General features: G+C 28.0%; 3 protein-coding genes and 1 long non-coding RNA gene across 5 annotated transcripts in view; 1 reads left to right on the top strand and 3 right to left on the bottom strand.

The window, feature by feature from the left end:
* Positions 1-1,113, bottom strand: part of LOC109817253 (uncharacterized) — an 8,879-nt gene extending 7,766 nt beyond the window's left edge. Inside the window, exons 1-2 of the mRNA XM_020382470.3 lie at positions 623-1,113; positions 345-538 (exon numbers count right to left, since the gene is read on the bottom strand). Of these exons, the coding sequence (XP_020238059.2) occupies positions 345-538; positions 623-965 (537 nt within the window). The 5' untranslated portion in view covers positions 966-1,113. The remainder of the gene's footprint in view (positions 1-344; positions 539-622) is intronic.
* A 538-nt stretch (positions 1,114-1,651) lies between these two features.
* Positions 1,652-4,502, top strand: LOC109817261 (protein PLASTID MOVEMENT IMPAIRED 2). Its single transcript, XM_020382478.3, has 3 exons — positions 1,652-1,834; positions 2,062-2,210; positions 2,453-4,502. The coding sequence occupies exons 2-3, from the start codon at positions 2,079-2,081 to the stop codon at positions 4,115-4,117; spliced, it is 1,797 nt and encodes a 598-aa protein (XP_020238067.1). The 5' UTR covers positions 1,652-1,834; positions 2,062-2,078; the 3' UTR covers positions 4,118-4,502.
* A 34,047-nt stretch (positions 4,503-38,549) lies between these two features.
* Positions 38,550-42,051, bottom strand: LOC109818533 (protein DETOXIFICATION 9). Of its 2 annotated transcripts, XM_083067764.1 has the most exons (8): positions 41,567-41,707; positions 40,905-41,012; positions 40,468-40,819; positions 40,278-40,364; positions 40,144-40,200; positions 39,693-39,931; positions 39,266-39,471; positions 38,550-38,961 (listed from the first exon to the last, which is right to left on the bottom strand). In XM_083067764.1, exons 2-8 carry the CDS (start codon positions 40,930-40,932, stop codon positions 38,899-38,901), a joined length of 1,032 nt encoding a protein of 343 aa, XP_082923890.1. In that variant the 5' UTR covers positions 40,933-41,012; positions 41,567-41,707; the 3' UTR covers positions 38,550-38,898. The 2 variants fall into 2 exon arrangements, with proteins under 2 accessions (XP_082923890.1, XP_020239613.2); XM_020384024.3 differs by having other exon boundaries at positions 40,468-41,012; positions 41,567-42,051.
* Positions 42,052-43,583: 1,532 nt separating this feature from the next.
* LOC145954084 (uncharacterized) lies at positions 43,584-47,997 on the bottom strand. Its single transcript, XR_014431251.1, has 3 exons — positions 47,942-47,997; positions 45,587-45,680; positions 43,584-43,903 (listed from the first exon to the last, which is right to left on the bottom strand). It is a non-coding gene; the product is annotated as an uncharacterized LOC145954084 (long non-coding RNA).
* Positions 47,998-58,750: the final 10,753 nt, after the last annotated feature.

Below are 58,750 nucleotides of genomic sequence, written 5' to 3'. Positions count from 1 at the left end.
AATATAGCATACCTCCCCTATAATTTTTAAAATTCATTCACTTCTTAGTTAAAGTGAGAAAAAGGAGAAAAAAAAGAAAAGAAAAGTGAATTCATAATGTGTCAATCATATATTGTCTTTGAATTATGCAAAATCTTGTTTTATAAAAATTTTCATTATTCTTCAATTTTGAAAATAAAAATTTTTCAACAATTATTTGTGGAAGTTGGCATAGCTTTTAAATCACAATACAGATGAAGATGATATTTAAGATATAATTTGGGAGTTAAAATTAAGTTAAAGATAAAATGTGATGGCACTTGCATTGTCTCTTAAATGGTGTTATCTTGTAAGAAAGTGAATACCTCTTCATAAAATGTGATTGCAGTGAGTTTGTAGCCGGCGTTAAGCAAATATTCCTTGACGGCAGAATTAAGATCTCGACGTTCCGTATCCTTGAGCGGTCCGAGAGCAGAAGCAGAGAAGGAAGTATTATGAGTTAGTTTGTGTGGGCGAGTCTGTGAGTCGGAAAGAGAAAGATCGGCATTGGACGGCGAGGCTGCATGTAACGTATATATGAACGAATGGAGTTAGTAAGATTAGAATTAGATGAAGTGATTGAAAATGTAAGGAGAAAGGAGACCGTGAAGGTGCGTGAGGGAGTGCAACTGAGATTTGAGTTTGGCGATGTCTTCGTTGGCGAGGCGGAGCTCGTAGTCGGTGATGGCGGACTTGTGTTGGGCCTGGTTCTTGAGGTGGAGGAGGGATTGGGGATCGGCGGCGGAGAGGGAGAGGGAGTTGAGGCGGGAGATCTGGTTGGGAGGGAAGCGGGAGGGGTCGGAGAAGTACTGCTGGAGGCGGATGGCTTGGTCGTGGCGCCCATCGTCGAGAAGCTCGTGGAGAAGCTCGAAGGCGGTCAGAATGTAGTTCTCTTCCAACAGAAAGTTCACCACGCAATTGCACAGCGACGCTCGCTCCACTTCCATTTTTCATCCCTCTCTTTCCACCCCATTCTTCCGCTTCTCTTTCTTTTAACTCCCATCCCGCGCTTTTCGCTTCTTCCTTCTTCTTACACCAACCATTCTCCAATGCAACACACTCATTATTCTCTCTCTTTTTTTCTTCTCATCAATCGGATAAAATATTTATTTATAGAAACTAAAAAGTTATACTATTAAAATTATAATATTTAAGGATTAAAAAATAATTGAACTTTTTTTTTTTTTTTTTTTTTCTTGAATCGGATATTATATTACAAGTTATTATTTTCTTGAACATATTTTTAAATTCCCAACGTATAGTTATCAAATATATTAGTGAAATATTACGAATAAAAACGACTGATGCAACCGGTGACGATGGAATTATAAGAACTTTCAAAATCATGATGCTGTAAAAAAGCCAATACTAATTATGGTCTTGAGTTGGCGCTCATTGGACGCTAGAAATAGAAATGGAATCTTTCTCTAGATTATTTTAAATAATATCATAAAATTGTGTTTTATCAGAAAATGCAAGCACTGGTGGATACTATATTCCCATCTTTGCAGTAAAGGAAAACGAAGCAGAAACGAAGAAGACAAAGAATGAAAATGATATCTTAATTGATTGGTCCAATGGAATAAAATACATTTGAGAACAACTTAACAATAATATTTTGAAGAAGAAGAAGAGAATAGTGTACAAAAAAACTGTAAGGAATAATAGTAGGACATGTCCAATAGCAGCCAGTCACGTACGTGGACCTAGTTCTCAACCCTTTGAGCAGCTTATTACAATTCTCAGCCACAAACTTTGTCCATCCTAACATGTTTGATTTTTGAGCTAACCATTCTCCTACAACAATCTCACTCAGGTAAGCCATTTGAAACCTTTATGCTTTATGCTTTATGCTGGTTTCCTATGTCACTGCTTTATGCTTTTGTGTTACCCTTTTGCAACTGCTAGTTCAAAGTGGTTATTATTATAGAACAAACTAAAAAAGAGTGAACAATTCTTATTTATATAATTTGAATTGAACCTTCTGTTTGGTAGTGGATGAACCAGAGAAAAAGCTGATAAATTCTCAATGATTCTAAGCAGGAATAGGATATACAAACATGGATGGCTCAGCCTCAAAGCCTGGTAACACAACAAAAGTTGGTTTGGTTAAAGCAGCTGTTAACTTATACGGTAATAGGTTTACAGTTACAGATGTTAATAGTCCTTTGCTGAAGAAAGATTTCCCTACGGTATGTACCTCCATTAATCTTCATCTACATGCAGTTTATGTTATGGCATTCACTCTACTATTTTATTTTGTGTGTATTTTTCTCAACAAAAATACTAAGACACTCTTTATGTAATCCAAAGAAAGTGTTAACGTCGTCTCTCTACATGATATGTAACCCAGTATTATCTATTTTTTTCTCATAAAATTGAAAAATATTTAGAGCACTTGTTAACAGCATCGTTTTTCTTAAATATTCCTCAGAAGCACTCTTCAAAAACAAAAGAACTCCATAGAACAAGTAGGGATATTGTTCAGTACAAAGAGAGCAAACGGGCAGCAGAATCTGCAAAAGCTCAAGCAGAAACTGAGCTTTCTAATGCTAAAAAGACAGTGAAAGATCTTTTCTCTATGATTGGTGAATCCAGCCACAAGGCAAAAGCTCAAATCCGAGATATTGCATCACTAAAGAAGTATGGGAAGGCAAACAAGAATGATAACAATAACAACAACGAGTATTCACAAGTGATGAGAGAATTGGAATGTGCTAAACTAGAACTGTTCCAACTTAAGCTTGACATGGCTTCTGTTTTGGAAGAGAAACTGCGAGCTGAGAAGGAAATTGAAGCATCAAGATCAAACACGCTGTTATGCTCAAGAGTTGCACAGAAACTGATGAAGGAGATTGAGGAAGCCAATGAAGAACAAGTGGTGGTTGAATTGGCCAGGATGGAGGCTTTGAAAGAACTGAGAGACTTTGAAGCTCTTGAAAACACAAGAAACAAGCTGAAAGAGGCCATCAAGGAAATAAATGAGTCAAAAGAGGTTGAAATGAAATTGGCAACCACATTGTCTGATATTGATATGTTGAAGAAGGAATTGAAATTGATTAAGAAAAATAGGAAAAGGGTTGAAAGGGGTGAGAGCATGGAGCATGTGGAAGGAATTGGTGTGATAGAGACTATAAAAGAAGAAATAGAAGCTGCAAAGAAAGACTTGGCTTCGATTAGAGAGAAAGGTTTTAGGTTTATGACCTCTATGGATGTTACAAGAAATGAGTTGAAGCATGTTAAAGCTGCCACGGTTTATATAAAGAATGGTGAGTCAAAAGTTGGTACTAAAGTACGAAACATGAGTTACAAGCTTTTGAGAGCAAAATCTAAACTAGAAGCTGTGTCTGCTGCTGAGGGAAAAGCCAAATCAATAGTCACTAACTTAACACAAACTCTTGATAAGCTGAAGTCCGAAACAGAAGCAGCAACCAAAGAAAAAGAGCTTATAAACGAAGAGGTTGCAACCACAAAAGAAGAGATTAGAAAAGCTTTGTTGGAGATGAACGTGAATGAGGAAAGATTACAAGGTGCCATGCAGGATCTTGAAGCAGCAAAATCCTCAGAAAGTTTAGCCTTAGAGAAGCTGAAGATTCTAACAGAGAATACCATGAGAGAGAGAAGTTTAAGTTTCACAACAACAAAGGCTATTATTATCTCAAAGTTCGAATATGAGTATTTGACTAACCATGCAGCCGAGGCAAATGAAATTGCTGACAAGAAAGCTGAAGCAGCTAAGGCGTGGGTTGAGGCTATGAGGGCCAGTGAGAAGGAAATAATGATGAAGACTAAGGTGGCTGAGGCAAAATTGGAGATTTATGCTAAAGAAAAGTTGGTTCCAAAGAGAGTTGGTAATGAAGAGTTTGAGAATTGGTCAAGAAAAGTACGTGAAAAGAATAATAATCCACCTAGGGAGTTGCAGCGTGCCATGTCACGAAAGAGCATGAAGTCGGATGGTAGTATGACTCCTTCTAGAGGTTATAAGGTTCACAAGTCTGCTTCACCTCGTGTGAGTCCTTTCATTGTTAAGAAGAAAAAGAAGGTGATACCAAATTTTGCCAAGTTTTTTAAAGGGAAGAGAAACACTAGCACTCTATAAGGGAAGAATTAATAAAACCTATGATGTAGTCCTATTGGTGTTGACAGTGATATTCTCTAATCAAAATTAGAATTTTATTATTAATGTAAATTTGTTGAATAAAATTCTAATTTTAATGAGAGAATGACACTAACAATACATGTTACTATCTAGGTTTTGTCCATAAGGTAATAATCATTAATTAGGACTTGATAGAAGTACATTGAAGCAACATGGGAAAAAAAAAAAAACACTTGTACATTTGTTTATGAGTGACGGCTACATAACTATATTATACAAATTCATGTTCTTACTTCTTTCCTTATTTATTCCCTTGTGTGACTCGTGTTCTTTTCACCTATGTTAATAGTTATATATGTCCAAGACTGAAAGTAGTTTGCTTTTAGTTTTAAACTCTAGTTTATTCTCAAGGCCACAAACACATAGAAGAAAGCAGGCGTGTCAGTCTCCTACCGATTGAGTAGGTCGAAGCACATAGATTCTTCACACTTTCATTTGCAAGTTTATAAGATTGTGTATCATATCGATCTCTTAATGTTTAAGTAGTCCAATCACTTAGACTCTTTGTACTTTTAGCACTTGAGTCTAAAGAATTATGTATGATATTGATCTCCCGTCAACTGAGTGAATTGAGTCGACCTTTTAATCGATGGTCAATCAATTTGTCAAATACGTCTCATAGTAAGACTTAATCGATTTTCAAACCATCCCATAAGTAACTAAAACAAGGTGTCATAATTTATACAATAAATACAATAATGATCATAATATTAATATTTATTGGCTTATTAATAGAAATAATGATACAAGATTTAGGAAATCTTTGTATAATGCAAATTTAATTTATCCAATCATTGAATTATATAATATTATACTCATATATCAATTTTTTTCATAATTTAAAATTTTTTAAAAATATTTTCTAAAAAAAACATTTACACATATTTTCAATATTGTATTATACATTAAAATAATATAATATAATAAATTATTAAATAATTTTAAAAACCTATAAAATTTAATATAAAATAATATTAAATATAATATCATATAATTCAATAATTAGATTAGTTAAGTTTATATTATAAAAAAATTATAAAGATATAAAATTTAAGATAAGTATTTAAACATACACATAATCTCAACATATATATTCTTTATATATATAATTTCACTGGAGAAAATATCATTTGAGGGAGTAAAATCACTGCAGGTACTGTTTTTCTCTATCAAGCATTTAATACATCCGCATATATAAAATTCGAATTTGAAATCACCGATTAAAATAAAACAATCCGTAATACGTGTTCATCAGGAATATGACGTAAGTTTATATAAACCTATAAGGTTATCCATTGTTTCTTTAGACCAGGAGAAAACTAGTTGCATAGAAAATTATATACATAATTAAAAAAAATAAAAAATATGAACATCAATTAAGTTTATTTTGAGATAATTGAACTAAGGGAATCTTATTAAAAAAAATATATTCATCACTTATTTTTATACTTTTAATGTAATAAATATTTGTGATAATTATTTCTTTTAAAATTTAAAATAAACTCGGTCAGAAAAAATCCAATCCTAATTTTGGCGGCGAGAGAGAAAAGACAAATAATCCTTATCCATATGAGATCTGTACGAATGTTTCTGTCATTCCTCTTCAGTCGTGTAAGGTTCTCAAGACCTTCTGGATACGCCCAAGCTCACGTGATTGAATTTAAAGAGATAATTTCTTTTATCAGCTTAGAGAATTTAAAGAGAAAAAAAATAATTAATACATATTAATTAAATATCTCAGCAGCAGCAGTAGGGATTAATCCACGTTTAAATAAAATTAGATATTCGAATATTGTCTTGTGTATGTAGTCTCATTAAATTTTAAGATCAGCTATCTCACCCTTTAAGATAATAGTCTAGGAACGAAAAAGAAAAATTTAACACTTGATGCGTATATTTTTTACATAACTTTTATTAAAAAACAAAAAGTATTAAATTCTCTTCAATAATTAATTTAATGTTAAAAACATACCCATCATGTTACAAGAGAAGTAATTGGAGACATATCCATACCATACGAAACAAGGAGAAAGATGAACATATCCGAACTCATGTGACCCGAACATAACAAAACAAAAACGATTATAAACCAAAAATTGTGGGCATAAATAAAAACAAATTTATTCTCTTATACGAAAGCAACAGAAAAGATTGAATATATTATACAGCATAGACGAGGAAAACATAGGATTAGCAATATTCAAAGTCATGATAGAACTTGTACAAAAAGTGTATCCTCCAGATAACTAAAATCACTCTAGTGTTTGTGTCTGCGGCATGAGGTTATCTACTTGCAACCGAGCAAGAGGGTCTGACATGGTGGTTTGGTAATTGGAAGGCAATGAAGGAGGTGGGGGCTGAGATTTGTATATCTGAAGACGAGCAAGGTCATTGTCTAGTTCATCTCCACACGTAGTAAAAGATGTAGTCTTAGATTGTGATTGATGAGGCATAGGATAAGCATCCATTTGTTGTTGGTGATTTGGATTGCAAAGGAAAGATGCAGTTTGATGAGTGTGTTGAGTATGAGTTGCATGGGAGTTGAGGTGTGTAGTGGGAGCAATAGGCAGAAGGTATAGAGGGGAGAGGTGGGGAAAGGGTAATGGGTTTAGGAGAGTTGGTTGAAATGGTAAAAGTTGTGGAAAGTGTGGAACATTTGTATTAATGTGGGGGAAGAGGAAGAGCCTGAGGCGGGAGGTGGGGGCGGCGCGGTGGAGCTCCTGGAGGAAGATGTGCAAGTCTTCATCGGAGCTGAGAGAAATGAGGGAGTCGAGAGGGTGGTGGGGGAGCTGGTACTTCAGACTGAAGGGCTGCTGGAGACAGAGGAGGTGGGAGAGGTGGGAGAGGAAGGAGGAGAGGCTGCCCAGCCTGCGCCCTTCCACGGAGAGGATGCGGGTCTCGCCGCCGGCGTAGAACAGCCTGTTCGAGTGGGGACGACGGAGGATGCGCCCGCCGTAGCTGCACATCACGCGGACCTTCTTCCACTTCGACCACTCCGATGCCGACTCCATTGCTTCTACACAACTTTCACTCCACCTTCCCCACTATAACATATATATACTTTTTTATTTAAATATTCTTTTTTATTATTTAAATTTAAGACAAATTTATTTTTTATCCCTCTAATTTAAAATAATTATTTTTAGTTCTTTATAATTTTTAAAAATATTTTTTTTAATTTTTCAAATCATCAATAATATATTTAAAAATAATAAATTAAAACAATTATATAATATTAATTATTTAAAGTAATATTTTTATTAATAAAAATACTAATAAATAAATTTTATACAATAATATTTAATAAATTTTTTAATAAAATTTAAATATAAGAATTAAAATAAATTTTTTTTTAAAATTATATAGACTAAAATAATAATTTTAAATTTAAGGAATAAAAATAAATTTATCTTAAATTTAAGAAACTAAAAACATATTTAAATTTATTTTTTTTAATTACTCATTTTTTACCAAATCTAGTTACTCACACTTTCGTTACATTCGCTTTAATTCAAACAATTTTATTAAAATATTTAATTTTATCTTTTACATAAAATTAAATGCCTACATTTATTTTTAAATTTTAATTATGTTAATATATTTTTTAATCTTCATAAATTTACTTATATTATCTTTTCATTTTTATAATTTAAAATATTTTTTATCTCTTTATTTATATTTTTTAATTTTTTTAGTCTCTATAATTTAAAATAAGATTTGTTTTAGTTCTTTTAGTCTTTCTTGTTAATTTTTTAAAATAATATCTCTTTTATGTTGATGTGATAAAAATACAAATTTTAAATTTGTGTATTTGATGTCGTATTTATTTTGTTAAAGGTTCTTTAAATTCGATCTTTTGATTCTTTGTATTTCTTTTATATCTTCACTTGTAACATTTATTATTGAGACACTCTTTCTTTTTACCCTTACAAAATTAAAAATACAAACTAAAAAGATTTAAAAAATTATAAATAGAAACTAAAAAGATCTAGATTAAACTATAGAAACTAAAAAATTGAAGAAAAAAAATAAGTATACGAATTAAAAATATTTATTTTAAAATATAGAAAATAAAAAATAAAATAAGTAAAATTGTAAAGACTTGAAAATATATTTTAAGAAACAAGTCAATATTTTAAAATGTATTAATTACTAATTTTTTTTATGTATACTCCCATGCAAGATATGTATTTATTGATGCATTAACAATATAAATTCATCAATAAAAAAATTATTTTTTGATTTATGTATTATAACATTTAATATTATTATTATTTAAATCAATCAATTCAAAAAATACTTTTGTAACGAAATTTAATTTTGTAACATTATTACTGAAAACTAACCGACTTAACTCATAATATATTATTTGTTTCTTATATAAAGGATGGTAGGAAATGATTTTTTTTTAATTGAAATTAACATGAACTTTTTTTTTTGGCAATGTAGATTATTTATAAAAAGGATTAAATCCACTTTTGGTTATGTAATCTTATGAATGTGTTATTTTTAGTCCCTAAATTTTTTTATTGTAAATTTAATTTGTATAATTTTTGAAATTATGTAATATTAGTTCACCTATTAACAAGTCATAAAATTTAACAAAAAAATTTTGTATTTGGGAATGATGTTGTCAAACAATTAGTTAAGCGCATAAAAAAAATAATAGTATCACTATAAAAAATATGCAATTTACCAACTACTAAAATTGGTCGCTAAATTAAAAAAATCGGTCGCTATTTATCTTAGCGACTGAATTTAATTAGTCGCTAAAACCTTGGTCGCTAAGTTATTTAGCGACTGAAAAAAATTTTGTCGCTATTTAACGACCGAAAATTTCGGTCGCTAAATGGTTGAAATGATTAGTGTATGGGACAAAATTAGTGACTGAATAAATCGGTCGCTAAATATTTATTTTTTATTTTATTAAATTTTATAGACGTTGCAAATTTAGTCTCTATGAACCACTCATATTTGGTCTTTTAAGGATTTTATTTCACAATACTTAAGTTTTTAGCATGTTTTGTCCTTAATTACACAATTTTTGGAAACTTCCCAGAAGGTCATCCATCCCTACATTACTCCAAGTCAAGCACGTTTAACTGTGAAGTTCTTATGAGATAAGCTACCGAAATGTAAATGCATGTTGTTAGTATAAGTAGTACAAATTAATTCATTTAAGTCATCCTCAACTATCTAATCTCATGCTTATATTATTTTTGGATCCTTATCATTTTGATATATCCGGACCGTTATAAATATATAATAATATATATAATAATTATATTACTAATAATAATAATTATATTATATTTAATTAATCTTTATTTATATATATACTTACTTTTATAATTAACAATCTACTTATTTCTATTTAAAATTAATTTTATGATACAATTTAAATTATTTATTATAAATTTAAAAGTTTGAGTAATAATTTATATATTTTAAAATGAGAAGGGTTATAATAACACTAGTATAACTTTTATACTAAGTATTACACCGCTCAATAAATTTATATTAAATGTTAATTTTGTAAATCCAACCGATAGATTGAAAGTTCATATCACTTTATATGTTTATATCAATTTTTGTTAAAATTAAACAACAACTTAAAAGTAATCAAAGTGCTCATATTTTATTTTAAATGAATATATTACATCAATTTTGTTTTACAAGAATGAAGTATCAAATCATCTTGAATTCATATAAGATTTTGTATATATGATCTAAGAGTAAAAAACTTTCAATCTAACGGTTGAATTTATAAAATTCACATTTAATATAAAGTTATTGAGCGATGTAATACTTAGTAAAAGTTACATCGATGTTATTATAACCCTTCTCTTTTAAAATATCATTTTTATAAATTAAATTTTAACATTTTAAATAAATTATTAATTAACTTAATATATTTATTCATCTTAAATCTAAGATATAAAATTCAAAAAATGTATTTATCCTTGTTTTGTTTTCTAATTATTAACCATTAATAAAATACTAATTTAAAATTTAAATATAAAAATTCATTTAAAAATAAAGTTATCATAAGTTAAAAATATATATTATAAATATGGATCAAAATAAATAAGAAATTTTAAAATTCATATACTTTAATTAAAAAACTGCCTAAAAATCCAATCGTAAAAAAAATCTCTAAATATTTTTTCACATAAATAACTATTGGTATTAATTATGTAGGAGTGCATATAAATATTTTTTTAATATAAATTAATGTCTTGCTCTTACAAAAAAAAAAGAAAATGGGATTGATACTCAACAAAAATATTATCATCACTTTTAAGCAATTTATAAATTTTTTTAAGTTTTACTTAGTGACCGAATAGAATTTCGTCGCTAACTTTAACTAATATTTAGCTACCGAATAGAATTTTGTTGCTAATTTTAACTAATATTTAGCAATCGAATAGAATTACATCGCTAATTATAACTAATATTTAGCGATTGAATTTAATTCTGCCGCTAAAAAAATTAAAATTTCTGATTTAAAGACCGAATTAAATGCCGTCACTAATTTTAACTAATATTTAGCGACCGAATTTAATTCCGTCGCTAAAAAAAATCAAAATTTCTGATTTAGCGACCGAATTAATTTCCGTCGCTAAAAAATCAAAATTTCTAATTTAGCGACCGAATTCAATTCGGTCGTTAAAAAATCAAAATTTCTAATTTAGTGACCGAATTCAATTATGTCGCTAAAAAAATCAAAATTTCTAATTTAGCGACCGAAATAGCGACCGAATCATTTCGGTCGCTAATTTTAACTAATACTTAGCGACTGAATCAATTTCGTCGCTAAATTTAACTACTATTTAGCGACCGAATTCAATTCCGTCGCTAATTTTAACTATTATTTAGCGACCAAATTAAATTCTGTCGCTAAAAAAAATCAAAATTTATAATTTAGCGACCGAATTTAATTTCGTCGCTAAATTTAACTACTATTTAGCGACCGAATTCAATTCTGTCGCTAACTTTAACTATTATTTTAGCGACCGAATTCAATTCTGTCACTAAAAAAATCAAAATTTATAATTTAGCGACTGAAATAGCGACCGAATTCAATTCTATCACTTAATTTAACTACTATTTAGCGACTGAATTCAATTCCGATTTTAACTATTTAGTGACCGAATTAAATTTCGTCGCTAAAAAAATCAAAATTTATAATTTAGCGACCGAAATAGCGACCAAATTTAATTCCGTCGCTAAAAAATAAAAAAAATTTATTTAGCGACCAAAATAGCGACCGATTTTCTAGCAATGACTTATTTTGGTCGCTAAATCCGTCGCTATTTTAATTTTTCATAATCGATTGCTAAATCAGTCGCTAAATAGCGACTGATAAATTTCGGTCGCTATTTTGCAATTTTCTAGTAGTGATATTTATAAAAAAAAAACTTATAAATTTTATTTGAAATAAAAACTATACATAATATTTGTGTAGTAAAAGAGCAATATTGTATTTTACATATAGGTCAACATAAAAAAAGTAACTATCAGACAATGTAATTTAGAGACAACTTAACACATTTTATTTAATTTTAATTTTAGATGACATATTAACAAGTGAACCAACATTACTAATTTTGTAAATTAAAATGACCAAATTTACGATAAAAAAATTTAAAAATTGAAATCGCACAATCACAAAATTGTAGAAATGAAAATTGCATTTTAACTTTATAAAAATTAGAAAACAAAATTAAATCTTCTAATAATAGAGTTTAAATTAGAAATTAAAAAAATAAAATAAAAATAGTAATTTAACCTGATACTTTTTTATCTTTTTAAAGGAATTAATTTCCGATTATAGTGATGAGTGAATGTACTTGCTAAAGTATGCCTTTGATTTTATTTTTCAAATGGATAGTCTTCACTCTTCAAGATACACCATTTATTTCCTAGTATGTAACTTGTTTAAGAATAAAACTAGCAACTTGCAAATGGAACTAGACGTTTTATTAATTTCTATGGTCAGAACGAGCATATTTTCATTAATTTAAAAAAAGTCAACCCACTTTGATTATCTGTCTGTGCAATGATATAAAAAAGATTTATTTTTTTACTGCAATTGTCACATTGTATTTTTTAAAGAAATTTAATTTATTATTTTCTTTGCATATTTTTATTTATTTTATTGATATATATATATATTGACTTTTCATATTTTGATCAATTTATATATATTTTTTGAAAATATAGATAATTAAAATGGTAAACAAAGCTGCATTAATTTTTTACAAGTTAATTATTTTATTTTAAATTTCGATCTTAAATAGATAAAATGAAAATATTTATTAACTAAATGTTATTTTTCACTTATTTATCAATGTTTTCATCTTTGAATCTTATTCTTATAATTTTATAACAAAAAAAAAATATTTTTTATTTAGTGACTTTTAAAATTGAATTAATGTTTTTTTTTTCAAAATGGTGACCGTTTTTTATCTTGAAGACCATTTCTGAATCATTTTTATTAGTTTAATACATTGAATTTATCTAATTAGATATATGTATATAAAAATTGTAGAATGCAACTCATGTTTGAATTGAAAACAAATATAAAATATGAAAATCATGTAACATAAATACGTTAAAATAGTCGCCAGAAAAAAGAATGGAAAAAAAAACTGATATTTTAAAAATCAGATATATTATATATTAAAGGTGATGCTAAGATCAGATGCAAGCCAACTAAGATAACAATCAACAACTAAGAGAATAATCAAGAACGATTAAAGAAAGTGTTCGTAAAATTAAGCTTGTTTAATTGGGACTAATAAGACTTGACAACTAAAAATGCAATTACAATTATAGAAATGAAAATGTTCTGATGCAGAATAAATATACAAGTAAATTAGTGTTTAACATGATATTCCAAAACTAAATTAATCTACAAACGAGTAATTTAGAGTCCTACCACACTATCATCCGTTGAACAAAATAGACATTCAAGACAATTTGAAGTACAAAGGGTTAAATAAAATTAAAACATTGGAAAATTTTAATGAATAATTTTAGTAAAGTAATTAAGTGTATTTTTGTGAAAAATAAATTTAATTTTCTTTTATAAAATTTCTATGCATTGTTGCTGAAATTTTTAATAGAAAAATCGTTTACTAATTTTAAGTATTCTCAAAGCATTTATAACAAAACTTAAAATTATTATATTGAAAATATAAATAAATGAGTTAGGATTCAGAGTGTTTTAGATGGATGGAAGATGTTGCCTTATATTATGGTAAAATTGCTAATTGCCTCTGCTTCCTGCACATGTGTTTGTTTTGGAGTTGAAATTCTGGAGAACTCCTTTCAAATAAAAATAATTAAAAAAAACTTATTATTTTGTATTTTATTATTATTTTTTTTGGAAAGTGGGCAATGTCGGTTAATTATATGCAACGCTTTTCTAAAAACATACGTTTTGTCGATACGTCTAGAGACGGCTATAGATGAAAATTATGGAAGGTATTATATTATTTATTTTTAATACTTTTAATTTAAAAAGGCACTCAAGCTTAAATATATACCTGCATAAAATAAATTTAATACTTATATTTTTTTAATAGATAATTATACATTCATTACTTATGTTTTAATTAATTTGAATATAGTTTTTGTAAACTACTTGTTTAATAAATTAGTAAAACATGAGTATTAAATATTGTTTTTATTAAAATGTCATGAGATCTGAATATGTGAATTATCAATTTTTTCTTGAGATGACGCCCTTGAGATTTATCTTTTTTCCTAATCTTTTTTTATTTTGATTTTCTTCTTTGAATTATTTGTTAAGCGATTATTACAAGTATATTAGTCGTACAAGTAGTTAATAAAAAAATATTTTATCTTTTTTTTTCAAAGGACTTGTGTAATACAAGACAATAGATATAATTTACAACTAAATCAAACAAAATAATATTTCCATAAACTGAGTTTTGATTTGTAAAAGTAACAAAAACTATGCAAGAGAAAATAAAGTTTTTTTGGTATTTTATCAAATAGTTAGAAAGCGAATTAGATTAGAAAATGATGTGGAATGTTAATGTTGAAATTAAACTTTACAGAATTTCACTCTCGTGCATATAATCACTCAATCTTCTTTCACATTTAATATAAATAGCAACCCACTAATTTACTTGAACCCTAATTCCTTAGAAGAAAGAGTCTAAGTTCCTTTATTAAGCATCGATCCCTTGAATACTTAATAAATAAACTTGCATTAATAACAAGTGTTTAAGATAACTAATGAGTCAAATTCTATCCTTAGATACAAGTTTCATTAGGTATTTTGTTTCAATTCAAAATTATAAAAGATATTTTTCAATACCTAATGAATCAAATATCAATATATGGTTAATCACTTCACAACAAGCATTGAGAGTAAAAACAAAATACTAATATTGAAATGGAAAGACGCACACATATAATAATGATGATGATGATGATGATACTACAAACAAAATGGACTTAATACCCCAATGTCATGAAGAGCACAAAAAAAAATTAAGTTCTATGGTAGAAGGTGGAAAGCTAAGGAGAGGATTGTAAATCTTCAAACAATCCCTACCGGCACCAACAAAACCCTAAAACTCATCCCAATAATGGCCCATTCGAAGAATGCCCCTAATCCCTCAAAGAGAGAAGGAAAAAGTGAGTCAAAATTATCACATCATAAAAATGGCGCCCAACGTAAGTTAAATCATGCCAGATGCAAAACATCATGACACAAAAAGAGAACTCTCTACCAAGGTGACATCTGGCATGACTAGTTTGGTGCTCGATGCTGGAGTGTAAGTGACTCTCTGTCAAGACCATACTAGGCTCATGTTGAGTGGTGCTCGGGGCTAGAGAGCATGGTGTTCTTTATCTAAATGGCATTGGGCACAAGTAGAGTGACACTCGACACTAGAAACCTTCAACTTGATCTTCAAATCTTATTCTTTGTTGACTTCCATGCACTTTCTCTCACTGGGCTTGCTTCCATTGCTTCCTAACCATATGTTAGACAAAAATTGAGAATTATTGGTTTAATTAAATGATAGTAACTAGTATCCAATTAATTACAACAAAAAAAGGAGTAAACTAGTTAAAAACTAGGGAAGAGTTGATTTTGTTAATATAAAGAGTCAATAATTCTAAGTGAAAATTAACATTATTACTCTCCTTGAGAAAAATGTTTGGATGCCTACAAAGAGGACTCTAACATTCAAATCAGTCAATGATTCATTAAAATTAGAGGTTGAGAATTGAAGTCAATCTATACATATATTAAACCACTTTTACTTATAATAGTCGTGATTTTTTAGTGTGATAAGCGATTATCTATCAAATAGGCAGTTACCTATTAGATAAGCGATTATTTTTCTTCTCAGACAATACATAAACCCTCCAAACTCTAACCTTTGAGAAATCAAAGGAGTTTAAAATATTCTCAAATGGTCGAGCTTGATTTAATAATGATGTATTTGAGGTTTAGGTCCAATTGGATTTGGAGCATTCTATATACACATATTTTAAAGCAAACTGAACTTAGTTTGATTGTCCAAAACTCATACCTAAATCATACAACATCCTCCAACACTCATTATTAGAGATATCAATATTAGAGATATCAATGTAAGTAAATGTTTTTGGTTTTTTTAAAAAGCAGTCAGCAAAATATAATATGCATTCTAGTAATTTTGGTAGCTTAGGCTTCCTTGTATTTTGCTTAATAACATGAATAAGGTAAAGAGTAAATCAAGACAACATATAAATAGTGATTAATAGTCTTACATGTTTTCTACAAAAGGAATATAACGGGAAAGTAGTGCTAGTATCATGTCTGTATGTGATGATCATATTTGACATCTACAATTAAAATGTAGAATACCGATGGATTATGCTACTCTCAGGATGATCGATAGACACATATTTACATACGTCGTACCTTTGATTAAGAAAATCAAACTGGGACACATTGATAATGATTAGTAATTATTTCGAGTTAATTCTATTAGAAATTGAATTTTTATAGCCATAAAAAGGCTGCATGATGTTGTGTAATTTGTCACTGCATGGTATTGGCTGTCTTACAAACTTTTGTTCAATGGTCCACTTATCATCCATAAAAGACTATTACCAGCAAGGGAAAGATGAAAACTATTCTGAAATCTATTTCCTGTATTACTAGCAAGGAAAAGATGAAAACTATCCTGAAGTCTATTTCCAGTATTACTAGCAAGGAAGAGATCAAGTGAAGCTTCAAAGATTCAATTGCTCACCAAGTTGAATGCTTCTCGGAATTTCGTTAAATAAACATACTGAAAATGTTATAAAATCTGTGTATTTACAATTATAATGATGTTTTTATATACAATCATGCAACTAACTACGAAGACATATAACAAACTTAATCATATCAATCAACATATCACCTTAAATCTACATTAATTAAAAATAAGACAGGTAAAGAGTATATAAATGAAAGATATAATTTCTATGTTAAACTGATTTTATAGAATTGAAAAGATCTATTTCATATCTACTCTCAAAAGATTCATAAACTTGAGTTAATTACAAGTAACAAAAGCAATTCAACAATCATTCTCGGCTTCACATGCTAATTTGTAATTTCCAATAAGCATTAATTTTTCAATTCCTAATCTTTGTATGGATAAGGCAATCGGTTATTACAAATTGTAGAAATTTTGTTGGTTAATATAAATACAATTTTTATATTGTAAACATTCATAATTCCTAATTTAATAATTAGGGTTCATAAAAATTGAGAGAAAAACAAGTTGGATTCATCGAAAATCATATATGAATGACAAGATGGAGAAATCTTTACCTAAAAAAACTATACGCATATTTTTATCTTGCTAATATATATAAAGGGAGACAATCCAAGTAAAGGAAGCAAACTAATTCACCGGCAGTGCCAAATCTTTATACCAAATTACCAATAATATTAAGCAATGATTCTCAGTTCAAAGATAATTAGTTTTTAATGTCAATTCCTTATATCAACGAGGCAACAGGTGGTTACCGATTCACATTCGTACTCATTATATTAATGACTTTTATGTGACAAAAATTTATAATTTCTAATTGATTCAAACAAATCAGAAGAAATATTCGAATTAGCTTTAATGAAAACAATGAATAAAAATAATAAAAGACACAACTCTTCCTTATTATATTATGCAGTTGGGGAAAGTTTAAATCAATCAACTTTACGGTAAGTACTAAAATGTTCTTAAATGTTAAGTTTGTTGATATTATTAGAGTTATCATATTCGAAATATTGTCTATTTTATCATTTGTTGGACAATCTTTAAAAGGCTTCTTAATGGGTTAAGAAAAAAATGTATTTATAAACTATTTTTAGTATGATTTTTAAATAATGTAAAAATTTTAAGTATAGAAGAACAAATCCCCCTCTAGTTGATACTAAGGGATAAGAGCAGATTGGACTCTCTTTTTAGTGTCAATGTGTTCTAACTGTATGTATGTTAGTATCGTTAGGATCATTATGTCTGATATACTATCTATTTTGCCGCTCATTGAATCGTTATGATTTTGTCTATAAAGATACCTCAATAGGTTAAGGAGGGAGAATGTTTATGAGCTACTTTTAATCTTAATTTTTAAGTAATGTAAAACTTTTAAACATATCAGAACAAATATTATATAATAATATTAATAAAAAAAATATTGATTAAAGAGTATAATGCATAACTTAATTAGTTGAAAAAATACAAAAGAGAAGCCAAGTATTACCTATAAAACACACACACAAAAAATTAATTAACGATTTAATTTAATAACATAATTTAAAAATTTGTCAAATTTTTAACTATCAAATATAATAAATATTTCCTTCAATTTTTTTCTTCGTTCAATTTTAGAAGATTTTTCTTAATTACATGTTCACATGATAGTTTAAGAATCAAGACAACATAATGTATGTAGTGTCTCTATCTTTACCTAAAACTTTAATTTTTTATAAACAAAAGCCATATTAGGAAGTTAAAAGAAATTTAATACACTCTATTTACACAATAGAATCCAAGCTTAAATATATTTTTTAATTCTTATAAAATGAGTAAGTTTTAATTTTGATTTTAATAAAAAATATTTATTTTTTATTTCTCTAAAATTTGAAATTATTATTTAAAATTTTTACTATCATACGATTCTTTTTATCTTATGTGTTTATATAAAACAAATTAACTAATTCTAAGTGATATCATGTTTATTATACTATTTTAACAAGTAACACCTCTAAAAAAAGTTATCGGAAATAATAGCCGTATAATTACACACATGTACGAAACTATAAAATAGTATTATTGGACCGTGCATGCCAATGACACAATCCTTAAATATTTCAAAGAATCATGATATATACATTTTCTTCTTTTTTTATAAGTACACTTCCTTTTTTTAAAATAATAATTAAAATTTTAAAATATTCTATTTTTTTATTTTTTTATTTTATATCCACAAAATTTAATTAAATTTAATTTAGTACTTTTTTTCACATATTTTTTTTTTCAATTTTTACATGTACCTCTTATCTTTCCTTCACCTCACCTGTTTTGATAGCATGTGAAAATTAAAAAAATATATATATGAAAAAAAAAGAAAATAGAAAATTGAAAGTTAGAGGTGTAAAATTAGAAAAATTAAAAAAAATTATAATATTTTATAATTTTTTTAAAAAAAATAAAAGAAGTTACTTATAAAAAAAGGAAGTGTACATATGATGAGCCTATTTCAAAATGTAAGATGGGGCCTTGAGGAACTGAGCCCAAATTATATCCAGTGACCTAATACAGTTGTATGATCCAGAACAATAAACACGATCCAATATTTATGTTTAATACTTTCGTTGTTGAATTAAAAATATCTTGGTAGTCTATATAGATGGAGTGTAGCAGAAAAGGCCCTTTAATTAATTCGTTGGCTTCACGAGATCAAACGATTAAAGTGTTGGAGAGACAATATTATACGCAGTCTAAGAAATAAAAAGAAAAAGAAAGAAAAATTGGAGGGTGGAAAAGATAAAATTATTCTATGAAATGAGCCTTGGTAGTGGAATTAGCTTTTAGGATATTTATAGTATGGGTAGTAAAATAGATTCCCATTAAAGTTGCTTAAGCATATTGTTGGAAAGCTAAGCATGGGAGGGGAGAATAATGTAAGAGAGATGTTGGTTCCCTGGAACTATAGTTTACCCTCTGGAGTGTTGAAAATTACGAGTGTGGTATGGGTTAAGTGGGGCTATAAAATGTGTATGCATGGAGTGAGTGTTGAAACATGAAACATGAAACATAAAAAGAAGAAAAGGGAGAATGGGAGAATGGAGGTATAAGAAGTTGTGGGAATGGGCGGTTTGGGATGAAACATGGAACATGTCTGTATCTCTCTTCTCTTCCCAAAGCCGCCCATTCCCATGATTTCTCATGCTTCCTCCCTTTCCCTTTGCTTTCTATGCTCCATAGCTAATGCTCTCAAACAATTCTATTTATCTTTACTTATATTCCATCAATATCTTACTCACTCTGCATCATCTTCATTTTCTGACTCAACATATCAATCAATGCTTCTAAATTTTATAACAATCAATATCTGTCCAAATTTTTAAATTATCAACGGATATTATAATGTTGGGTCAGTTAATTTTATATTTTCGGAAAAAGTCTTATTTTTTTATGCATGATTTTTGTATTTATATAACAGGAAACATTTTATATTTTAAAATGTATATTTAGAATTTTAATATATGTAATTTGTATCTTATTGATTTGAGAATAGAATATAGATGAAAAAGCATACAAAATGTAGGGTAAAATATTTTGTAAGATTATGATTAGTACATGTATCTAAAAAAAATTGGCATGAGTTTGATGTGAAAGTTTGTAGTTTGTAGATAGTGTTAACAACCGGTCCAATTTATCCATCCACACGTCAAAAGTCAAAAGTGAAACAGCATAAGCCTCTCTTGACATTCGTGAACCCTCCATAAATGAGTTTGCTATCCAAGATAACCATCACTTTCTATTGCAAACCATGAGTTACCACCGCCATCCTCCGCCGCCGGGACCTCCGCCTCCAGGTCCACCTCCAGGACCACCTCCTTCGCCTCCACCACCCCATGTCTTCTTCCCTCCACCTCCGCCTCCGCCAGCTCCCTTTCATCCACCACCGCCGCCGCAGCATCACCACGCTCCGCCTGGGCCACCGCCTGACCCCTTTCATCCCCCGCCACCACCAATTGTGCATCACCATCCTCCTGGGCCTCCTGGGTGGCCCAATTCTCCACCTCCAGGCCCACCTTATTTTTAATCATTTTCTAGTAAGTTCCATATCGCATATAGTATGCATTATTAGCTTTGTTCACCCGCTTTATCGTCCTTTACTACTTATTGCCCAATAAATAAACAATTATGTATCATTCCTATGCTGCTTATTACATAATTATACACTTTGTTGTAATTCTATTCCCATTTTCATTTATTCATACCAATCTTCATCCATCACTTCAACAATAAAAAAAATCATAGGAATCTTCAATAATATGTGTGATTTAGAAATTTATATTCTACTGTATATTTGTTTTTAAGATTGTCTATACCTTACAGTTTGAATTTATATATGTATTTTGAACTATAATCTTAATTTTGCAAACTATTTTGAAAAAGAGAAACTCTTATTCTATAAACCTTCTGTTTTTAAGGTTTATAAACCTTCATAGTTATATATTCTATATCCTTACTTTAGTATAAAAAAGAGAAAAATACTCTTCTTCTTTTTCATGTGAAAAGTATGAAAGAATATTGTTATTGGTACATCACATCACATGCTGGAGAACTTCACAGTGAGATGTTCGCCTTGCTGTTTTAATGGTCTTAAAAATTAGAATTATACTCTTAAATTTAAATTGAAGGTGTCGCATATATATATATATATATATATATTAACTCGATGGATTGTATAATAGTTATGTATCACGCCTTTACTTGTTATAAGAATTATCTATCTAGCAGTCAAATTTTATTTTTGCTCTGTATGAAAATTTGTCAATGTTCTTAGTTTCTAATTTTTGGTTAGAGATGTTCTGGATTAAAAAAAAAAATGGTATAATGTACAGATGTTGGGTTGAAAGTAAGAAAAAGGCTAAAGTTGAGCACTTATTGGGGCAGTGCACTGATTTTGAAGAAAAGAGCCTCTAAAAATAGTGGTTGAGGTTGAGCGAGTGAGGAGGGTTTGGGCTTGAGTATTTGGGCTGCTAACAATAGATTTGCAAAAATGAAAAAAAAAAACAAAAAGGAATGATCAAACTACATTTTCAGAGTTACACTTCTCTGGGTTAGTTTTCTTGGGTTAAATAATAAATATGATTCGTAAATCGGCCCGTTAAAATTAATTCACTTTACAAATGCGTTAAAATTGAAGAAAATAAAATAAAATAAGGATTCAAATTGCAATTTTTTTTTAGTTCACAGATCTATTTAAAAGAACAAAAAGAAATTAGAGACCTACTAATGTATTAAACTTTGTTTTCAATATAATTTAATAATAGAACAAAATTGCGTGAAATTAGGCGTTGAATTAACTTAATAAGATAATATGTTCAATTTTTTTTATTAATACAATTATTGTACTGAAAATTCATATAATATAAAATAATTTAAGAATCTTTTATTCAATTTAAAACTTAATTAGCATTTTATTGCACTCTTATTTTAACATATCATAGTATAGTATTTAAATATAAAGTTATTTTCTATTATTAGATTATATATTTTTAATTTAAATTATTTAAAATTTAATATGCAGCATTATCAAGATATTACAACTTGATGATTAAATGAATAACTTCTTTTTTGTAAAAATAAAGAATTTTTATTCTATGAAATTTAATATTTATTAATTGTTATTGTTTAAAAGGCAGGATTCGAACCCCTGACCTTGCTTAAGCATGGATCAACCCCTACCACTGAACCACACGTTTGAGGTTGTTTAAAATTTATAATATAGCGTATTAATTTGATAATCCTTTTATTTTATTAGTTACTTTTTGTATAATTTATTAATTATTTAATTAAATTCAAACAAAATTGCGTAAATCTATGACAAATAATTATTAAATAAGTACTCAATTAAATTAAATATCCAGATATACCTTCGATCCGATTACATTAAAAATATATAATGTATTAAAAATATATATAAAAAATTAATAAGATATTTTCGTGTATATAATTTTTTTTTTGGAGTATCTTTATAAAAACTTCCAAACCATTCTTTCTTACTATCTCTTTTTAATATAATTTTTTTTCTGCTTTCCTGTAAATATTGCATTAATTATTCATTATCTTTTTTATTCATTTTTTTATTTTTAAATAATAGAGACACCCTCTCCCTTGCAAGTAAATAATAAGGAAATTGAGGGAACAATCGCTTATATAATATTTCATACTCCCATTTATGATATTTTTTAAAATTAGAATTAGAATTTATTTTAATTATATGCATATTTTTTATTACAAATTTTATTTTTCAGACTATTGAAATAAAAATGAGTTAAATATATAATGTAGTCTCTAAACGTGTTATAAATTCTGAATAAAATTTGATTTATGTATGTAAGAATGTATTAAAATAGTTATTTTATGACAGTGGATGTAACTACTCCGCCCACGAGTCCCACGCCGTATATATTGTGATGTATAACAACAATTATTTTATTTCAACTTTTCATTCTTAAAACTTAAAATCTTGCTTCATCCATCCCAACAAAATAAAATTACTCTTCAAACTTCAACTCAATACTCTCAACTCTCAACTTTCACATAAAATAATTCCTATTAAAATAAACAAATTAATCAAACAAGCACACTGAAAAAAATAATCATCATAGATTATTTACAATTATATTCTTCATATATAATAACTCTTACTATATATATTTTTTATAAATTGTCTTATTCTATAATTTTTGTTATATAAAATATTATACTAATAAATTGTATAAGTATACAACCGAGTGTTGACATTTTATTTATTTATTTATTATATATTAGATCCTAGTGTTAACGTTAGGATTGCAATCTTTTGAGAACATCTTTCTACATTATTTTTAAAAATATTCAAGTAGGGTAAGTTTTTTTCAATTTTTTTAAATGTGTATTTTTTTAATTCTGAAAATGGACAATTGTGTTTCAAAACACGTGTTCTATTTTTTTTTTTTTTTTAATACTAACTCAAACCACAACTTTTCTTTTCTTTTTTTAATTTTACATAAAACTACGACTTTAAGTTATAAAAATTGAAGAGGTTGAGCTATCAAGCATGAATTTAATTTATGGGTAAAAATTTCATGATTCGAAACACGACATAAACACTGTTTATCTATTTTTTAAAATAATACTTATTTCAAAAAAAGTATTATAAATATACCATTTTTATTTTAAAAATATAGTTTAATTATGCATTGGCAGCGTAACATATTTCTACCATGTCAATCAATTACAATATATTTTTATATAACTTTTAAAATTGTTATCTAAAAACTAACGAGTATATCATGCGTGACTTATATTAGTAAATAATAATGTAATTTATACTTTTAGAGAGCGTTTGAATGGAAAGAAAGTTTTTCATATTCAAAAAAATATGATTATTGTGAATTATAAGTCATGGAAATTATATTTTTTTTAGAATAATTAAAATTTGTTTGATTGTTCATAAATTTTTTTGAAATATTTATATAAAATTTTAAAAAATTAAAGATTTTTATGTTTAATTATAATAATATATTTTAAAATATATAAATATTTTTTTTTATCAAAATAATCTCATTAAATATATTTATTTACTCAATCGTAGTGTCGTAATAGTATTACTTATTATATTTCGGGTTGATTTTATTATTTTTAGACTTGGGCTGAACCGACGTTATTAATTAAATGTGGGTAAATGTATTATTACTTCGAGGATTTAGAGACCTAAATTAAAGTAGAGTTAATCACCTATATATTGTCGGTGTAAAGTTTTTCTTATACTGACAACCAATTATATATTTTAGTTGTGTCATGTCATTATAAACACATTTACTTTTAAAAGTGACATGACACAATTAAAAGATATAATTAATTGCTAGTGTAAAAAAATTTTACACTGATAGTGTATAGGTGATTAATTCATTAAAGTATATGTTATGACCGAAATCATAAGTTAAAGAAAATATAATAATAATAATAATAATAATAATAAATAGTTCTCTAATTCATATTTTCTTTAAATTGAATTTCATCTTGTAAGCAAACATTCCAAAACTAAAATAAAAAAGGAAAAGAAAACAATACTAACAATCTTGTGCACTTTCGAGAGCAAAGGGTCCTAAAGCCAGAGACTTAAGAGACCTCAATATACTCCTATGTGTGACCTAAAACTAAAAATGTCAGACACATTTATTGAATATGATTGGACCACTAAAGTAATTGAGACCACCACTATGATTCAATATAAATATTTTTAAAAAACTTATATTCGAAAATAATCAATAAAGTATTTTAACCACTAAACAATACAGTAATACTTTTTATTCTTTTATTAACTTTTGTAAAACTTAAATATAAGTAATTGAGTTCTATGTTTTTAGCTTATACATATATTTTTGAATTTAATAAACATATATGGTGAGTGTAATCGGTTAAAAGTGGGACAATCATTAAAGAGTTTTATGTGTGTTATGTTATGTCATTTTAATACAAATTTCTAATAAAAAAAATACTAATATACATTCAAGGACAAATTAGTAATCTTACTTGTACTTTAATTTACCTTTTTTTCTATTCATCTCAACCAAACAATTTATTATATTATTTTTCTTAAATCAAACAAGTCAAAATTTCACTTTATTATCTGTTTATTTTTTCTTCTCTATTTTTATCTCGATTATTTACATTCATTTAGGTTGGTTAAAAAAGAATGAAATTAGTAAGCTTATAAAATACTCTTTAGTGTGTAAAATTAACATAAGAGGTGAATAATCAAAACTATAATTTTTGAGAAAAGGAAATGTGGAGAGTGAATGAATTGAATGTGCATCCGATCCCAAAAAGCAATTCCTTTAATGGCTGTGTGGTAGAAAAATAAATGTCCCATGTTTGGATCCCAATTCAATCTTTAATTGGATTGATTTCCACAAGAAAATGAAATGTGTGGTTAGAATTTATTACACCTTTGATAATTTTTTTTAAAATATATATAAAGAGTATAACCTTTCTTTTTTTTAATCAAAAGAAATGTTATAAAGATAAAGTAATATTTTCGATCATGACTTCATATTTAAGATAATAATCAAACTTTAATCATTGATTAAGAATTACAAATATTAAACTATTTGAGTTATTCATTTTTGTTACATGTTTGATATGTAAGCATGCAATTAAAAAAAATGTTAACAAATAACAAGTGCCTTTAAGACACTGGTTAAAGGAATCCTTCTTTATTCCTATTGATTCATAAGAAAATATTTATTTATTTGAACGACATTATATTCTTGGGAATCATATTTTTAGGAATATAAGAAAAGAGGTTTGGTTCATTTTAATATATCTAGGAATATTTGTTAGATTTAAAATAATTTAAATAAAAAAATAAAAATAATGTTACAAAAATTATTATAAAAAAAATAATTTTTAATACTCTTATGAGAATATCACTTATTACTCTTTCACTATAAGAATAAAACTCCTTTCCTTGTAGAAATATCACTTTTTCAAAAATTAAAAATTAAAAAAATGTTATTGTATGAGTTTCTAATAAATATAAAAATAAATATTTTTATCTTCATTTTATGAGAATAGAAGAAGAGAACTCGAAATAAAGTCCCCTCAAGAAAAATAATGCATCTTTGACTCACTAACTTTAAATTTCCTTTGTTTTGTCTCAATTTACATCTGAATTGTGATATTCAACAAACTAAACATATTACATATCCACTCATTTTGAAAATATAAATTAAATTTAAAAAAAAAAACAAATTATTATGAATATTTAATAATGGCGGTCTATTAGTACTGTTTATATTTTATCATAATATTATTATTTTATTTATAATCATTTATGCATATAAATAAGTTATCTCATTATTATAAATAATACAAATAATTCTTTATTATTTCCCTTACATTTTTTCTCTATTTTTTCTCTCTCATTTCTTTCTATTGCTTTAATACTATAGTTTATAGTTTTATGTTGATTTTCATAACAAGTTATCAATATGATAAATTTTTCAATTTGTAAAGTAAAATTGTGAAGAATTTTTTCAAAGAAAGTTATTTTTTAAAATTAATATTTCAAGATTAGTTATTTTATTTAGAATCATATTCTATCTCTAATAATATTCTTCATATTATGCTTTTGATAGGATATGTATATTGATCATATGATTGTAAAATTTATTTAAATACAATTGATCTTGAAAACAAAATCAAGAAAATAAGTTATAAGAATATTTTTACAATAGTCTAAAAGACATTGTCAAATAAAGAAATTTTAAGAATATTTTTTCTCACCAAAAGTAAAAAAAAATGATGCAAAAATGAAAGCAAAAGAATAATTTTTCTCATTAGAAGTGAAAAAATAATATGAAAAATGAAAAAGAAAATAATTTTTATCAAAAGTGGAAAAAAATTGTCCCTAAAGTGAAAAAGAAATGAATAGATAAAATAACAAATATGATAAAAAAAAAATATATTATATTATATTTGAAATAATTCATCAAAAGTGAAATAATTTTTTCAAGATCATAATTATAATATTGAATGATATTTGGAATCCTTATAAAAAAAATGTGAATAGTGAAAAAATCTTTAAGCCTTTTAGGTTTTTATGTGATTTCATGAAGGGATTATGAGTACCTTACATTTATAATTTGATATTATTAATAAATGAATTGATTAAAGTAATTGACTTGTTATATGATTGAACTCCTGTGTTATGTTATTGAATCTTAAAGAGCTTGGTTTCGAACCCTATTGATAGTATTTATGTTATGTGTTTTCATAATGTTATACGTTTATTATTTAAATTAATAGTTATCAACACATCAATCAGGATCATTTGATTATGATTTCTACAACAGTAATAGAGTTTAATGAAAATATGATTAGTTTTTATTTGCTTTCTTTACGATTTATAAAAAAAATAAAATTCTTAATTTTCAACATTATTATTTTTCCTTAAGGTAACCCTAATAATGATATAAATATATTTTTATTAATGATCTTTTAAAATTATTTTTATCATTTTGTTATTATATATTATAGTATGAAAGATTCACTTTTTTAATAAAAAAAGAGTTAATCACCTATACAATGCTAGTGTAAAGTTTTTTTTACACCGGCAACCAATTATATCTCTTAATTGTATCATGTCACTGTAAACACATTTACTTTTAACAGTGACATGACACAATTAAGAGATATAATTGGTTGTTAATATAAAAAAAAATTACACTGACAGTGTATAGGTGATTAACTCTAAAAAAAAATATGTTATAGATATTAAAGAACTGGGATTATTTCAAAAGAATATAGAATTCTGTTGCATAGTTGCTAATAATAGACTTTAATGATTCTTATTTTCTTATGTCATTCCTTTTTTAAAATGATAAAGTAAAGCATTGTCAAGATATATTTTTTAAATGTTTATTTTTTGTATGAAACTTTTATTTTTAGATTATATACATTGTTATAGAATAAAAATCAGTGTAGATTTTGAAGATTAAATTATTTTCTAAAGATAAATCAAGAGAAATATCACTTTTACAATAATTTCTCCATATGTTAGAAAAGTATGCTATATTTTTCATACATCTATTATGTTCTTGAAGCAACAATATTGAAAGAAAGAAAAAAAAGAAAATTAAGAAATATCCTAAGTTGGTTTATTGATTCTTGAAGACTATACAAGATAATGTGATTTTTTATGCACAAAAACCATTTCATCTAGCACTATTTTATTCCATGAAGTGAATGTAACAACGGTTTGAATTTTGTTGTCTCATATTCAATATGGGAAGTCCAAGTTATATGGAACTACAAAAATAATTGAAGACTTAAGAATAGTTAATATATTGTTACCTAAAGAAACAAAGTTACATATTGATAATGTACTTTATTATTTTGAGTCTTGTATTAAGTTCAAAAAAAATATGTCTAAACAGTGTCATGTTAAAATAAACAAAAGTATCTTGAAATCACGAGACTTTACTTGAATAAGAAATATGTATTCAAAAAATTATTATTTTTCCTATGGGGTGTATTGCACATATATTAGTACAATTAAAACACATATTTTTGTAAATTAGAAGTTTACAAATCAAAATAAATTTGTTGTTTGGTATAACCGGTTAGGTCATCTTGAAAAAAATAATTGAAAATTTATGTAGGCAATTCTTTAAGTGCTAGAAGATTCTTCAATTTAATAATTTGTTATGTCCTAATTATTTCCTAATAATTGAAAACTCTTCAAGGTGATCATATGTTTGTAAACTAATACACCCACCATATGGACCATTAATACATCATATGATTTTAATTGATGCATCAATTAGATGATCATATGTTTGTCTGTTGTCAATTAGCAACCCGACGCTTGCGAGATTTTAACCTTAATTCTGACTAAGAGTTTATTTTCCTAATTTTTCAATTAAAAAAATTCATCTTTATAATGCTGGTGAATTTACATTTCTTGTTTTTAATAAGTATTAAATATCTATTGAAATTTATATTGAACATCTTGTAGCACATGTTCTTTCATAAAATGGATTACCAAAATCATTTATTAAGCATCTAAATGAATTGTGTAATGTAACGACCCGACAAGTGTGACACCCTTTATCTCCATATGTATATAAATTTAAAATCCACAACAAAGATAAAAAAAAATCTTCAAATTCATGCATAAATAATCAAAGTAAAATCTCTAATATAAGGTAAAGAGTTTCACATAACAAACTCTTAAATAAAACTTCATACTAAGGCGCAAATATAAAACTAAACATAAATCCTATCATAAGAATTAATAAAGAATATCCCTAGTCTAAGTTCCAATATCACATGTCCTATCGAAACACTCTCAAGACAAAGATTAAGTCTTGTCACAAGCATCATTAATATCCTAATGAGTCTCACCTTCTTTAAACATTCATAATAACAACAACATGGAATAAGGGGAGTGATAAAACTTCTTACTGTAGCTTATGAAATAAAATAAGAGATCAATAGTCAAACACATTCAATACATTACTCATAACAATAGCATTAGTATTAAATGTATAATTAGTACTATCAAAACTCATTCATAACACACCATATCATAAATATCCAAATACAATTCATTCACATGCGAATAGTAAATGCAATGAACATGGACTCTCTATTTGCATGCATATGGTATCCATCACAAGATATGTGTAGTACATATTAAACGATTTACCGATTTACCAATTTGTGTGCATATAATGCATGTCACACAGACTCTCTATCATATCATGAATCACTTAACATACTCAACAATCCGTCACTCATACAATTTGTCATACATACAATTTACCATGTTTATATCATTTAATTTTGTCAATCTCATCTAAAAAAATAACGTACATTCTTAAACTATCATTCCCTGAACCTTTTGTTTTGGTAATGGACATTCCTTGAACCTTGATATCAAGAGTAAAATGAGAAAATAGAAATATAACCTCGATTCATTGAAAAGATATTTTGGAGATGACAACATTAATAGAATAAAATTTGTTTATATTTGAGACCAACAAAAATAAATTTATGAATTATTTTTTATTTATATTCAAAATCAAAACAAGTTTATTAATTTTTCTTTGTATGAGTTCTTACCAAGAATTCGATGTACTCTAATTTGTTTCTGATTTGCTTCTGGTCCAGGCCTCTATTGATAACTTCTGAATATATGCAACAGTTCCTTCGTTTTAAGGTCTTTCACAGAAGTTAGTTAGGTGCTAAAGTGACTCTGAAGATCAAGTTAGTCCCCTGTGTTTTTCATTATGGTTTATATAAGAATCACTTATCTTTGGTGTAACTATATTTTGGTAACCGTTCTCTGCATGAAGTCTCCTACATGGCTATAGGTTGAATTAAGTTACTCCATAAATTGGATGTTCTCTCACTTCTTCTTTTATATTGATTGTTTTGTCTATATGATTGATCAATCTCTCATATAAATTAATAATTTGACCTTTATCGAAGGGTTCAACCTCATAAGTTGGCAAATTCATCCTCATAGATTGACTAATACAATATATATAAAATAATTTAAGAAAATACTTATTATAGGAGAAAAAATATATTTTTATTGATATTGTAAAAGCATTTCATGAATATGATAAAACTTTACGATAATTGTTTAAAAAGTTGTCAACATAATTAATTATCAATAAATATCGACCGATCCATGTATATTAAAGATGAAAATCTTTTTTACAGAAATTTATTAATGTTGAACATTTGAAATAGATAAAAATAAAAATAAATAAAAACTGGTAATAGTTACAGTACAGCACGTTTAGAGTGTGACCCATGACTCATGAGGAGTACATATGCATCTTTTTCTTGTGACTCATGTCAATCAGTGTGACTAATAATAAAAGGAAACACAGCATGTGTCACGTGGACCATCTCCTCACTTAACCAATTACAGGCTGCTAATGCCTAATGTGGGGACCACTTTTAAAATACTTTTCTGCTTATACTTTTTCAACTATTTGTTGAAAATAGCCACATCACAAATTCAAGAGAAATTCGTAAAATGAAATGAGAAACTAATAATATTTATGATTTTTAATAAATTTAAGTTAAAAATAAAAATCACATTAGAATTATCTTTAATTTTTAAATTGAAGAAATTTGATTAATAAAATTATATATCATATTTAAATAATTTAAGTTTTGTTTTTAAATTATTATTTTTAAATAAATCATTAGAATAAATAATAATTATTACTAAAATATTTTAATAAAATTACTTATAAGTTTATTATCTTTTAATAAATATCTATAGATACTCGTGAATACCTATAAAGAATATAATAAAATTGCGAGCATTCACTTAACAAGTATCCGTACAGAAATAGGATGAGTTTGAAGTGAATATTTATCTAATAGAATGAATAGCGAAAGATTACTACCCACACCCATCTCGTCTCATTAACATCTTTAAATAGTGATAGATCCAAGATCTTAAATTAATGGAGACAATTATTTTTAAAATAATAATAATAATAATAATAATAGTTATTATTATTATTATTATTATTATTATTATTATTATTATTATTATCATATATATATGAAGAGAAAAACATAAATATCAAAAACAATCATCAATAAGTTCAATATATAAAATTAAAGGTGAAAATTACAACATTTTCAAAAATATACTAAAACTTTTAATTAAAGTGAGGAAGTGCATTTATTCACACTCACTATATAAGATATTAGTGAGTAAAAGATTTAATTACAAAATATTTAAATCATAAAGAAATTTTTACAGTGTTTTTAATTATGAGATCAAATTAAAAATTTGAAAAAATTATAGGTTTTTGAATACTAATTTAATCATTTTTTTCGTTAAAAATTGTTTTTTTTAAGATTTTTTTAACCTATCAACTCTTTTAATTTATTTTTATTTCTAGTATTAAATTGATTTTTCATATTTTTAAATTATTAATAATTAAAAACAATTGCATTTATATAAATTATGTATTATAAATCAGCGAAATATGTTATATCCTCTAAGGTATTTATTTATTATAATTTTTTAATAAATTATTATAATTTGAGGTACAAATAGTTGTATCTCAATTATAAGATAAGTCAAACTTTTCTAAGAAATAAACTAAGTTAATATTTATATAATTAAAATAATATAAATTATATTTATATTTAAATTATACATAAATTATTTTTAATTTAATAATTTTAAAGCTAAAAATATAAGTTAATATCTTGATATTTTATTTGTGTTTATCAATGTAAAATGATTCTCTTAATTTATCATAAAATACTTATTCTCCATTCTATTATCCATTAAAATGATTATTGTAATTAGGAGTATTCTTTTTATTTTAAAATAGATTGATGTAATAACTACATGTAAGATTAGAATCAATTACTAATCTCTTTAAAAAAAATTAATAAAATTATAAATTGTCAAATTCATTCCAACTCGTCACATAAAAGAATAAAAAATATTTTAAAAAAAATAGGATTTAATTTCAGATTTTAGTTAATTAAAACGAAAGAACTTAAGTAGTCATAGGAGTGTTACAATACAAAGCATTATATTTTTTATTTAGTAAATATAAGGACCCGGAGAGGTAGAAAAAATCCCCTACGTAATAGAAGTGATGTTCATTGAAAACTAATAGTGATGGTGAAAGGGACAGAGTTTCTTGCCATTCAGTTTCTGTGGTTGCTTTAGGTTTCACTTTAGACACGAGAGTAACGTGTTGTCATTTTCTGACTTTTGTTCCATAAAACAATGCAATGTCCTTCTAACACTGCCATATGCTTGGTAAGGTGATGTCCTCTTCAAAGTTTTCCATTCAAGAAAAAACAAAAACCAATCTCTTCATACTTGTTTGGAAGAAGAGAAGAAATAGAAGGATATCAAAGATAATATATAACCATATATCTCTATACTGATATAATACTGTATTGTATAGCAGAAATTATTAAAAAAATTATGTTACTCTAAGATTTTTATGCAAAAGATATAATACATACATCTATAATATCATGTACGCCTATATTGAATAATACCATACATACTAAATTATATACATCACAATCCTATCATCACTCATTTCTACAAAATCATTGTTGCATTAGAGTAACAAAATCAAAATAAACCAACCACCTTTAGCGTGACCATCTACCAACATCCAAGTCATCAAACTAATTTTGTTCTACTCGCATATTAAGTATAATTATTGTAATTTATCAACAAAAAAAGAAATGATAAGTTTGTGAAAGATTCAACATAACAATAACATACATGTACAACTACATCAACAACTTTTTTTTTTTGGTGAAAAACATTCAACTAGTTTATAACACAACACCAACAAGTACAACTTTCAACCTTCATATGCAACATACAACATGAACAACAATTTCACAAATTCACAAATTTCCACCATAACATAGACAACTTTAACAATAATGTATCGTCATGCATATCAACATACAAAGATCTCGTACAAAAAAGAAAAATTGTCTAAGTGGTTTGATCCTACAAAATCACTATGACTGACTCAACCTATCGCAACCATATCAAGTAAATACAACATTGAGTCTCTTATAGTGTTAAGTAAACAACTTAAACTTATTTCTTAGATTTTGCCACTTCAACTATAAATTTTTAGTATTATTGCTAGGGTAGAACAATTTAAGTATGAAACTATCATAGCCTTAACATGCATATATGAGCGTTATATAGGATCAGTTCGTTGACTATCCTTCAAATACTACGTACCTTTCTGACAATTAGTTAAGGATTTAACCTCTCAACTTCATACTTTATTCAGTTGGTCACTTTATACACATATGACTCGACCTGACCCCATACGATTCCACATAAAATGTAGAGGAGACAACTTAAAATTAATTACCCATTTAGAAGTTAACTTACTTACTGAAGGGTCCTTAACTTGGACTCTCAGAGCACCACAACTTATATCCATTGATATAAAATGCGATATTTTAATTTTTTAAAACAACTTTACTCTCCTCTAATTTTTATGTATCTTAACTAAGACATGTATCTTAACTCCGCATGTCTATACAACTTATCAACTGAAATCAACTTCATCAACTCTCATTCATAAACAACTTTAAATATCATCATATATCATTCTATGTCAATGCATAATGAACTATAATCATATAACATCATTTATATAAATGAATCACCATACTTCAATAGTTAAATAACTTAAAATATCACATTTTATTTTAGCATACCACACTCGACACCATTTTTCTCGCGCCCCAACATTATTGAGACAAAGAGTCTCAAGCTTGCCCATGCCTGACACCAACCCATTGTACCCATGTGGATGAGATAATGAACTTTTAAGTCAATTATGCCTGGCATGGCCAAACTCATGCTCAACATCATTCAAGTAGAGAGTCTGTGCTTAACTCACGTCTAGTGTCACAATAGTGGCGCCCAACGTCATCTAGGTAAAAAGTCTCTATCTTAATCATGTCTTGCACCACTCATGTTGAGTTCAGTGTCACCAAGTTAGACAGTCCACTGAATAGTCATGCTTGATGCCTATAACTTAACGCTTGGCGTGACTAAGTTAAAGAACTCCTTATTAATCCATGCCCAATGCTACCAATCATGTGTCCAACTTAATCAAGGTAGAGAGCCCCTAACTTAAGTCATGTTCGATGCCATGAAGACTTGTCTGATATGGTGAAGATTTATGCACTTGGCAAAATCTTCATTTAGCTCAAACCAACGAGAATTCCAAACCAAACCACATGCAAACATATTTTCAACACAAATACAACTTATATAATTCATATTCAACAAAAAAAACATCACATGCAGCCATTACACTTTAAAATTCATCAATATCAACTTATAGCACTTTCAAGAAAACCATAACTCAACCAAATCATCACACCATCCGAATTAAATCAAAGGTAGCCAACAAATCATGAATTCTAACATTAGTTTAACAACACAACTCAACAAAAATTAATTACAAACTTCCTTTACCTCGAATCGCTCCAAAATGAGAAGAGGAAGAAAAGATGGAAGAAGAGCAAGAAAGATTTCGCATGGCTCACATCTTGAATTCTTGACCTCCAAAAGCTTCGAATATGATGATCTACTGTTGTTGCCTAGTTGAGGGATGAGATTTGAAAGGATCAACAAAAATAGAAGAAGGAAAGAATGTCTTTGGCTTTAGAGCCTCTCTCTTTAACTTCTCTATACTTTTCTCAAGAACTGAACTTATGATTTCACATATTAAGAAAACCTTATATATCATTCTTTAAACTAGATCAACTTAACTCTAATTGTTACTACCTCAACTAGTTTAACTCCGAAAGGTCTCTTGACCCCCTAAGGTTTAAAATAACAGGAATTACAATAGTTCAACAATTAATCAACATATAACATATAATTTTCAATAAATTAAAATTCACAAAATATTATAGAATATGTGAGAATTAATTTGATAAAAAAGGGTAGGAAATAAAGTGAAATTTGTAGTTATTTTGTAAAGTGGAATTATGTGAGAAATATAGTGAAATTGGTATTTTAAAATTGTATTTTATATAGTTGAATTGTTGTGCAAAGCAAATAATATTTATAATTGTTATTTTTCCCTCTCTTCACAATATAGTTTTAATTAATATTATTTTTTCATGTAATTTTACATGTCTCCTAAATTTCACAAGAATCTCCTCAATTGATAAGACATAAAAAATAATGTGAGAATCACATTTTTTTCCTTCAAATCTACTCTAATCTAACCCTCTCCCTATTAAATCAATCGACCAAAGAAAGGCTAAATAAAATTTAAATCTTAGTTCGAGAAAAACTAAAACTACTTTAAAAAATATATATCTTTACTTCTCTATTGAGTGATTCTTATCTTTAAACAATATTATATTTATTGTTGTAAATAGACATTAATCTTGAATAGATTTCATCATTCCCTTTATATGCTTAGTTTTTTTTTTCAAATTCAAGTTATCTCTTGGTTGAACCTTAAGAATTAACCCATTGAAATATTGAAATTCATTTAAGTAGTTAACTTTTCTCGACATATATTTTTTTCATACAAATGGATCAAGATTTAAATCTTGACTACATGCTCTTGGGACAAAATTATATACTAACCATATTATATCTTGTTGGTTCAATATGTTAGAAAAGATGATTGATCCAAGAGGGAGGGGAGAATGAATTAGATTTACAAAAATTATTTTCAATTTTTCTTGAATAAAAACTTTTCTAAGTATTTCCAACTAAACCAATTGATCTAAACCATGATAGAATGAATATGTTGAAAATTTAACAATGGAAGTTCTGAATTAAACTACCCTACATGTTATGCTTTATACAGATTAATCAACATGCATTCAGATTAAGCAAGTAAGTAAAATTTAAGTAAAGGTAGGAGAAACATTCACAAATATTTATACTGGTTCAGTCACGATCATTATGGTCTACATTCAATCTCCAATCAACTCGATAAAGTATTTTCACTAATCTTTAATTTTCATAAAGTTTACAATCATAAATCACATGCAAAATACTTTAGCAAAACTAAAGAAACCACTTCTTGAACCCCAAGAAGCAACCCTTGTAGAACCCCACTACAAGAAACCTTTTACTCTTGAAAAACCTACTCAAGAACTTTTCTACTTTGAGAAACCTACTCAAGAAATACAAAAGAATAGGGAAAGATATCACCTAATGTACAAAACAAATTGAATTGGTGAAAGACTAAACCATGTAGCCATAATTCTTCAAGTAGATTGATAATGATGATTCAATTCTCTTGATTCATGATAAAGGTTTCTACAAAGGATAACACACCTCTTATAAGAAAACTTAGCTCAAAACTCATTCAATTGTTTAAGATTTGTAAAAGTTTAATTCTCTCTAAGTTTTAAAAATGAAAAACCTTATATAAGGTTTTCTTTATGAAATAATCAATTATTTTGATAAATAATCAATTATTTTATTCTTCATAAATATGGAAACCCACAAAGAACAATTAATTGATTATTTCTAGTGATAATCAATTATTCCATTAGTCATTTATGAAATAATCGATTATTTAGCCAAATAATTGATTATTTTCGCAACTATTTTCATTTTACTTAAAAACGGAAAATAATCGATTATTACTAAAAATAATTGATTATTTTGAATAAAAACTCAATACTTTGATTTTTCACTCTAGATCTTTACTAAATCAATTTTTAAACCTCACTATTATTAGTCTAAATCATCAATGATCAACTTATATGAAGAATAATCGACTAGGAAAAATTTAGAACTTCATATTGATCTTGATCAACACAATAGACTTAACTTATTCATAATTTCAGTCTTTCCTTTGATATATTTATTATCTGAAATAGTATTTGTATTGAAAGATCAAGTAATATTAAGTTGAGTTTAATTTTTATTTACTATTATGAATCAACAAAGATTACAATGTACATAACTTTTAAAATATTGTTTTTTAGTACATAAAGTGGGAAAAAGAAAGAAAAAAGAATATGAAGAAATTTAAGAACCAACTAAATATGCAAACGGGTCAACTCACTAACATCAACTACCAATAGAGAGCTAAATAAAGTAGATTCAACTACTAAAATCGTAAGGTCCTCATGAGACGACACACTATATTTGACCAAAGCATCTGCATTTATGTTACCCTCCTAAAAAATATGTGACAAAAAGCAATCCCAACTTCTATCTAAAAGACTATGAATTTTCACTAACTTTTAAAATAATTTTTATAAAAATCTACAAACTTATTAAATACAATATCTCATAATTGATTAATAGTATAAAAATCCTTTACCGATCACGTGCATTCATTATATTACTCTATTAGTTTTCCTCTTTTAAAATGAAATTCATATAAATTTATAATATATTTCCTCTAGAAATATATTAGAGAGAAAAATGCTTAAATTTTAAATATAAATTAATTTTTAGTAATCCAGCTTTTTTAATATTCTTATTTCAAAAGTACTCCAAAGACAATTAATAAGAATATTATCTATAATATATATGATTAAAGATATTTTAAAAATAGTATATATTTTATATAAAATTATGAAAATTAAGTAAATTTAATTAATTTTTTAATGCATATGAAGTTAAGATTTTCTTTCTTATATAAGTTTGAAAGAAGTAATATATAAAAAGTTAATCACTTATATATTATCAGTAAAAAAGATTTATACTGACAACTAATCATATCTCTTAATAGTATCATATTATTTGCTCATTTAATTAAATAAAAATAAAATAAAATAATTTAAAAGAAATGATTGATTGTCAGTATATCCTGATAATGTAAGAATGATTATCTTATATATAAATGAGAAGCTATTATAAAAAGATGAACGAATATCAGCTCCTGTGGGCTTTTTGAGGCCATGCACCTATCGGCTATCGTCATTCAAGGGGAAGCTTTTCTCTCAATTTATTATGTAAAATATAAAAAGCTTTTATTAATTGGCGAAACAAATAATGAGAGGAAAATGATAGAGCAATCCATGTTACTGAAGCATATTCATATTAATCATTACATCAACTTGTGGCATCTGATTTATCATACGCCAGAGGCACAAATCCAGTGTACAAAAAACACATATTCACACCAAATTGTCTTCGTTTACATAATTGAATTTCTTCACACACCCGTAAACCAAAAAACACTACCAAACACAGAATCAGCAGGAAAAAGATAAAAAGCAAAACATGGCCATAAAGAAACCTGACACACTATCTCTCTTTTCACTGCCGATGACACAATAAATAAAACAAAACAAAGGACACCGTACTGTCAGCAATTTAATATTCTTCACTTTTCTTAAACTTCATGCGACTACATTGTGAGTCTTAATTGAGTTCTCAACCAGTCTCTCCCTCGCTTTAGTTGCCTGCAACAACCACAGAAAAGAGTCATTTATTACTGCCTATTTGTGTGGTCTCTCAATTATTGAGATCATTCACACATTGCACCAGAAATTGCTACCTAGTTTACGGACAAGTGTTATGATTGATTTATAAGATATGTATTTAAGTTTTTTAATCTATAAAAAAGTTAATAATATTTAATTTCATGTCATAAATTAAAAATAATTACATAGTCTAAGATTATTTAATAATTTTTTTTATATTTTCCTTGCAAAAGTTTGCAAAAATGACCAATGGAAAAATATATACATGAAAAGTAATACGAACCTCTTTCTGCCAATCTGTTAGTGATGTTACAATAGCAAGAATAATTACTTGTGAAACAGACCCTGATAGAGTTCCCATCCAAAGCCCCTTGGCTTTCAGTTGCAGATGAAAACCCAAATACAAACCCATAGGAATTCCAATTAGATAATAGGCTCCCAAGTTCACATAAGCCCCTATTTGCTGAAATCCTCCACCTCTAGCAATGCCTGCACATAGATAGTATTATATTTAGTATTCAAACTAAATTACTTTAATTGAAGTACTCTAACATATATAAGTTGCACCCTTAAAAAATGACTTTGATAAAAGTGGTCCAAACAGATACCAAAGTTGCTCCCTAACAGATGACTTTAATTGAATTTGTCTAACAGATATCCAAGTTGCATCGCAAGAAGCCCAACAAATATGTATAAGATATTGGACTCACCGGAAAGTGCTCCAATGAGACTATCGGCAGTAACAGACACACAAAGAAGGGGAGCCATGTTGGCAACGTAATCCACAACTTCCATATCATTGCTATACGCGTATCCTAATATTTGTCGGCAACTAATGAAGATAGTGCTCACAATAACTGCCTCCACAACCCCAAGAATCACCACAACACGAACAGCACCTTTAGCTGTCTTTGGATTCCCTGCCCCTAGTTCATTTGAAACCCGAGTACTGCAAAACAAACATCACATTAATTCAGAAGATTCTTCTTGGTATATGATAATCTAGGAGTAGAAATACTAGCACACATTCTTAAATTTTGGAAGACTTGTTTTTTATTTAAAGTGCCTCATTTAATAAATTTTTATTGTTAGTTTAAAGTGTCTTGGAAATGACGTGGTAGCAAGTGTAATACTTATACTAAGGACATATTGGAACCATACCTTGCAGAAGCTCCAACAGCGTAAGGAATAAAGTAGTGCAATGTGGTTGTGTTAAGGCTACAAGAGAATGATTAAAGTTAGAATATCATCATTGGTTATTTCAGTAATAAAGGAAGAGAAATGATTCCACGCACCACACTGAAAGAACCGCAGTTTCAAGTTGAGGATTAGGCAAAAGCCCCGCAAGTAATGTAAGCACCTCAAAGGACCACCATTCAAAACTATGTACACAAATAAACGTAAAAATGTAACATTAGGAGAAGAAAAGAAGCAGCATATAATAGTTAAGATACAAAGTTATATGACATATATGTATATATTTACCAAAACATGAGTCCAGAAGGGATAGCATATTTCAAGAACTCTGGAATGCTAAGTAAAGCATTACTAGAAAACGCAATCCTGGTTTTTTGACAAGTTGGAGAGTAGTACATATAAATTGCAAGCCAAACCACATTCAACCAATATGAAAGTCCAATAGCTAATGCAGCTCCAACGTGTCCTAGGCCAAACTTAAAGACCAGAACCCAACAAATAGGAACATGCAAACACAGTGCTGTAATTGAGCTGAAAACCATGGGAAAGATCATACTCTGAGTCTGGTAGTAGCGTGTGAGGGCTTGAAGCACAGCGTGGCCAAATAGACCCGGAATGAGGTATATGCAGTACTCACGAGCTGCATGAGAAATTTCAGGGTCTTGACTAAACAACATGAGTATTTTATCAGTGAATATCCACACCAGAGATATGGGGAGACAAACCAATATCAGAGTCACGGTCGCACACCATGTGTAGTTTCCAAACTTTCTATACTCCTCCGCACCATATGTTTGACCACATAAAGTTTCCAATGCCCCAGACATTCCCAACTGCAAAACACATTTTCAAAATACACACCATCAATAACATTCACTTACTACAGGAACTAGCTAGTTGAAAAGGACAGGGTAGGTGCACACAAAGACAAAGATAATGAATGTTGGAATTTTCAAGCTCTCTCAAATTTTAACTGTTTGTACAGATCCAGTCTCACAAAAACATCAATGGTCAAAAAGGATGCTATTTGATACACAAAGACAAATCAAGAAACTATAAAAAGTCCAATCCACCCCTCAAAATCTGTTTTTGACTGGCTTATGAATTGGCTAGCTAGAAAACCAGGTAAATCAATTAAGAATGAACCTAAAGGATGGCCCATTATGATTTTACACGTGATCCGGCTAATACTAGGTACTAATTAACTAGATCAAGTGCCCTTTTGGAGAATCAGAAAAAAAAAAGTTTCTAAAAAAATAGAATACATGATATATGTGTAGAAAATTGATACTTGAATCCGCAGAAAAGGTAAATGAGACTTTTTTAGATTTGAAAAAGGAGAAAAGCAATGAATAAAAAAGAGAGAAGAAAGAGTAGTTGAAATTACAAGGACACTGAAGCCGGTAACTTCAGCAAAAGAAGTGGCAATAGCAACCCCAGAGAAGGAAACAAGAATCCCAAGATGTCCCACCATCATGAGCGACACAACTTGCAGAAGATACTGCGATACCGTGACAGCCACCATTGGAGCCGCCATGGAGCTTACCCTCTTCAACTCTTGGCAGAATGTATTCCCCGGTGACTCTGCTCCATTGTTATTCTCTTGTTCACTAGACTTTCTCAGAAGTGGTGCTAACACCTCCTTGCTCATCTCTCTAGAGTTTTCCATATTCAACACTGTTCATATGTGTTGTGAAGAGAGGAATGATTATATAGGAGTAGAGAGTCCACAAAGTCTTTCTTTCTTCTTCCTCTTTTACTACCAAACCGCAAATTGTTCTTTTTTTATGGTCAATCAGGCGGCGACACCACTGCAAACTGCAAATAAACAAAACACATGCATCATGAAAGAGAAATTAATATAAGATGTGCACTATATCACCTTCCTCGTGGTCTCGAGTTCTCGCATATCTTAATATATATATTTTTTAATTATATTGGTTATCCTCGAAATTGATACACATTAAATTTTTTTTTTTTTTAAGTTGACGTCAAGAATGTTAGAGAGTATTTAGTTCATAATAAATTTTTTCATATCTTCATATGATAAATTCTGGTATTATAATTTCTTTAGTTAATCATAAATATTTTTAAATATTATATGTGAATTTATTTTATTTTATTTTATTTAAATAAATAAATAAAAATAACATGATGTTATTGTTGTATTAAAAAAAAAATTATTTCGAGAAAATTCTAATACACTAAAACATCATGTTATCTTATTTAATATAGTAAAAATATTTTGGTAACATTTATATATATTTTTTAAAATATTTATTACCAATCAAACTGAATGGTATGATTTCAAAGAATTATGATCTTTAGGCATGAGAATAATGATTTTTAATGTGATAAAAATGTTGTATTACTCTTATTTGCTTATTTAATGTAAAAATCATCGATTTATAAACATTCCTAAAAATATGTATAACCAGTTAAACAAAATTTTATGATTACTAAAAAACATGATTTTTAGAATCATTATTCTCAAGCATCAAAGTCATTATTTTTTAGTGCAGTAAAAATATCATGTTATTTTTATTGGCTTATTTAATGTTGTAAAAATCATTGATTCTCAAATAAAATTTATAAACATTCCTATGACTAACTAAATATATTTTCATGATTCATTGAAATCATGAGAATCATGATTCATTGAAATCATGAGAATCATGATTCATGAGAATAACAAGAATCACAATTCTCAAACATGAAAAAATTTGTTGTATATCAAACACCTCTCAAGTGTTCATACTAATTTGTTGCATGGTTTCAGTCAATCAATATAACATATATTTAAATTTTTAATTCACTACAAGAAATTCGTTATTTTGCGGCGGTTTTTTTGTCATACTGCGGCGGTTTTCGCCCCCCTCAAAATAAGTAACGGCGTTTTATAAAAACGCCGCAGTTACGTTCGCCACTAGCATTATGCGGCGATTTTCACCAACCTCCACTACGTTTTCCATTCTGCGGCGTTTTGTTTAGCGGGGGTTTTTGACCTCCTCAATTTGAATGATGTTTTTTTTTAATTTCACAATATATTTTATTTTTTTAATCTGAATTGCGTGTGACCTGTATACCAAATTCCATTGTTTAGCAGGGGTTTTTGACCTCCTCAATCTAAATGTTATTTTTTTTTTATTTTAAAATATATTTTATTTTTTAATCTAAATTACATTTAACCTGTATACAAAAAAACAAGGAGTACTCATAACATAATCCAAATTCCATTGGATAATATTAACTTTTTTATAAGAAAAAAAAAATTAATGAGAATACAAACTATCAATAGAAACCCATAATATAGACAACAAGATGTCAAATAAAAAAGACAATAACAACATAAAAAACAATGGTAATCAAACATTTGATATCTATGACAACAAGACCATATTGAGTGGACAATTTAAATTCAAATTTCTGCTCCATCCATAATAGTAATGGACAATGGATTGATAGTAATGAAAGTTACATAACTACAAAAGAGTAACAACAATCAAAGCTAATTCAGAAGTCCAAGTTGACAGCAAATACAACACCACAATATATAACCAAAAGAAACTAAGTTTTTACAACACTATAAATTCAAAAACCATGATAACCTAAAGCAGTCTACAATATAAGAAACTAGGTCTAAATATTAGACTGACTATTCAAGTTGCTACCACCAGATGATCCTCTAGCATCTAACGGCGATTCAGGTTCACTTCCAACGTCACTAGGCTGAAATAAGAAAAATAAATTAGTATCAGTACAATTTAGAGATAAAGGATGTGTAATTTGGTCCTAATATATAATTCCATAATCCAAGTGCAATCTCCAAGATCAAACTAATAAGTATCTTAAGAAATAAAATTGAATAAAATTGTCACTTCTATATGGTGTTGAAGCAACAAATAAGAGAAAGAAAAAACAAGTAACCTAAGCCTATGCAATCACATCCAGTATTACATTCAATCACCAAATAATAAGTCATAATACTTACCTGTGAATGAAATAATAAGTCATAATACTTACCTGTGCACATATTCTGATTATATATTAAAGATCTATGCATAATCATTAAATACTTTTACTATATCGATTATTTATCTACTTGATAATCCGAATACCTTTAAGTGTGAAAGAGTATCATTGCAAATTTCATAAAGAACTTATTGGACTGTGAAAAAGCAAAAGGAGTTCTACTTAATTTGAAGGACTACATCAGTGCTTAATTCCAACATGTACACCCATGATACAAGATCACATTAAATATTGGTTTTTTAGAATATTACGATTAAAATTTTAATTTCTAATAAGGTAAAGTCTGTTTGGATTTTGAATTTAAGTAGCGTACATCTACTAATGAACCATACCCCTTTCCAAATTATTACATATGCAAAACAATTTAGTTACAGTTTTATAATTAATTAAAATTAAATGTGCGTAATCGTTTACGAGAGAAACTCAAGTGAATGACTTGGTTAGGATTTTGAATATTTTATAAACAGAGGATGCTCAACTATTCTAGTCTACGAAGGCTATCGAACTTCAAAAGAAAAAGAATGACCACTACCTTATGTTTTCCAGTGACATGTTGTATAATGATTTTCACAAACTTTCAAATTTGAAGATAGCCTTATTTGAATAATTTAAGAAAAGTTAAACTGAGAATCAAACTGAAAACACAAATCATACACCCAAAAAAAAAAAAAAAAAAAAACTGAAGCACAGCAGACATGGTAAGAAATATCCTACGTAGTGTTATTATAATAAGTAGACGTAACAATTTGTGGGAGTGTAAAAAATATTTATATTGCAAATAGATAAATTATTATTGTTAAGAAGTAAGAAAGTAGAATAAAAAGATAATTGGCAATAAGGTAAGGGACGTGATTATTTAGCAGTGAAGTAATATAATCACGTGCGTCTGCGGCAGCCAGAAGTCCTTATTGAAATTGAAAAGGTAATTCTTATAAGTTAATTCACTTGTAGTCTGGTTGGATGATTTTCAACTAAGAAGAAAAGGTGTTTGACAACTATCGTTAATTCGATCCAAGTATTTGACAACTATCAGTTAATTTGATTTTTGAAGCCAGAGCCAGATTGAGTGATGCACAGTTGTACACTAAAGTAGGAGATTAAAATGCCCAACAATTACTAATTTTAATTACTACAATTTCTGTTTTATAATTTCAAGACTTAACTTGGTGCTCATAATTTCAAAGTCAAACACGAACATATACTCAAATTAAATTCAAGTTTAACACAAAATAGCATCTTCATCAATCAATTCATATACCCCTCCAACTTAATCACCATATTGTGAACATTAACACTAGACCAATTAATCAGAAATTTAACCAAGATCCATTCACAAAACATGAAGATGAAGTTAAAGTGAATGAGCAACACTTACACGTCCATATCGACCAGACGGGTAAGTTTCAACATATCCAAGCTGAGCTTTGCCTCCTAATCTCCCCTTGTAGATGGCTCTAGTATTGAAAATTCTGACCACCAAAAATAAAAGTAACATAGAATACTCAGCTTTTCAGAGGGCTTTATCATTTATCTTCAAACACAGTGAGAAGCTTTGCATAACAGAGTCTCCTAACGCTACCAGTAAAATTAATTATCATGAAGTTATCCTCTCATTTTAATTCTAGATGTCAGGTGGTGTTGTCAACGAACAATAGTAGTGTATGTGGTTGAAAGGAATCATCATCATACTTATATTTAAGAGAGTAGACAATACAAGTGATATTAACATATTTACAAACCAATCTTAATAAAAATAATTAGGAGGCTATAAGCACCAAACAGATTTACAAACCAATCTCAATAAAAATAATTAGGAGGCTATAAGCACCAAACAGAAGTCAGAACAGGAATTTAATGATTAAACAAGCCTAAAATAGAAGTAGTACCACACCTCCAGTAAAAACAGAGATGAAGGAGGAAGATAGATCCATGCAATCATAAAAACCAAATAGGAAACTCAAACACTTTTCCACATTGCACTAGAAGTTGCAACTATATATATTGTTCACGAAATTGCTATCAAATCAAGCTGAAACTTCCGTACGTGAGATGGCAAATCCATAAGAAACAGCTAAACGAGCACTAACATTACCATTCCAAACCCCCACCAACACAAATCTTGGACCAATCCACCGAAACCAATATAAAATATAAAGAGACCAACATTTTCCAAGCATGCCATAACGATGCAAACAACACAAGCCATCCCAAAACATGAACACAGAATACAGAAACATGAAAATGAAGCAAGTGGAAGCTCCTAGTACATGACAAGAGTAATAGAGTTTAAAAATCGAACACAATCCAACAAGGGAACAATTAAAATGCTATTTGTTTAAAAATGCTATTTGTTTGACAGTAGAAGCCCCCAAAAAAGTGACATCAAACAATTAAAATTTAACAAGACAATCCAGTCTCAGTAGCAACCTTACCTTAAACACAGAAAAAGGACAATTATTGTGAAAATTTAAATATTTTTTTTAAAAAAACTTTGTGTCCTGAGCTCTATTCCCAAGTAAACTGTCTATTAACACCTTTTGGTTCCTTACCATGTCCATGTGCCTCTTTCTCGTCACACAACTATTATTTTCCTTCAACACAGGTGGTCCAATATTTCACTGTATATTAACTAGTTGCTCAACTACGGGGACACATGTCCTGCCATCCTATTAAATGGCAAAAATTTTCATCACAAAATCCAGTCAACAACCTTTGATACCAAGCTAGATTAGAATTTTAAATGTGAAAATGAAATCTGCTAAGAAACTTAGTCATATGCTACATATTCAACCTAGAAATTGACAATTATATCAGTATCCACTCCCTCTTCTGATCTTGTATGCCACTTTTCAATGAAAGAATAATTATATATTATATATGCAACATTAGATGAGATCATTAGACCTCTCCCTCTCCCCAATGTGAAACCAGCTGGTCAAGGAAGAACTAAACCGTGTTTTATGTATAATAATCGAATTTCATCATCCAATTCATTTTTTTTAAATGATTAGACATTCATTTCCATTCTTTGAGTAATTACCAACATCAAAGACACTTACCTGTACACATTAAAAGGCTTTTTCTCACCTAATTAATTTGACTAAGCTTCTCCAGCACGCATATATTTTATGCCTACATCCTAGAAAGTAGAAACCGTGAATTTTACTACCATAATAAACTGCACTTTTTAAGTTGTGCGTGTAAAAAGGGGTAACCAAAAAGTTTTGGTCTGTGAGGTAAGTATCGCAATGGCTTTAACCAAAGCTGAGAAGATGCTACATACCCTATTGAAATGAGGCCCAACCTGAGAAAGTTATGACATACACTATAGAGAAGGGGGGAAATTTTATTATTTACTTATTTTTTTCCCATTCTGCCAAGTTTGGACAGGATTAAGATTTTCAAAGAATTGGTTAATTTTATCCAAAAAGTTGTGGGGAAGTTTCGTCGGTTTTGGACCTTTTATCCACTACACACATATTTGACTTTGGCATAAGACACTATATCAGGAAATTCGGACCCACCATAGTTTTTTCCCTCACGTATACACCATTAGACTTCATTTGGCCAAAGCTTTTCAAAGAAGACACTACCAGGTTCACACACCACTCGTAAAATCAATGAAACAAACAATCATTTTCAACCAATCACAAACCCTACGACAACAATATAATTGTCAAACACTTTCTCTTTAGTAGATGAAATTATAGAAAAGAAAGAGGAAACATACTTGAAACACTAGAAGGTAGGGTGAGAGAGAGGGTTGAGTAGAGCGAAAATGTGGGACATTAGCCCTAACGTGGGAGCGACGCACGGATGAGCAATGCCGCACGCGCGGATGAATGGAGCAGCGTGCAGATGAACAGAGCAGCGTGCGGTTGACCGGAGCAGTGTGCGGCTGAGCGGAGCGGTGGAAGTGGATGAGCCAGGCAATGCGCACGGTGGAAGTGCACAGATGAACGAAGTGGTGCGCTTGGCTGGAGGAGCAGAGTCAGTAAAAGGTAAATGTGGACAAAATTGGAGGGATTGGGTGAAAATAAATTGCGGGGGAAAATGGTGAAATTTTTTTACGGAAAATTGCCTCTCAAATTTCGGAGGGCATAAACCTCCTCAAAAAGTGATAAAAACCGCCACTATTTTTACAATTTTGAGCGTTCTCCCAAAACGCCGCAACTCATGTTATTTTGAGGGGTTTCTAAAACCGCCGTAAAATAACCCCCACTAAATAGCATTTTTTTTGTAGTGATTTTTTAGAAAAAAGTTAATGACACTTGATTGCATGTCATATATTAAATAATAGTTAGAGACATGTGATACAAGGCCACCTAATAATTTCTGGTAACAAACAACACTTATGTTATCATCCAATATATTTGTAACATTGTGAGTTTTGTAATTGTTTGATTATTTTATTAATTAAATGATTGTATGTTTTGTTATTTTAATTTTTTTAAATTTTGAGAATTTAAGAATTATTAAGAGTTTAGCTCGTTAGAAGTTGTTTTAAGTTGAGATCAAAGTTGACCAATTTTAGAGAAAGGTATTTAAGTTTTTCTTAAAAAAACAAAACTTGATGAAATTTAAGTCCTAACAAAGTCAGAAAGAGGACTTCTAAAGCTAAAGAGAATCATTTCTTCTCCTGACTCCGCAGCAGTGATCAAAATCCTTTCCTATAGTCGAGTTGTGTTGAGAGTTTGTGGGTTCAAGCTTGGAAAGCTAAGAACCAAGTGTTGGTCGTGTCGTGTGAAGGACCAGATTCTTTTTTCTCCTACTTTTTTCTTAGTGATTTGAAGTAAGGGAAGCTTATATCTCTTAGTTGAAATGTGTGACAATTCATGAGTTGTTATGTTGTTGAGATTGTTATGTTGTTAGTTGTGAGTTGTTAAGTTGTGAAGTTGTTGATAAGTTGTGTTAAACACATGTTAAGTTGATATGATGTTAAGTTGTATAATTGTGTTGTTAAGATGAAAAGATGTGTTGTATGATGAGATTGTTTTATTGTTAGCTTATATGTTTCTATATTATATGTCGAATTCTTGTCTATGAGCTTACCCTAGCATTTTTATTATTGATGGACTGAGATGATTATATTTATATGGAAATAAGGCGTGATTAGGCAGGAGGCGAACAAAATTTTGAAGGTCATGTTAGAGATGACAATATTTGTTTTGGTTATTCTAAGACAACTATGTTTAGTTGTTTAATTAACAAGTTAAGATTTATGTTTTGAGTCTGAAGTATTGTGTGTGTGCATATATATATATATATATATATATATATATATATATATTACTACATATATATATATGGACTATTTGCATAGTAATCTTAGATAATAAAATTTATGTTTTTTGCTGCTTAGTTATTGAGCTATAAAATATAGTAATCTGTCTATTTGTTACAATATGCATTTGATTTTTAAATTTATAAGATATATTGATAACACTTTATTATATTTATGTGGTTTAATATCGCTTAATAATTTATTCTATACAAAACTTCAATATGATCCTTACATGTAAAAAAATTATTAAATTAGTCATGTGGATATTATATATTACAAAAATATGTGAATGTTATTTTTTAGTTTGGTCACCATTAAATTTATAGCTAGTCTAAAACCACCAAATATAACATATGTAGATTAATTAGAAATAATATGATTGAAAATTACCTAATAATTTCACTCCCCTTACATGTTTTTAAATTTGTCCATCAATATACATATAACACGGTGTATAAGAACCGAACTAAACTAAATTAAGAATGGGTAATTTCTAACGTTATATTTGTTTTACCACAAATATTTTTAGCTCACTTAATAAAAACTAATTTTATTTATAATATTGTAACTCTCATCTGTCCAAAAACTTAAAGTTTACATGTATAGATTCGATTTAATAAATTTTTTATGTTTGCGGACTAAATTAAGAATATTTTGCATGAATGGGGAGTAAATTACACGTTGAACCTTTTGTATTTTACAATCATTTAAAAAAAATGAAAGCATAATTTTTTTATTTAAAGAATTGTCTCTTATAAAAATTCATTCGAAGTACATTTCAAGAAAAGAAAAAGAAAAACTCTTTCTTTCTTTTTTTTTCAACTATTTATCTCATCACGAATCTTTCTTTTATTTTTTTAAATATTTTATAAGATCCAAGAGATGTATCAGAAACGAGATGGAAATCGTTATCAATAATGCAATAAAGAAAGGGAATCTGGGAAAATAAAATGCATTATCGTAGTTCATAACAGCTCTGTATATACCTTTTAGGTTTGATTAAAAAAATAAAATACTACTGTTTAGGTAAAATAAGAATAACAATATAGAACAATAATAAAAATAAGACATTTTCGTGAACATAATTTAGGAATTATTTTATCTATATAATTTTTTAAACTTATTTATATAGATTTTACTTTAAAAAATTTCTCTCTATAAGTAACCATTATTGTATTTTTAATAATCAGATATAACTTTAATTATTTATTATTTTTAAAATAATTAAGAGTTTGTACGGAAGTAATAATGATCTTCTTGACAGACAGATGGCGTGAACGTTCCACCGCGCGCATCGTAAAGTTTCCCACAAGCGACAAGACGTAAATCTCTATTAATTAAAGTGAAGATAATTATGTTTTTTTATACAGTAATTTTTTAATTTTATTTTCACAAACTCAAGATAAGAATGATTTAATAATTAAATTATTTATGTAATTAAGAATATTTATAAAATCAGATTAATTACTGTAAATTTAAAATAAAAACCATTTTTTCTTATAATCAGGAATCAATGAGATGTCGCAATTTATTGCATTTTGTTATATTTTTAATTATCGTAAATTTAAAATTTAACATTTATTTTGACATATTTTTATTATCATCAGATAAAAAATACTTTATGCTTCAATTAAAAAATAATAGACAATTAGTATTATTAAAATAATAAATAATCAATATTATTGAGTTTGAGTTTGAAGTAATATCATAGTAAGACAACAAACTACATAAAAAAGAAATAAAGAAATATATTGGCAAGATTGTCTTTAGGTGTAATCTTCTTAATATGAATTTCTCTTGGTTCAATCATATCAATATGTTTCGTCCTCTCATGATAAATTTGATGATTTGCAAGGTGTATAACACTTTGGCTATCATAGTGAACTTTCACAAAATTCTGTGATATACACAATTTATCAATCATCCCTTTTAACCATAAAGCTTCCTTCACCTCTCCGGTAAAAGCAATGTATTCTGCTTATGTTGTAGGCAAAGCTACTATAGGTTGTAAATTTGCTTTCCAACTAACAATAATTCCAAACAAAGTGAATACCTAAATAAAGATTTCTTGGTATTCATATTTCCTGCATAGTCTACATCAATATACCTCATGATAACTTCTCCATCTTGAATTGTCTTCTTATACCTCAAACCAAATTCTTTTAGAACCATTAAAATACTTCAGTACCCACTTCAAAGCCTCCTAGTGAGCTTAACTCAGATTTGCCATAAATCGGCTAACAATGCTAATAGCATAAGCCAAATCATATATGCTAGAAACCATGCCATACATGATACTCCCTACTCCACTTGCATATGGAATAGTACACATTTCCCTCCTTTCCTCTTAGTGCTAGGAGCTTATGTGATAGAAAGCTTTGTGTGATAACCCAAAGGAGTTCTAACAGGTTTAGATTGATCCTAAAACTCTCCACTATCTTTTGTATGTATCAACATAAGAACAATTCTCCCTCTAACTTGTTTCTCACAATACCAATCCCAAGTATTCATTTAGAAGCACCGATATATTTCATGTCAAACGCATAATTTAATTTCCCTTTGAACATATCAATCTCATCATTGTTAGAGCTTCTTACAAAGATATCATCCACATATAGCAAAAAGAAAAGAACACATATTTCTCCTCTTTTCAATATGTAAATGTAATTGTCATATTTGCTCCTCAAAAATCCAAGCTTAATAGAAGATCATCAAACATCTTTTATGTCAAATGCAGACTCTATTTCAAGTCAAAGTGATTTTCTTAAGAAACAAACCTTAGACTTATCATCTGCAATCCCCTTCGGTTGCTACATATAAATAGTCCCTTCAAGGCTCCTGAAGAAAAGTTGTTTTTACATCCAATTGTTCTAACTGTAGATTATATTGACTGACAATTGCCATTAAAATCCTTATAGAACAATTTTTTATCACAAGTAAAAATATTTCCTTTTAATCAATCACTTCCACATAGGTAAACCCCCTTTTGCCACAAGCCTTACCTTGTACTTTGCCTGTTCCACAATCGAAATACCTTCCTTTTTCTTAAAGATCCACTTGCATCCAACTACCTTTTGATTCTTGGGTAGATCCACTTCCAAATCTGATTTTTATCCAAGGACTTCATTTCTTCATTAATTTATAGCTTGCAGCCAATAATACTAATTCTCCTTACTCTTCATAACCTTGTTAAATTTTTTTGGTTCTAAGTCTTGTATCTTTTTAGTCATAATAATAGCATAGCAGATAATTAGAGAATAAAGTGCACTTATAATTATTGATTAAAAAATTTATAATTGATAATTATGATAAAATCAAATACATATATTAAAATTTAAAATTAACTATAATATCTATCATTAATTTTTAATTAACGATTATTATTGCACTTTATTTTTTAAAGTAAAATTTTACAATTTAACAATTTTTAGTTTGATTTTTTATTATATATGTAAAATATTTTAAAATTACATGATTGATGACCTATTTAAGTCAACATATTATAATTTTCATTTATATATTAAATGATATATTTATTATTTCTAAATAAATAATTTTTTATATATTATTAATATTATAATATTATTGGTGAGAGAGATTAAAATTACATAAATATGTGATACTTAAAGAACTAAAATTATTCGATTAAAAATTAAGGGAGCAAAATTGTTCAACTATATTACTTGAGAGATTAAAATTTCTCAATTAAAATTTAAGAAACTAAAATCATACAACCATGATACTTAAAGGACAAAAATACATTTATGCCTTATATATATTTTACATAAATTTAATATTTATTGTATAATATTTAATTTTTGTTATTCGCCCTCCTGAATTGGAAGCTTGATCACTTGGTCACTCTTGTGATGAGGTAAAGTCTAACAAATATTATAGCTTTGAAGCAGGGAAGCAATGGCATGGAGAGGACATCTTTCAAAAAACATAAAAGAGCTTCGGTTTTTGAAATGCCAGTCATCACCTGTAAGCTCATCTGCAAGCTTATAAATAAATATTTAGCTTTCGTTGGGCTGATTTTTCTCAGTGTTGTTTTCAATTTATATATTTTTATATGTACATTGTTTGGTTGCTTAGTTACACTTGCATCTCATGTATTTGAATATAAAAGAAAATGAGCTCTTATTCTTTTTTGATATCTCAGGTCATTTGTGGAGAGAAATTATAAGGAACTGAAGACATTGAACCCAAAATTGCCAATATTAATCAATGAGTGCAGCGGAGTCGAACCCCAATTATGGGCAAGATATGGTATCAACCATCTTAAATCCCAATTTTATATTTTTTTTATTTGAACTTGTCACCTTGTTATTTGCAGTCAAATTCTATATTATCATTACCAAGCCTTTCCCTTCCTAGTTTTATAATAAGAACTTTAAGGATTTATGTATTGACATTAGTGCACACCAAGACTGAAAATATGTTAATCTGCATTGTCCCCTTAATTTCATATTTGTCCCACAAAGTTAAGAAAAATAATAGTATTAGTAGTCGACAGAAAGTAAATTTTTAATATTATCCCAGTTTTGACTTTTATCCAAAAGCAAAATAGTGCATATTTTCTTACATACACACTGAATTTATATATTGTAGCTGAAAATTGAGCTGTATATCTGAATTGTGGGAGAATAATTTTATGGGGATGAGGTTCATGCCTTCTGCTGCAATCTGTAGGGTGCTTCATTTTTTGGGCAACATTGATACTCAAACACATCACACGTTTTTATTTTGTTATCAGAAATACCCTCCTATTGTGAACTTCTAAACTATTGCTGAAATATATTATCATGTTATCGTTTCATTTAAAATATTTGCTCAACATTATTTCTTATGTAATGTAAACAAAATAGGTACGTGTGACAAATTTCTTAGGAGGTGAGAATCTAAAATAAGGAATATGAATATTGCACTTGCCTAACGGACGAAAGTTACATATAAAGGACCAAGTTTTGATTAGCTTCTAGCTTATGGGAGATTTTCAATTGTAAAACTCAACTGTTAAAACATTTCTAGGGCAAGAATTCTAGTTTATACATACGTGCTTAGGGAAAAATCAGACAAGGGAGCTTCTCAAAAGATTGAGATACATAAGTTAATAAAGGCCAAAAAGTTACAGATAATGGCCTAGTTTTGATTAGCTTAGCTTTTCAATTTTAAAAACTCATCTGTTAAAACATTTTTAGGACAAGAATTCTAGTTTACACTTTACAGATAGGTGCTTTTGGAAAAACTAGATAAGGGAGCTTGTATAAAAGTAGAGATATATAGGTTAATCTTAATATAGGCTAACAACTTGATTCTATTTTACTTATTTGATTTATTCTAGTTTTATCTAAAGTATTTGTTGAGCAATTTATTCCAACCGGCACAATGTGAATATTGTCCATCTTCGATAAGCCTTTTTTATTCTTTTATTTCTTTGATTCATTATGTTTTCACCTAAAGTATTTGTTGAGAAATTCATTTTGATATTGGCATCCGATGAATTGTTTTTCTTATTATATTTGTTGGATTTAAAATAAGAAAGAAAGTAAATAAGAACATACCCTATCGAGAACAAAAAGAAAAGTAGAAATGAGAATATCTAAAAAGAAAGTGAAACGTAAACACAAAAAAAAATGTAAGAGCAAAACAAAAAAGATTAAAAGAATGGTACACAACACATTTACATGGTTCAAATAATTTGGCTTACATCTACAAGAGAAGATAGATTTAATTGTATAAAAACAAGATTAATTATTTACAACAAAACAACTTATTATTTTTCTTAGAAATTCCTTGATCTCTCTAACCAATTATCCTTTCTTTTCTATAAATCTTCTTCCTAACTCTACGTGTTCATATTTAGTACTTTGCTTTCATGTTTTCTCTCTCTCTTAGAAAGGACTCCCAAATATATATATATATATATATATATATATATATATATATATATATATATATATATATATAAAAGAAATCAATAAGAGTTTTATTTTGTTTCTAATTATAAGAAATGTAATTTTACTTTTAACGTATTATTTGATAATTTAATTTTGTACCTTAATTTATTACGAGTCTAGCAGTGAATCATCCACTTATTTTTCATGAAAGTGGATGCATTTATTGGACAACTAATATGATCGTTGAAAATAAAACATAAAAAATAGAGTTTTTTGCCCAAATAAATAAATAAAAATAAAAAATATACGAAATAAATTAAAAAAGAAACTAATTAGCGGAATAGGTGATTTTAGATGACGTGATGTAAAAAAACGCAAGAAGATAGAACGAGTTTCATATGGCACCCTAACCCAGACGCATTTATTGGATAATGTGGCATGCACACATAAAGCGCAGGGGGAAGAGACGTATTGCAAATGGCAAGGCCCCAACAAAGACGTGAGAAAATTGGCATACAGGAAGGCGTGTTATATAATGACCAACATCAACATAGGATACACGACAGGGAGACACATTTCGTGAATTATGAGTGCATGCATGTGCTTAAAATAGGTCACATAATAAGACCGATAATTGATGACTACTGCCACTATATAAATTGTACACGAAATGTCCTCTAGGCAAGTTCCCATCAACTTATTGACTTATATAGTACAGTAGCTGAATATTAAAGAGTAGTGAACATTTCTCGTGACGAAAACTTCACGTGCCATATATCGGGAAGAAATTAGATGGAAAATATTGAGAGAAAAAAAACTCAAATTTTATATTAATTGATTAAAAATAAGACTAACAAAAAAAAAAGTATATAAGTAAAGAGACTTTACAAGTCAATTAAATAAAGTTAAATTAAGACAAAACTCAAATTCTAAAATAATATCAAAATTATCATAAATTTTTTAAAAGGATTATCTACAATTTAATTATATACATATTAAGTTTAACGGTATTGGACATAAAATATATATTAAAAAAATTTAAATCTTAAACAAAATTGTCTCCAACAAAAATACATGTTTTTAAGAAAAAAAATACAGTAATATATATAAAAATTAATGTCACATCACATTTTTTTTGTAAGTGATTTAATTTTAACAATTAAGAAATTATGAATATTAAAAAAAATAGTTATAATTACAAATGAGATTAAGTCATTTTTAAGTTTAACAATTTAATCATAAAAGCAAGATTTATGGCAGAAGATTTAGATTACTCATTCCTGATGAAATTGAAGAAAAAAAAAGATCTATTTTAGAATTAATGAATGCTTCATATTATTGTCCATTAAGTGATTGACACTAAGATAAATTAATCTTATGTCATAGCTAGGGATTACGTCCAGTGCAATAAATAACAACGTTTACACTAAATTTAAACCAAACCATTTTTTAAACACCCCCAACTACTACCACTCCAATATGTTGTGGACAAAATTCCCCATTTTATGCTCTTGCAAAAAAAAAATCTCAACTAAATGCATATGTAGTAAACATGTCACATTAATTTTGTTATTATTTGCTATTTGAATTGATTACGGTTTTATAATGGTTAATTCATTCAATAGTTTTTATTGAACAATTATTGATGGGTCTTTAATGAGAGAAAAAACGGATCAGGAAAATTAGGCGGAGAAAAAAGAATCCATATAAACCAAAAAAATGCATACGCTCAACTTTTGTCTTTTCCTTGAGCCATGTTTATTTGGATGAAATGTTTCTCTTGAGAAAATCTGTATACAATAGTAAAACACAAGTTCTGAATTGATGGTTCTTTAAACGCTTTTTATTCTTCTTTTCAAGTTGGTTGTGCCTAAAGGTCACATTCTCTTGAGTAGTTTCTGTTGTGCACCCATTTGAATCACATTTTAGAGTTTGAAATACCTCTTCAAGTGACTCTTTTTTTAAAGCTCCATCTTTATTTAAAATAGCATGCATGACTTTTTTCTTTCACTTTATTAGAAAACTTTTATCTCTCATTTTAATGGACATAAGCTCACATTGGAAGGGTAAAAAATGATACATCCCATGCTTTTAAAACACAAAGAATAATTTTTTTAAGCATTTGTCACACACTTCAAAGGGTTTGATTTATTTCATAAACAAATAAAACATCTTTAAAATATTTGATACCTGAAGGAGTTTCAACAACAACTCATTCACCTTTGACATCAACACTTTCTCCATTGTCTATAGTGACTTTGGAGATTTGTAACTGATTTAACTCTTGAAAATTCTAACATCATGAGTCATATGATTTGTACATCCATTAACTATGAGTCATGTCTCTTTGCTTTTGCTCATTAAAAAACACATAGCAACAAATAAATGTTTCTCGTGTTCCTCTTCAAACTCTGCAATTTGATCTTGATGCTCCTATGGGCTTGCTTTGATTTTACAAGCCTTCTCCCCATGACCAAACTAAGTGCAGACACTATATTCAATTTTTGGCTTAAACCAACAAAAATTTTCAATATGATTGTTCTTCTTGCCATGACAGCATGGTGAAAACTTGTTTTTTCAATCTTTTTGTTGTTATTTTCTTCCTGTTTTTTTGCCTCTTGTATATGCCACAAAAACATTTTCAGTGTTTTATTTTATCCTTAAAGATCTTCTTTGTTCAATTACTTGCAAAACATTCACTTGTTATTGCAAGTATAAGCCAGATTTTTTCCTTCTGTGTCCCATGGCCTCTGGTATGAGCATGTTTCTTTCTGCATCTTACATCATTTAAAGTATGCAACTGTGGAGTTTAAGTTGAAAATTCTGATTTTGCTTGTTGAACACACTTATCGTGGGAGATTTATTCAGACCAGAAATTAAACTATTAATTTTGGTTTAAGTGAATATTGATCTTGTCAAAAGTTGACTTGCCAGATAACTTTTGATTCTGTATTGGCTAAGGCATATAATTGGGTGTAACTATTGCCGAGCATAAACTGATCTATGATATTTTCTGCTTCAGTAGACCTTTTGATGTTGCTGGAATAGTTTCTTTACTTGCTCTTGTTGTATGTGTCCCTGAACTAAAATGAAAAGATTGTGGGCTTTGTATTTATTTACTAACGATTTAAACAAGAGTTGTAATTCATATAATGAAAAGATTGTTGTTGAAGTTTATTTGTTTCTGATTGTTATGGAAATAATGGGCTTCCGTATTTGGAAATCAGTCTTCTACATTAACATCGTAATTAGTCTTTGGTGTGGGCTGCAAATGTTATTCATCTAACATCTGTTTTGTGCTAATAGGACTTTTTTTTTCCATCTTATATGTTAGTGGTGATTTATTGGATGACAT

The sequence above is a fragment of the Cajanus cajan genome, chromosome 2 (assembly GCF_000230855.2).
Source record: "Cajanus cajan strain Asha chromosome 2, NIPB_CcT2T_4, whole genome shotgun sequence".
NCBI classification, from domain to species: domain Eukaryota; kingdom Viridiplantae; phylum Streptophyta; class Magnoliopsida; order Fabales; family Fabaceae; genus Cajanus; species Cajanus cajan.
The sequence above is the reverse complement of the archived record's forward strand: the minus strand, read 5'-3'. Positions and strand labels throughout refer to the sequence as shown.

What these genes read in the sequence shown, in the direction of transcription:
- LOC109817261 (XM_020382478.3), top strand. Translation starts at nt 2,079, where the DNA reads ATGGATGGCTCAGCCTCAAAGCCTGGTAACACAACAAAAGTTGGTTTG. An exon ending in TGAAGAAAGATTTCCCTACG is followed by an intron (nt 2,211 to 2,452) that starts GTATGTACCTCC and finishes AATATTCCTCAG; the next exon opens with AAGCACTCTTCAAAAACAAA.
- LOC109818533 (XM_020384024.3), bottom strand. Translation starts at nt 41,848, where the DNA reads ATGGAAAACTCTAGAGAGATGAGCAAGGAGGTGTTAGCACCACTTCTG. An exon ending in TTACCGGCTTCAGTGTCCTT is followed by an intron (nt 41,013 to 41,566) that starts GTAATTTCAACT and finishes TGTGTTTTGCAG; the next exon opens with TTGGGAATGTCTGGGGCATT. An exon ending in TCTCATTGGAGCACTTTCCG is followed by an intron (nt 39,472 to 39,692) that starts GTGAGTCCAATA and finishes ATCTATGTGCAG; the next exon opens with GCATTGCTAGAGGTGGAGGA.